Source organism: Aethalodelphis obliquidens, unplaced genomic scaffold, assembly GCF_003676395.1.
Source record: "Aethalodelphis obliquidens isolate GAN/ISIS:26980383/991018 unplaced genomic scaffold, ASM367639v1 scaffold61, whole genome shotgun sequence".
Taxonomy (NCBI): domain Eukaryota; kingdom Metazoa; phylum Chordata; class Mammalia; order Artiodactyla; family Delphinidae; genus Aethalodelphis; species Aethalodelphis obliquidens.
The window spans coordinates 4,694,664-4,765,764 of NW_020838005.1; the positions used below are offsets into that span (position 1 = coordinate 4,694,664).

Here is a 71,101-nt window from a genome sequence, read left to right on the forward strand (position 1 = left end):
TGGGTCTTCGTTGCTGCGCACAGGCTTTCTCTAGTTGTGGTGCGCGGGCTTCTCATTGCGGTGGCTTCTCTTGTTGAGGAGCATGGGCTCTAGGTGCGCGGGCTTCGGTAGTTGTGGTATGCAGGCTCAGCAGTTGTGGTGCATGGGCTTAGTTGCTCGGCGGTATGTGGGATCTCCCCTTACCGGGGCTCGAACCAGAGTCCCCTGCGTTGGCAGGTGGATTCTTAACCACTGCACCACCAGGGAAGCCCTTGTTGGCTGTTAAGTGAAGTGAGAAGCACAGACGCCAGACACACGGTCAGAGCTGCCTCTCCTGGGAGGCAGAGGCAAAAAGAGAGAGGCTCTGCTTTATGTAAAGTGTGACGGGCGAGATACATGAGCAGAAACGCCGCGACTGTGCTGAGTCCCCAGATGCAAGCCCACACACAGCTGCGTGATTGGACCGGGCGGGATGGCGGGGGCCAGGTTGCTGGGCACCACCCCCAGTTTCTGACTCACTAGAAATTTGCATTTTTAACAAGTTCCAGGTGATGTAGAGCCTGCGGGTTTGGGACCCCCGGATTGGGTCGCAATTAACACGAAACATGTTACGATGTGTAATCATCAATTCAGCAAAGAAACCTCGGGTCCACCCAAACGGAGCGCCTGCAGAGAGTCAAACATCTACAGAAGTAGACGGGCCTGTGGGAAATCAGTAAGGGAGGGAGGATAAGGCGCTCCGTTGGGGAACTGGGGGGCCCTGGTGAGGGATTACTGGAACCCAGTGAGAACTGTAGCTCCCTCTAGCGGTCAGTAGGGAAACGGCCACTCACTGTGCAGGGCAGTAAAGGTCGGCGAGATTCAAATACCCCAACTCCTCTCCTCCTTTCCCTTCCAGCTCCAGCCTGTTGTCTCCAGTTGGTCAAACCCAACTGGAAGCCAGAAAGTTAGGGAGTCCTCGGATGCAGCCACAAAGGTAGGCCTGGGAGGGCCCAGGGCCGCAAACGGACAATGTCCAGCCCAAAGGCAGTAAACTGATTTAAAGGAGGGATGGGGGAAGGGGGTCAACTGCAACAGAGCAATGATTCTATCGGGGCTTTCTTAGAGAAGTGGGGCAAGGACAAGGGAAGGGGGAGAAAGGAGCCCTCTGTTCTACCCCAAGGTGAGGAAAAGGCCACGGACAACCTCCTCCACAGGCTGCTGAGCTTGACCGAGTTCGGCGGTAATGTAGTCCCCTGGGTCTTCTCCAAGTGGCCTCACCCTCCCCACTGGGTGCTGTTAGGGGGCCCTAGAACCCCCTCCCAGAGATGCCTCACCGTCCCAGAAATGCCTCCAATTTCGTAAAGCAGTCCCTGAGCTACCAGAACGAGACATAGCTTTCTGCACCAGCTCCCCTCCTACCCACGCCAGCCCTGCACCAGCTACGTGGGCAATCATAGGACACGGAACCCATGAATTCAGGAAGCAGCCCATGTCACTCCCTAGGGTCAGAGCTCACCCCATAAGCAGAATGTGACTCATTTTCTCCTTAGTCACTTGCCCACTCCCCAACAAACTCAGGTACACAGCCAGGAACATCTCCCCATTGCCAATACAAGCAGGAGAGAAAATGGTTACTTCCTAAAGCAAGAAAGTAACTGACATAGAAAGTCAAAGAATAGTGGTTGCTTTTATGCAGAAGAGAGGAGTGGCACTTTGCTTGAGGTACAAAGGCAATTTCTGGAATGCTGGCAATGATCTGTTTCTTCAGTGACTGGTAGATACTTTGGTGTTTGCTTTGTGATAAATCATTAAACTGTAAAAATAAAAATTGGAGATTAAAAAGAAAAAAATAAAAGAAAATGGTTACTTCCTAGATTATAATCCTAGTGCCATTATTTCCCAGATGATGACTTTGGTCAGGTTTTTGTAACCTCTGGGCCTCACTCTCCTCATCTGTAAAATGGGAATGATGAAAAGAAGAAAATAAATTAAATTAATAAAATAAATTTTAAAAATAAAAAAATTTTAAAATAAAATAAAAATGGGACTGACAATAGTACCTCCTTCGTGGGTTATTCAGGTAATCCATGTAAGCAATTGGCTGGGTCCCTGATAATGTTGCCTGTTGTTATTATAAGCAAATGAGTGTGTATGCTTCGCCCCCAGGGCTATCACTTGTTTAACACCAAGGACAATGATAATCTTATCCTTTGTAGGGGGGAGAGGGCAAAGGGACAGGCACACATTAAATCAGACAATGTACCATTTTATTCCTTATAAAATATATTTCATATTGTTGCTGTAAAAACATTACATTTCACATTTTTAAAAAAATTTTTTGACAGTAAAAATAATACTTGGAAGACAGCTGGGGGTAAAGGCGCCAAGAAGACAAGTTCACAGATGGGATTTGTCTCCCTCTTCTTTTTTTTTTTTATTTGCCCCTGGTAAAGTCAGAACCTGGGAGGACCAGAAAGTAACAGGACAGATTTCTTCAAACAAATCGGAGTTTCCACATCCAAATTCATTATGTCCTCCAAGAAGTCGAGCCGCGCGGGCCGACGGCAACAATGAGGACGTCGCTCAGGATGCATTCTGAAATGACACAATTGCTTTCACAGCCGGCTTAGAAGTCAGATCATTAAATCCAAGCCATTTTACTAGCACGTTGGTCCTTATGCTTTGCACCTGTGACCTCATTTGCCCACAGCTACTATTCGCCGGTCTCTCTCTGCACTGAATGCGCAAGCACGGGTGCGGATTTGGTATCATTAAGGCTGTTCAGAGCAGGCACCACAGACTCCAAAGGTACTTCCAGAAATATTCTGAATAAGGGAAACGTCCCTGGAACAGTTTCCCAAGACACCTGCTTTTGCCAATCCGTCCTGTTAGTTTCCAGTGCGCACCTGCGGCCTCTTACCTCCTATCAGATTCTGCCGCCCGGGTGGGCCGGGAAGGAGGGAGAGATACAGAGATGAAGAAAACAGGCGTGATCGCGGGATCAGTTCACAAACCCCCACCCCCACCCCCGAGAAGAGACGAATGGGACAACCCCAGGACAGACCACACGTCAAGAACCAACACGATAGCCACAGATGGGGCAGCGGGAGGAGGGCGGCCAGAGGAGGCCACCACCACCAGAAAGGAGGCAGGAGCAAATGCTGACGGGGAAAGCCGCACCAGAACATTAAAGAAAAAAAAAAAGAAAAAAAGACCCTCAGTTTTTAAATCGTTGCATCAATTTCTTCTCTCTTCCTTTTCTGCCCTGTGCACCAGTGACATAAGAAGCCTGCCTTACTTAGAGAAAATCTTTATATCCAGTTATATCTACACGGTCCAAACTGAGGGGGAAATTAAAACAGCTTTTCTAAAGGCGAGACCCAGCAAGAGCTCTGATTAAGAAGGGAAGGGAAGAGGCTGCTGGGCTGAGCCTCCCCCCACCCCCATCTCAGAAGCCCCTTCCCCCCTCGGGGAGGACCTGCAGATGCACAGGGTGGGAAGTGAGGCGTCAGCACAGCAACACCCTGCATTAGCTTTTAATCAGGGAGCTTGAAGGGGCAGCAGGAAGAACCCAGGGCACCTCTTGCTGGCCTGGTTTCAAGCTTTACCAAGGGACAGAATTCCACATACTTTTTTTTTTTTTGACTAAATTATAAAAATATACCCCATCACCACCAAAAACACTCACGCATAAGAGTGTCTTTCCCTTCTGTCACCAAACCCAGGTCACTATCACCCTTCACAACATCACAGCCCTATTCTGTTTGCAACACTCAGAAACCTGCACGGTTGCAGGTGTGTCTCGGACTGAAAGGCATCTGCACGGTTCCTGCTTCAGCAGCCAGATGATCCCACCTGGACCAGGAGGACAGCCTCGCTCACAGCCAAGGGCTGGACGCCGCTGTGCAGGCCCCAGAGGGGTGGCCTGGTGGGATTCCCTGAGCCCCTGACATCTGGGACGCAGGCCCTGAGGAGTCCCCAGACCAGTCCCGCTCGGAACAAAGGTGAGGCTTCGAGACAAAAACACACCCTCCCCTCCGTCCAGCTCACCCAGCCTTGATCCGTCACTGGCTGGCACGGCGCGGAACCCCCCTCTCCTTCCTCCTCAACAAGAATAGCTTGGCTTATTTACCTCCCAAGCATCGCAGTCCGGGCTCCCCTCCATTCCTGAGGTCTCCAGAAGCGCCAGCAGCTGCTAAATCAACCCCGGTCCCCCTCACGTGACCTCCTCAGGATCCTAACTTCCTGCATCCTGCCGGCAGGCAGAAACGGCGCTCAGCAGGTATCTGGGAAGGTGACACCGTTATCAAAGTGACCCTCCCCATCACACTGACTGGACCAACCAGAAGTCTCCTGCACTGACTGAAGAGTCCTGTCCTACTTGTCACCTCAGGAAGGAGACCAGATGGTCCCCAAAGGGGCAGGTGAGCCAGTGGACCCTTTGGGGACCACTCAACGCCCTCTCACAATGGGGGAAGCTGCCACCTACCTTTCAGTCTGTTCTCTCCGCCAGCCCAGCCCTGCGGCCTTGGAGGGACATGGGAAAATCCCTGGTGAAACCAGAGACAAAGAGGAACCTACCTCGGGGCAGGGTCTCCCAGCCAAACAAAAGGGATCTTTAATCAGAAAGAGGCTTCTGAATACACCGTAACAGAAAACAAAGTGTTTCTGGGGTGTCTTCCAGAGCTGGCGGGGAGTGGATTCACTCGGGGAGCAGGGGAGAACTCTCACAAATACTATATATACCCTCTGGTCTCTCCTCAAGGAAATAGGAAAGGGTGATCAAGGTAGTGTTTAACTGCCACACCGCGCAACGTGAATTCCTTTGAGCCTTTTGGCTCAGCTATTTGGGGACAGTCTTTACAAACCTACGAGTCTGGGCTTGGAGAAGAAGCCATACAATATCGGTTGGGCTGCAATTCAACGTCAGGGAACCCGGATTCAAACAGTCATCACCAGGAAAATGGTTTTCCTTCGACTTCCACGGAAGCTGACGGGTGAGGACAAGGTCTCCCTTCTCCCACATTCGGGCAGAGAAGAGGGCCGGCTGCACCTTACAAAGCCCCCAGATTCCCCTCACTCTCCCCCCCACCAGCCTCGGCAGGCCCTGCTCTCTGAGTCATCAGCCAGAAATTTCTTTTCTTTCTTTTTTTTTAAGAAAAGTAAATCCATCTTGCTTACAGTCCCTTCTGGAAGAGTGGAGAAAGCAAAGAATTCACCACCTCAGCAGGAAACAGAATGAGCTGTTCCTTCTTTCTTTACGGACAAACTAATCCCCTAGGGAGACGGGCGGGGGGGAGGGGAGCGGAATCAGTTCTTTGGTCTCTGGTTCGCTGCAGAATACCCTTGGTCGGTTTTGGCTCTCTTCTATTTTAGGGGGGAAGAAAATATTTTCATGGGTTTTTTGTTTTGTTTTAAATAAAACGTTCCCGTGAGGGACGGAAAGACGTTTTAAGTATTAAACCTTAGCCAATAGAGCCCAAACTCCCAATGTCCACGCTTTAGCTTTTAGGTTTCTGCTGAGGGCTTAGGAGGCGTCTGCCTTTGTCCTCTGGCCGCCGGGCAGGGCTGCTGGACAGCTCAGTCCAGGAAGCGCTGGCAGGCCTTCTTCCAGCGGCAGGCTGTGCACCACTGGTCCCGGTGCTCGATGCCGTACACCTTGCGGCACTTCTTAGCCTCCCCGCGGGCTTTCCTGCAAGGCGGAGCAACGAGGGGACAGTCACGCACTGGCTGGAGCGCGGCTGGGTGGTTCCCTGGGACTCTGACCCTGCGGAGGAGGGTCGGGCGGGGACCGAAGCCAGAAGGGAGGCCTCGGGAGCAGAGGGTCTCACCTGGTGCTGCTCTGGGCCCGGGGTGAAGAAGTGACAATCAGGTGAGATTTCATGGCGGGTGGAGGCTGCTGGGGCTCGCTGAAGCTGAGCGACCGGCTCCGGACCTGGGCACGGGGTGGGGAGGGGCGTGAGCATGAGGGCAGACGTGCAAGGCGAGAGGACGAGAGGACCGTCCCCAGGGACAGCCGGCCACACCCGCCTTGTGCCAGGAGGCCTTCTCTGGAAGGACATTCCAGGCAGAGGTGAGCAGAAACCAGCTAGGGAGGGGAGGTGGAGAGGGACGAGCCGGCCTGGAACGCCACACGCCCGCTGGGGGTAGGGGCCACGGGCAAGGGGGAGCCACTTGGCCTGGCCACCTTGCGGCCTGCTCCCTGCAGATCTGGATGCAGCCACTATATGTGGGGCCGAAGGAGGCACGGCCCTGCCTCAATGGTACCTCCAAGGCACATCTTACAGCGTGTGATGCCTCCCTGCAGGAGATGTTTCAGACTGGAACCCACCAAGCATGGTTCAGAAGGACTTCCGATTTACTTTAGTTCAGAGGCAAGCCACCTAAGGCGCTGGTCCCCAGGGGCCTGGGCACCTCTGATCCACCCGCACAGCCCACCCACAAGCTCCTCTCTCCTTTCTCACCCGCCCTCGTCCTCTCCAGCTTTCCCAGGTTCTCTCCCTTCTCCTCTCAGCATTAAAACCTTACCAAGCACGTACAGACGCTCGCGGCTAAATAGGGCGCGGACCCCGCCTGGCCCCGTGATCATCTTGGCAATCAACTTGCTTGATCTGGGCGCTCCTCTGCAGGTGCGCCCCTCCCACCTTCTACAGGAGCCTGTGACCCGCAGGGGGTCGGAGGGGGGCGAGCTGGGGGGCGAGGGCACAAAGACCTTCGAGAAGCTGGGGCACAGGAGGCGTGCGCGGGGAGGTGGCCTCCGGCACCGGGTCCCTGGAAGTGGTGACGGGCTCAGAGCTGGGCACACTCACCGGAGAGAGGGAGGAGGCCGTAGAGGGGGCAGCGGCCCAGCTAATACTGGTGTAGATGTGCGGTGAGACGGGGATCTGGAAGGACGGCAGGGCCTGCCGGAGATCAGAGAGCGTCAGCCTGGGCCGCAGCTCAGGAAGCTTTCGGGGCCCAGCCCTCCCCCCGTGACCTCACGGTCTGCAGCAGCAGGTGCACCTCGGACCAGGAAATTCTGGGACACCCCGAAATGCTCTTCCAAAGAGAAATATGAGAGTACCGACTCTGTGGGGTCGCCCGAGTCTCAGGCTCCAATCTTCTTTTGGAGCCCTTCTCTCGGAGCTGGTGTACACGCCAGCCTCATGACTTAATCATCTCCACGGATTAACTTCTTGGCTGGATCACCCACCGAGAACACGCTCGAGGCAGTTTCGCCCAAGAAGTCCAAAAGCCTTCCGAGTGGGAGCTTCTGGGGCTGCGCTAAGGGTCTGGCGTCCCCAGGCCACCGCGTGGAAGCGGCACGTCCAGGTTGAGGGTTGTTTGTAAAAACGCCAGCCGCCCTCTCCAGGCCCCATCTCACAGAGCTGGCCGACTGCCCGAAGGGCCACCTGAAGTTGGCCCAACATGAAACAGCTAAGCGGCCACTCATTCTAATGAGCAGAAGAGCTGGCTCGATCTGTAAAGGCTTTCTGATGGAAAGCACTGCTTTTTAATTACAAACTTGCAAAATCAGCCTAGAGTCGGATAAAACCAAGCTGTAGGCATACAAGGATTTTAAGGAAAACCGACACGTGGCAAGCAGGGTGTTCAGTACCTACTACGTGCAGTAAAGTCCGTCGTAATGCCACTCCCTCCATGACAGCTTTACCAACCCCATAGGCATAGTAGCTTGGTCTTTCTGTAGCCACAACAATTTCTTATGCCTCCAGTAAGATACTTTGATTACTTATTATAATTAACCATAGTTACCCATTCATTTCTCTCTCCAGCTAAAGCATACACCTCACAAGGTCAGGAACTATGTCTTATTCTATCCGTAAAGCTTAGCCCGTGGCTTAGTAGGTATTCGAAAAACTGAGTGCCAGATTATTTCTTAACACAATTCTGGGAACTGGGGATTTGCCTTGGGAAACCCAACTGCACTCTTCTATCCCCTTTTATAGCCAGCGATGTACCAGTTCCCCAGCCCAAATCCATCAGCCTGGTTACCCAGGGATCCATCCAGATTTCTCATAACCGCTCAAGACGGCCCCTGAGGTAGAACTCTGGAACCCCCATATTTATCGAGTATGAAGTCATTTTTCTTTTCTTCTTTGTAGAAGTCAGAGATTAGTAATGCAGCCAAAGGACTCAGCCTTCAGCCGGGGTGGTCAGTGGCCTGTGATCAGGCTGACCAGTGACAGATGCTGAAAGTCCTCACGGCCACCAGACTGAGCTCCCAGCAGGTCCCCACCCTGTACCTGGTATGCGTGGTCGGCCTGAATGTGCCAGAAGGAGCCGGGAGCTGACTTGCTGAGAGCACCAGAGGGCAGGTAGGACTCCAGGCCAGGGTGATCTGGGCCTGAGGACTGGGCTTTGGGAGGAGGCGGAGGGAGAACGGCAAGGGGCGGGCTGGTCACGCTGGGGGTGGGAGCCGGGTCGACGGTGGAGCCGCCAGCGGCAGTAGCTTCCTCCTTCATCTGCACCTCTGTGTAGTAGAAATCCTCCTCCCGCTTGAACTGGTCGGAGTCCACGGTGTCCCTGCGTGGGAGGGAGACGCACCGATGACCAGGGACACGCTGCCTTGGTCCAAACACAGGGGGGAGAGTGAGGCGCGAGGGGAGCAGTTGCCCAGGGCCACCTGGCGAGTCTGGGAAGAAGGCCAGCAGGACACCCAGGAGCCCTGCTCCTGACGTGGGCTCACAGGGGATTACATGCTGGCCCGTCAACGGGAATTGTTTTCCCCATCACTGAAGGCTTCTCCTCCCGCAAGATCTGACTCTGGTCTCCACCCCGGGTCCTCTCCAGGCCCCACCCACTCGCAGTTGCTCTCCTTCAGGGAAAGGGCTCTGAGTCAGTTTCCTTGGCCATAAGCTGCCCCAGCTCCAGGGGGTCAGTGCAAAGGGAGCCCTGGCTTCCCCAGGGGAAGCAACAAGCTCTCACCAGTCGCCCTCTATCTGTCCAGAACTGAAACACCTTCCTTCCTACGGTGAGGTGAGAAGACACAACGGCAAGGTGGAGAGAGCTCCCTTCCCATCAACAGCATCAGCATCCACTACTGCAGGAGGGGCCTCCTTCCCGGCAAAGATCTCTTTCCAAGGGACTGTTTTGCGGGGCACAAGGCCAGGGACAGGTGGCGTCCTCAGCCGGCCAGTTTCTCGGAGGCATTCGGGACTGTGGGTCTCGGGGAATCGGCAGGCGGAGGACGCCTGAACGGCACCCTCGGCAGAGGGGCCCCGGGCTCGTACCTACCCCAGGTGGAGGGCTTTGACGTGGCGCTTGATGCCCACGATGGAGCGCAGGACTTTGCCACAGTTGGGCCACAGGCACTTGTACATCACCTTCACCGAGTTCTGGGGGAAAGGAAGACGGGGTAAGGGGGACGTGTCCTCCCCTTCAGCCCCCTCCCAGCCTCACCCAGTGGGGGCTTTAGCTGCCTTCGAACAGAACCCAGCAGAAGGCCGAGGAAAGGGTTTCCCAGGGACCAGAGACACTGACAAGCAGGGGCACAGAGCCTGGACTCGGCAGCTGGTCCCGGGGGCCGGCATCGGCGCCTGGAGTGGGGATGGTTGCTGGGGAGGAAGGAAGGCCTGCCGGAGGCCTCTGCAGGAGAGCAGGAACGAAGGCAGGGTTGGGGCAGAGGTGAGAAGGCCAAGGACGTGGCGTTGGAGAGGAGGAACAGGCTCCTGGGAATGCCAGGAGGAAAGAGAAGCAGCAAAGGAAAGCTAAAATGGGATGGAGCCTGAGAAGGCCCAGGACCCGGGGCCCGTCCCCTCCATGGCCGAGCTCCCCGCTCACGCCACGTACCTTTCTTTTGCGGGGAGCTGGTTCATCCAACAGGAAAGCGTCCGGGTCGGTCTCAAATCCGTTATCAGTTTGGGGAGAGCCAAAGGCGTCCCCCAAATACTTGGGGCTGGCCTGGGGGTGGGGGGGCGAGGGGGTGGATACGCCGCTGCTCCCACTCCAGTGCCCGCTGGTGGTGCTACTGCCGCTGTCCGACACGTCGCCGCTCTCCTTCCATGGGTCACAGGCCGCGCGGGAAGCTGGGCAGAGACAAGACAGAGGATGCTCAGGGGCCTGTCCCTGGGTCCACTCCAGATTCCGCACGGACAGCCCAGGGCGGAGGCCAGGAAACTCTAGTTTGGAGTCTGGGTTCCCGCATCTAACTCCTGGCTCTGGCTTGCCTGACTTTGCCACTCCAAGGGGGAAAAAGAAAAAGACAAAAAAATGTTGCCCCGCCCCCCAACAAGCCCCTCCCCTTTCTGAGCTTCAGTAAAAATGAGGAGTGGGTCCATTCATTGCAGCGCTGTCTGTGGGTGGCCCTACTCTGCTGTAGCGGACACCTCCTGGCAACAGCCATGCTGATGATCTGACCACCAGACACACGCCGCAACTGCATTTTGTGTGCGGGTGTCCCCCACTTTTCGGAAGTTTGCTTTACACCATTTCCCTTTGAGGAAAGACCCACAGTCGGCCCTCCGAATCTGCAGTTTCCGCATCCAAGAATTCAACCAACCGTGGATTGAAAATATTCAGGAAGAAAAAATTCCAGAAAGTTCCCCAAAGCAAAACTTGAATTTGCCACACACCAATTAAACATTTAAACAGCAACATTTAAAAGGCATTTACATTGTACTGACAGCTATTTACATTGTACGCAGCACTTACATTGTTTCAGGTATTAAAAGTAATCTAGAGGTGACTTAAAGTATACAGGAGGATATGCGTAGGTGACATGCAAGTCCTATGCCATTTTATACAAGGGACTTGAGCATCTATGGAGTTTGGTATCCGCAGGGGTCCTGGACCAATCCTCCACAAATACCAAGTGACAACCCTACATTAGTATCTGTTTTCATTAACTAAAAGAAATCTGAGGAAGGTTTTCACTTTATGAAAAAAGGTGAAAATAGCGTTCGATGTTGGTTTTGCAGCGAGCTGTGACAGAGGCAGTGCGCACCCCAAGCGGTAAGAGTGGCCCCACCGAGCTCCTTCCTGGGAGCCACACTCAGCGCCTCAGCACCTAGCGACCAGAGCTTTGAACTGTGTCTGTGAGCGTCCGTGCTTCATCTTGATTTATTCTGTGCAGCTGTGAGCAACATGTGTCCTAAGGTAACTGCTTCGCTTTGTACCATTTCAGCTTTCACAGAAACGTTCTACGTTCAGATAGCAGGGGAAACCTGTATTATTAATGGAAAGATAACCTAATTAAAAGGTACTTGTCACTTTAAAGGCAGGGGGAGAGCGGGGAGAGGGGAGGGGCCAAGCCTCTCCTGCCTCCCTCCCAAGCACAGACAAGCGGGCTGGGTACCACTTGGGAAGCTTTCCCTGCAGCAGAGTAGGATGGAGAGACCAGGTTAAGGGCCTGTTAACCAGGCTTTCTTGAAAAATGCCTGTTTGATCATTTAAACCCAGGCAAGTACATCAAAACCGGCGTGTGAAAAGAAACCATCCGGCTAGCTCTTGCAGCTGTCAGGAGGTGTAGCCTTTACCAGAGCCAGCTGTGGCCCAGGTGGCTCCTCTGTTATCCACAGGGAACACGCTTAGAGGAGGAAAGACGAGCTCTGAGAGCAGTTCAGACTCATCACAAGATGACAGGAGGCCCACACAGCCGACGTGGCCTAAACCCGCTGCCCTGCTCCCAGCAATGCGTCTGAACAGGAAGGTCACAGGTGAGTCATGTCAAATTTTCAGTTTTTAAGCTGCCTTTCTTCGGGCTGCTTTAGGCCGGACCCAGATTCTTCCATGCCGAGACCATAAATCCGTATTAATTTTTACTATAGGAGAATCTGAAATTTTGATATGTGGAAATAGCAAGGGGGGAAAACTGTGACACATGCAGGTATGGTGGCCTTGTCCCCAAAAGCCCCAACTCCCAACATGGGCAGCATTCCACGGAGCCTCCTTACCCTGGATTCTGAGATGGTCTACCACATCCCCTGTGGCCAGGATAAACATCCCACTGCTTTTCTCTCATCCCACTCCATATTCCAAACCCCTTCTAGGCTAATCTAGACACCCAGCATTTCGTGTTTCCAACGCAGGCTCTCCTTAATTAAGTCTCACACGCTAGGAAAAGCCCACCCAAACAGAAGGGGACAGATGAACTCTGCCCTTCCTAAGTGTCACTGTCAAGTCTCAAAGCAATGACTTCCTGGAAACCAAGAGTTTACGACATCTACACGTGGGGCTAAAAATAGGGTAGCCCTTCAGGAAAGATCTCAGGAGCCGCCAGTGGGTCAAGGGTTCGCACACGTCCACTCAAGAAACCTATCCGGGAGAGAAGGGCAAGGGAGCAGAAGTGCTACATCTAGCATCAGGACAGAAGAAGAGAGCAGGTCAGACGGCAGGCCCGCCCTACAGTACAGCAGCCTTCCACCGAGGAACCATTCAAATGGCTCAACAATGACACTGGCACATTGGCACACAAGGACAAATACAAAACAAAGCAAAAAAATACAAAATACACAAGGACAAATACAAAACAAAGCATAAATTAACCTATACCTTGTAAGAGGAACATAAATCACTCTACCTTAGGTCATAAGATTTTCTAAGGCAGGGTCAACAGAGCATGAAAGCAAAGTGCTCCCCTGCAAACGCATGGTGGACTTCTAAGAAATCCTTGTAATCCCCTCTGCTCTCTACACGCCCATGCAGAGCCATCCTAACAATACAGAGACCAGAGGGAATGGGTGGATTCTGCACAAAGAGTATCCATGATCAGAGCAAGGTTCTGGTTGTTGTAGAGACCTCACCTTGCAGAATACGTCAACATGATTAGCTGCCAGGGGGGCCTTATTTCTCCACTGACATCAACGTCAGATCAGAAATAGACTGGGACTTCCCTGGTGGTCCAGTGGTTCAGACTCCACACTCCCAATGCAGGGGGCCCGGGTTCGATCCCTGGTCAGGGAACTAGATCCCACATGCCACAACTAAAGATCCTGCGAGCAGCAGCTAAGACCCGGGGCAGCCAAATCAATCCATCAATCCACAATGTGTTTTTTTTTTTTAAAGATATTGTAATGGGGAAAAAAGTCTTTAATGGACAATGAAAAATGTTTATCAAAGGGGACTTAAGATATCATGGCATATTATCAGTTAAGATACGTATATGCTGGTGTTGGGATGTGTGTATGAACATATGTAGATGGATTACACACACACACACACACACACACACACACACACACACGCAACCTAATGGGAATTGCAGTCAACGATTTTCTTTCCCTTTATGACACTTTCCTGGATCTTCTTCCTGTTGACCAACCTCCTGCATCTCCTAAACTCGTAGAGTTTCCTAAGAACTTAAGATTGACTCCTTTCCTCCCTGCGTTGCCTGTGTGGCCCCCAGGTGCTCACAGAGCAGGTGTGTGATGCTCTGCCTCACAACTGGTACCGTCAGACTGCAAGAGCTTCCTCTAGCAGCCTAGCCATAGACAACAGGCCTTGGGTGAAACAAGTACGTCTGCCTTATCACCCCCTTAAACTGATTTTCTATGTAGGGAGATTACTTATGAGGGACGCTTATAAAGGCCACTTTCCTCCTGGTATGTGTTCAGAGCTGACTCCGTATTTTCCTATCAGCTTTTAAGAAGCTCGCAATTCAGTTATCTCACCAATGAAAAAGTTATTCCCTGGGAGTAAGTTAGGCCAGCCTGATGCCAAGTTTCAGAACAAAACCCCTTCAGGTTCAATACCAGTCTTATCAAGCTACTAATATCCTTCCTCCCATATTACTCGTGATGTATTTTGGGGGTTGTGCTAGAATTTTCTTTTCATTTATAAATTTGCTGTGAAGTCTATCGATTTACTATCGATAGGAATCGATAGTGAATTACTAGCGATTACTGTGAATTACTATCGATTTGTATTACGCAATTAGATTTATTTTAGACTTCAGCTCATTTGTTCCACACGAATTTACAAGGCTGAATCAGGCACTTGTAACGGGGGAGTGCATCGGCTGAGGCCACTAGGGGACCATTTGGTCAGTTTCTACCTTTAGAACTCAATGTTCCTCCACTGGCCATGTTCAGCCCCACAAGTGCCTCGCTCGCTTACTCCCATTGAAGAACTTACTCAAGTGGCCAGTGTGGCTCAGTCCCGTGCTCAATCATCTTCACAATGCACCAGGAAGCTTCTCCCCAGAGGAGGAAACTGAGGAAAAAGAATGGAAGCGGCTAACTCTGTGTCACTCAGCCACTCTGGGATGCCAGGGAGAAGAGACTCCAGAAACCCTGCTGCCAGGCCAGCGACTCAGGCAATTATCTGCCCAAAGCAGAAGAGGTCGGTCGTGGGCCTCTGCCACACCCAGAACCCACCCGGACCCCGTTCCTCACCAGAGAAGTTGGTCTCGACCCCAGGAGGACTCTGCACCACAGGGCTGCAGGACAGGGACGTCAGCACCATAGCTGCCATCATCTCATCCATCTCCACTGCATCCGACTTCCTGGATTCAGACAGGTGAGAGCCAAAGGTTACTTCCTGACACAGCTGGTCATGTGAGCATCTCACATTCCTAGACTGTCCCCTCCACGCCTCGACTCCAGTCAGTCAGTGTGTGCTCAAGTAATATTGTTAAATAAAGCATGCAGACCTCTCTTCATTCTTCAGAAAAAGACTCAATTCTGAGCTACACTGATAATATCAGTCAACCCCCGCAGAAGCAGGCTGGTCCCCATCCCACTGCTGACACCCAGAGGCAGTTCCACTCTCCCTTGAATTCCCTTCCTAACTCTAAGTCTGCAGCTTAAAATCAGGAATTTTATTTGGGGGAAAGGAAAATGAGTCCAAGCAATGAAATAAAGCATGGGCATAAAAGACGGCCAGCTAAATTCAAAATCACCAAAATTACCTTCCTTTCCTCGTTTTATATTTAAATTTAAGAGGGAACAATTACACGAACCAATTCCTTCCCCTCCCCCCAAGATTAATGATGAGGTATTGTGATAGCTTCTGAATGTGAACAGAACCTGGTACATAAACCAATGAGCAAAACACCCAGAAATACTAAAATAAATCTTCCAGTGAAAATCTCAATGCTTTATACAGCAGAGTTCTATAAAATTTTACACATAATTTTTTTAATCCATATAAAGTTACATTATTTGGAAATAAAGTTAAAGTTATCTATAAGTTAATGCTAAAGTATGAAAAGTCCGTCCGAAATAAATTTCTAGGTGGCTCCTCTATTTCAAAGGACTGTATTATGCAATTCATTCTTTACAATTCAGATCCACTAAAATATACGACGGGGCTTGAAGCAGCTAAACGAAAGCTAGTAATGTATTAAATGTGTCAGCATCCCCCTTTTTATATGATTATTTGTATTTTTATTTCCACAGAATGGAAAGACAAATTCTTTGCCAGTATTCCATTGAATTGACAATCACAAATGTTGTTGCTCTGGTCTGGTCTCCAGACACGGGGTGTACTGTCAATAACAATAATACTCACAGACAAACACAGATGGGGCAGGGGGCAGGGCTCAACTGCTTACACATCCTGTATATAAGAATCTCATTGGCAGGGGCTTCCCTGGTGGCGCAGTGGTTAAGAATCCACCTGCCAATGCAGGGTACACTGGTTCGAGCCCTGGTCCAGGAAGATCCCACACGTCGTGGAGCAACTAAGCCCATGTGCCACAACTACTGAGCCTGCGCTCTAGAGCCCGCAAGCCACAGCTACTGAGCCCAAGTGCCACAATACTGAAGCCCACATGCCTAGAGCCGGTGCTCCGCAACAAGAGAAGCCACCGCAATAAGAAGCCCGCACACCACAACAGGGTAGAGCCTGCTCGCTGCAACTAGAGAAAGCCCGCATGCAGCAACAAAGACCCGACACAGTGATCAATAATAAATAAAAATAAATAAATTTATTTTTTTAAAAAAGAAAAGAATCTCATTGGCAGATTTTCTTTTTTAATCTTAAAATATCAATGTGCATCAAGTATATAACATAGAAATTAGAATATACATATTCTCAGGGAAAAAAATCATGTCATAAAATTCTAAAGCAGGGACTTCCCTGGCGGGTCCAGTGGTTAAGACCGTGCTTCCGCTGCAGGGGGCGCGGGTTCAATCCCTGGTCAGGAGCTAAGATCCTGCATACTGTGCGGTGTGGCCAGAAAAGTAAAAATAATTAAAAAAAAAATTCCAAAGCAAAGTAAGCATACTTCATTCAGCATCGATAGTTTTAAATATCTAGCCAGGGCTCTGCAATCTCTAGACTGAGCCTTCCGCCTGTTTTAGCCTGGCTCACAAGCTAAGAGTGGCTTAACAATTTTTAAATGGTTTTAAAAATCAAAAGAAGAATATTCCTTCTTGACATGACACATGGAAATGACATGAAATTGAAATCTGAGTGTCCGTAAGTAAGGTTTTATTGGGGCACAACACGCCCGCCTGTTTACATACTATCTGTGGCTGATTTCACGTGACCACAGCCAAGCAGAGCAGCTGTGACAGAGATCATTTGGCCCACAAAACCTACGTTATTTACTCTGGCCCATTCTGAACATGTTTGCTGACTCCTGATCTAAGCCATTTTTTTCTCTCTCATCATGAAAAACTAAGACCTAATTTTAGTTTGAGCATGAAAGGGGGAAAAAATAGCCCTTAGCCAGACAAAGCTATATCACCCATAATAGAGTTACCGGGAAGAAAAGACGCCCTTCTGGGTCTTTTGAAAAGGATGCCCTCTCACTGTATCCCATTTGTCTGATATCTTGACTACTAGACACCTGGTTGTTCCACATTCCTTCCCCAACACAAGACATCCCAAAACCCCATACCTCACCACCCATGTGTCTTTCAGAGCCCAGGTTCTGTCACACAAACCTCTTTGGGACATCGATGTTCCTGGAGACAGGCCTGTAGGCTGGTGCCTGGGTTCCCTGCTCAGGAGGTGGCGCCTGGGGGATGGGGCTCTGCAGCTCGGCCGGCCACACCTCCTCCACTTTGCAGCAGATTTGTAACTTCTGGTCCAACAGCCAGACAGTCACCTTATCCTCTGCCCAGCTATGCCGCTCCACCAGTCCTGTACACTCTTGACCTCCATACCACACACAAACCTGGGGAGAGAAGAACAGCAGCCAGTGGTCAGCACTTGGGAGTTCTCACTCCATATGTCCCCAGTTCTGGGAGCCGGGAGCCGTATGCCACAAACTGCATTCTCCGACTCATCTTTAATTCAAGCAGATGCTCCCAGGTACCTGCTTCCCACCTGAACACCCAGACTAGCCACAGTGGATTGGTTCTTCCCAAAACAAATCCTTATAAATTTTCTAGATGGAGAGAGCAAAGGTGTCAGTTTCTGGGATTTTTTTTTTTTTTTAACTTGGAGTCTATACGCAATTAAGGTTAAGTTGTTATCATCTTAAAATAGACTGTTGTAACTATAGGATGTTTTCTGTGAGCCTCATGGTAACCACAAAGAAAAAACCTCTAGGAGATACACAAAAGATAAAGAAATCAACGCACAGGACTCCAAAAAAAAAAAAAAAAAACACACACACACACAAAAAGACAGCAAGAGAAGAAGAAAGAAACAAAGGAATTATAAACCAGTCAGAAAACAGTTAACAAGATAGCAATACCAAGTCCTTACCTATCACTAATTACTTTAAATGTAAACGGATTAAATTCTCAAATCAAACGAATTTGGAAATCTGTGTCCCTCCCTCCTGATTTCTTGCCCTGACTAGCCTCTGAAGTCCTATATATCTGCTGGTCCCCAACTATCACCTTGAATTGCTCACACCCTGCATTTTCCCCTTCAGAGAATCCTGAGTCTACCTGGGAGCACAATGGTAGTGGTGAAGAAGTAGGCTGATTGCTTTCAAGGGTGCCTAGCAGTTGCCAGGTGGCCTCACCTCATGGGAAGAGATGTCTGGACGACACAAGCCTTGAAACAGAGACAGAAAGCAGAGCCATAGTGGCTCTTGAGAAGGCAATGAAGGAGAAGCCCATGCATCTGGATCTAGTGCCAACATCAGGCACAGGTGATGCCTGAGCCCTGCCACAGGGGAGGAAACACTGGAAAAGGGACTCCAAATGGCATTCCAACTAAACAAACACCTTCATCTCTTGCAAACATCTAAAGGTAATTCAAAGATGCAATCTTATCTGTCTCCTGTAAGTCTGAGATTCTTTCCCTTGTTTTTACAAAGTTGCAAACTGAGACAGATTAAGAGAAACAGCTCTGGCCATGCTTTGAACTGAGGTTCTGAACCGGCCTGAGCCCAGAACTGTTGTGGAGGAGCCCTGGGTCTGCTCATTCCCTTGGGAAGCCTGCTGCCCAAGGGCTCATATGGCTGCAGGGAAAAGGTCTGTGCTAAAGCCCGTGCCCAGAGAGTTTCACTCAGGGCACCGCTGGGCTGCCAGACGCAAGCCTGGAGAGATCAGACATTTGTCCACTCGGGGATCAACCTACCTTCTGCCCGGGCTGAAAGGCCACCTGCTGGAGGCCTGAGGTGCCTGGAGCCTTGAGGAGTTCCTTGGGCTGCTCCTGGCAGGACGTGTCCTTAGAGGCAAGGAAGGGCTGGAGAGCCGCCGCCTCAAGCAGCTCTGCCTGAGGCTCCAAGGGTGGGGCAGCCCCGGGTGGCCCCAACACCCGGGCGCCCAGGAGGGACCTCTTGCCAAGGCGCCGGGACAGAACGCTGGCCATGCTGCTGCCTTTCCTGGGAGGCAAAGGGGACACAGAGTCCTTTATCCCGTATCTGGAGGCATCAGGAGGCCCTACACGCAGCCGGAACCCGTGAGTGTCCGTTAAAAAGGATGAAACATTTTAAAGTAACTTTTACAACTTCTTTCTTTTTACAAAAGTAACACCTGTTACTAGTAGGACATTTAGAATGTACTGATAAGCACAAAGAAAAACAAATCCCTCAAGAAGCCGCCTCCCACAGATACCCATGTTTCCTAAAGCATTCCAAGCTTTCTTCTACACACAGATTTATATATTTCTATTTCTACAAAAATGGGATCATGGTTTGGTAAACTGAATTTACACTTATCCTGTGTGGGTTATACTGTATCATTACATGTTATTCTACAATCATACTTTTATAAGTCACACAGTGTTTTCTTAGGCGGATGCACCACTGCAAATTTAACAAATTCCTTACTCTTCTTCCTGAGGGCTGTACCCAGGGTTGTGTTGCTGAAACTGCTCTGCCCGCAGGCAGCATCTCAGCACACACACCAACGTCCGCTTCCCAGGTCAGGATGCTATTACAACAGCACTAAGAGATGCTCCCACACCAACATCCGCTTCCCGGGTCAGGATGCTATTACAACAGCACTAAGTCAGAGCGGGAGGGGGTCTGTCAGACACTCAGATTCTCAAGCTCAGCTGGCTTCAAAGTTGCCAACAGCCACAGAAGTGAGCCGTGCTAACTATTCCTTGTTTTCCACTTGAGGGAACTAAAGTGGGGGAGCTTAAGTGACTTATTCCTGGCGGTACAGGTAGTTGGTGTCAGAGCCTGAACGAGATCTGGTCTCCTGACTCCAAACCCAGGTCTTCTCAGCGCCTCCCAACTGCCTGCACCCTGCCCCCGACAGGCTCCGGGATCAGGCCACTCGAGCATTCAGGGCTGATGGAAACACAGGGCCACAGCCCTGACATGGACCAAGGAGAACCATTCCAGGCCTCTGCACGGTCACCCCACGATGGACAGGAGCTGCTCTGGAAACGGCCTACATCATTTCTGCGTACTCAGAGGCATCAGCTCACCCCCACGCATAATACTCCAGAAAGCAGGGCACTGGGGAGCGCTGTCCTCTGCATTTTATAGGGAAGAAGAGCTAAGAAGGAGACAACACCAGAAAGCTTGGTGTGATGCTCCTTTAGTCAAAATCCTCCTGCCTGAGAGGTGGGGTTCTAACCAGCCAGCACTCTCTAAGCCCCAGGGCAGGGGCTGGGGGGGGGGGACACCCCTTGACCTTCATGTGCCTACACCATTCCAGAAAAGAGGAAGTCAATCTTATGGGACCTCAGAGATTCAAAACAGTCAACGAGCTTGCTCTTGGGAAATCCCACCCCTGATCCACAGCCTCCCTGCTAAGCAGGATGCAGGGAAAACACAGTAGATCTGCCTCAGGCTGCACTGTGGACCCCACTCAGAGCCTGTTTCCTCATCTGTAAGTCACAATGCTAATACTCCCCTTATCAACCTTCAAGGAGCAATGAGAACGTTCCAGTAGAAGCCCTCTGGACACAGGCTTCTAAATAATTCTGTATTAGACTAACCTTTCATGTTCTTAAAAAGATGATGAATAATCCCTTCCCCCCCTCCCCCATTAGGTAATAAGATATAACCCCCAGGTTATTTGGACAGCTCACCTCTTAACACCTCATTTATGTGTAGACATTGTATTCATACCTAACACTGGAGAGCATTTCCTACGTGCTAGACGCTAAGTGCGGTACTGGCATTCTCTCATTCCACAGGTACCATTAGTGTCCATCCTTATTCTGTTCTCAAAAAAACAAAGACCCAGAGAGATTAAAAGACTTGACCAAGGTCAGGGTAAAAGGCCAAATCAGGGCCCCTCAGGACCTACTGACTTCAAAGTCTGTGTCTTTTTAGGACGACACCATGCTCCCCCTCCTCTTTCCAAATACCCTCTGCCTGGGGCCCATGACCTATGGCCTCTACTTCCCTATTCTCACCTCCTTGGACTCCACTGACTTCCATCTCTGCTGTCCATGTCATGACCTGGGTCACAAGGTACTGCCCAGCACCAGAGGGTCAATCTCTGTGCTCACAACCCCAGGCATACCCTCCTCCCTGGTTCCCTCCCCCGGTCCTCAGGCTACTGGTTGCCCTTGTCAGCAGCTTCATTCCCACCAACTCCTCTCCAAGAACTGACTTCCACTGGTCACCCAACAACAGGTCAGAACTCTGCAGTCCCTTCACCCCCAGAAACCAGAATGCCTCGCATCCGCACAGGGCTCGAGGGGTGGCTACCAGGGGCCACAGCTGCTCCCAGGCCTGCTGGGTCCGCTCGCGGAAGGGGAAGAATCAGACCTGGCACCCTGCGAACTCACGCTGCCCCTTCTCCAGAGCGCTCGGAGCTCCTCAGCCACCCTGCGGCTCATTCCCTCTGGGTACCGTAGCACACTCCGAATCTCTGCTGCCCCAGGTGCCCTGTTCCCTCGTTAACTCACTTCTCCAGTCAGTATTTAGTCGAGGAACTGATCTGTACAGAGCATATCCCCGGTGCTGTGGCAGGTGTAAAATGCTAGGATTTTCATAGACTCAATACCAACACTGTTCCCCTACCTGGAATTCCCATCAGGCTAACTCCACCCCTGTCTATTAAGCTTGGCATTTCCAGAGACTGTTCCAGCGGCCTTTCTCCTCCCTCCCACCCCTCTGCCCCTGGCCGCACCCACGCCAGGAGAAACCTGCACCATAGCTATGGGTTCAAACTTTCTTTGAATAGTTCCATAAACCTTCTCTACTTTTCACCCTTGTCCAGAAGGACCTCGGGGCTTCGTTTGGGTCCCATGCCATCTTCTTGTCTCCCGATTCCTGGCCTCCTTCCCAACCATCCCAGCAAAGTATGCTCAGCAAACATCTCCACAATAACAAAACGTGAAGGTAAAAATAAGTTTAAAAGTTAAGAATAAAGTCGCAAATACAGAGGAAAAGGGTTTGGCACATTTTTGTCAGTGTTTTACTCAGAGCTTCAAGGGCTAGAATCAGAGAGTATGGTATCTCCACCATGAATTCCCTAGAAAGCAAAGAGATAAGAAAAAGGTCAAAATCGCAGCATCCTACAGAGTTCCTCTCTAGGTGTCTGGTGACTTTCTACTTAGTAACACTCTACTGGAAAGCTTTACTATGTATGTCATCAAAAGGAATAAAAACGTAAGGAGTAAATTCTTTACCACGACCAAAAAAAATGTCCAAGCTGATTTGGTGCTAATTTGGTTTTAAAAACTCAGTCACCTACCACCGTCCTCGAAGCCTCAAGCCAGAAAAAAGAATCTCAAACCCTCAGTTTAACGTCGCTGAGCTAGAAGTGAAGCCACAGTGCCACTTAGAGACATCAGATGGCAGCATCCATCCAGAGAAAGAAACAATCCTGCTCTTGACCCCAAAAAAAAAAAAAAACAAAAAGAAAGAAAAAAACACAGTGGCCACCCCCACTTCCCACAGCAGGAAGTTTGAGGTTTCTACCACTGAAATGAAGAAAGGGTAGTATTTCCAAAATTCCTGGGCTTCCAGACGGAGCCTGAAATATTTGGCTAACAGACTCTGACGATGTTTTTGTTAAGTCTGTTTTTTTTTTTTAATGTAAAGAACGCTTTTTATTTGCTTTGTGAAGCTGCACCTTCCAAAGCCTGCTGGATTTGCACAGTTGGTGAACCTGCCCACTCCGGCTTCTTCCCACATGCATTCTTTGGCCTTTCACCTTTAACTGGCCTGAATTCCACCCTGAAATACCTTTTATTATTTGTTTTATTTATAGTGCGCCTAAATCTTAATTTTTAAAAGCAGAAGAGAAAGAAGGAAGGGAAACTGCCTTTATTAAATGCCTAATAGCACCAGCTTTCGCAAATTGTATCTAATTTAATCCTCAGAGCGACTTAAGATAAACATATGGTCTTTTATGTCTGATGAGGAAACTGAGCCACTGAGAGGTTAGGTTGCCAAGGCTACACAACCAGGAAAGGCAGCCACTAGGGACTGAACTCACGTCTATCTGGTGTCAAAGGGCCTGATCCTACCATTATTCCAATAGGTGTGAGATCTCTCAAAATAAAACACTCAAGCTTGCTTTTCACCTACATGGTATTTTTTTCCCCTATGTCAGTGAACCTCTACAGGAAACAAAAAAAAAGAAGCAAAAGCAAAACAAACAAAAAAACAGCTCTCAATCCTGCAAGTCTCCTTGTGTGCTTTTTCTTTCCTTGAAAACCCATTCTCCACTTGCATCTTAGCCTCCCACCTACAAAATAAAGGCCAATGCTTTCCTCCAACCTTGTTCAACAGTCCAGGTCACTGTTAATCATTTAGCAGTTTGGGAAGACCTTTATACACAATATTGCCCTCTGAGAGGGTGCAGAGAGATAATGTAATCAATCCCAAAAGTTAAGGGAAATCTTAGCCAAATTTACACTGAGGATTGATAGCATGGGAGTGAAAAAACATGAATCTAGATTAAATGTAGGCTGGGCAGGATGGCCAGGTGTGTTGATCAGCATTACATTAGGAACATGGCTCAACAGATAACACCATCCCTCAAGTCCTTCGGGGATTCGGAAGTGAATTCAAGCACCTACAGAGGTCTGCCATGCAGGCAGGAAGAGGATCCAGGTTAATGGAGACTCTAGAGGGACTTTCCAGGACGGCCTGTTACTGTATACCTTAGCTTGAGGGTCCCAACCCCCTCCCAGCATGTTTCTACCAATGTAACCACCGCTTCCTTCAAATCTTTCTTCCCTGATCTCTACTTCCAACTCACCCCCCTATTGGTTTCTTTCTTGAGAGCTATTGATGGTCGATAATAACCAGCCAGCCCCTAACTTGCCATATGGTTCAGGTTCGGCAAAGAGAAATCAAGAAACATCTTTTTCAGGGTAACAATAACAGTGTTTCAACACACAGTCAAATCCAGCTTTACAATGTTACATTCTCGACTTACAAAGTCCTTGACCGAAACATAAACTCATGCTAAAAAAGACTTCCTGGCTGATGTACAGTTTTAAGATATCCCGAGTCCTCTTTGCTTCTCACCCCACCACTGTCACCCACAGGGAGGGGTTGGCTACCCGAGAAGATGTATTTTGGTCCATGTAAAAGAGGTTAGACCTTCTCCAGGCTCAGCAAACATCTTCTGATGCGCTAATAGCCCTTAATGAGGACATCTGCCATCAGTTAAATAACTGGGACCGACAGAATAGGAAAACAAACCCTCTCTGTGGTTCTAAGTTGCAAATTGCCATTTGACATGTCACTGTTGCCGGAGAATCCCAGGTCTCAGCACATCCGTGTGTGTGCGCGCGCGCATGCGCTCACGCTCAACGGGTGCTCTCTCCTACCTCCCATGGCAACAGCCCATGACGTCACCGAGTAGCACTTCCAGGACACAGGTCATAAAGTCAAACTGATTCATTACACAACTAATGGGGGTTTTGGTGGTGGGTGAAGTTTGGGGTAAGACTCCCCTTTGCCGAAGCATGGGTGCTTTGCTGCCTCTCTAATGAACAATTTAGGGACCAAGGTGCCGGGCATTACTCCTCTTCCAAGAGTTTCAGGTTCTCCACTAACCTTAAGCTTTATACTCTATGATCTCCCCTGGTAACCACCGCACAGAACATCGATTTGAGTTTTGGGTTCTTTGGCTAATATTTTGCATATCATTCTTAATCTTTTATCAGAAAGTTGCTAATGTTTTCTTTTTAATTTTATTTATTTATTTATTTATTTCTGCATTGGGTCTTCGTTGCTGTGTGCGGGTTTCCTCTAGTTGCGGCATGTGGACTTCTCATTGCAGTGGCTTCTCTTGTTGCGGAGCACGGGCTCTAGGCACATGGGCTTCAGCAGTTGTGGCGCACAGGCTTAGTGGTTCCGCGGCATGTGGGATCTTCCCTGACCAGGGCTCGAATCCGTGTCCCCTGCACTGGCAGGCGGATTCTTAACCACTGCGCTACCAGGGAAGTCCCTAATATTTTCTTTTAAATCTGTAAAGTTTTAACTTCACTTCTTTTTCAATGTGACATTCTAAGCTCATGCAAAGGTCAAAATGTTACAGCACACCACATCTTTTATTTTATAACAGAACTCAGTGGAGAATAGGACAATTCATTTGTCCAAAACAATTCTCTTTTAGCAATTCTCGGCCAGGGACGATCTCTGTTGAGAGATGCCATGTCTGTCCACAGCATATTGATGACTATATGCAAATGCGTCTGTGGTCCTTGCTATCTAAACCTTGGCAGAAAGAGGTAAGCTGTCATACTCCACCATCACCACCCAAATGCTGCCTGGTAGTTTCTTAAGCCTTATTTTCTTCTGGGGTGTCTTCTCCAGAAAAAGTAAAAAAAAAAAATTCACTTCACTGAGCATATATTGACCATTTCTTCCCAGAGGATTTTCTTTCCAGCCTGGCTTTGGACAGAAAAACCTCCAAGGGTAGCCAAGGGCCTGCACGAAAACATCTAGGTCTCTCAAGTTATACATCAGGTCCTGTTACACCATTTTTAAAATGTGTGGTATGCATTTTAGGTTTTCATGATATGAGCTTAAGATCACAGCACTGAGCATATTAGTAATTGATTCAATACCAAGATTTCTAAATCAGCTGTTCAGAGAATGACCATTTGGATTCTCAGGTCATTCTAATTGTTGTCTTCTTCTGAAGTTTTTTTTTTTTAATATTTATTTACTTATTTATTTATTTGGCTGTGCCGGGTCTCAGTTGCAACATGCAGGATCTTCGTTGCCACGTGCAGGATCTTTAGTTGTGGAACGTCTGAAGGTTTTTAAAAACTGGATTACAGGGCTTCCCTGGTGGCGCAGTGGTTGAGAGTCCGCCTGCCAATGCAGGGGACACGGGTTCGTGCCCCGGTCCGGGAGGATCCCACATGCCGCGGAGCGGTTAGGCCCGTGAGCCATGGCCGCTGAGCCTGCGCATCCGGAGCCTGTGCTCCGCAACGGGAGAGGCCACAACAGTGAGAGGCCCGCGTACCGCAAAAAAAAAAAAACACAAAAACTGGATTACACTGCCTCGATGTATAATAGTTTAGACTACCATCATCTGAGTAATAGATGTAACAGAAAAATGGAAGGAGAAAATAAGGGCCCCAAATAGCCGTGCTATTTTCATATCCCAGCAGATGGGCCACAGAAATAGGTCACCTGATCTGGTTACACTGAATTTTCTCCAGCAAATAACAAATGACCCTGATCAACAAATACTTTTGTCGGTCTGACTGCACAACAGCCATTCAATCAAGTAAAAGAGACCATTCTGTTTGCACTGCCGGCAGGGAAGGAAAGCATTTTCACAGTTCAGCCCAGAACTACACTTCCCCTTCCTTCACACCTAGCTCCCCATTTGCTTTCAAAACCACCAGTGCCCTTTATTCATTGCTCTGCTGTGCATACACTACTCCGTATGAAACAAGACAATTCTTAGCACAGTACTGGGCACACAGGGCTCAGTGATCTGTAACTACTTCTATCAGTTCCAACGCACTGCATCTCCCTTAGACGGCAAGCCCTTGCTTATCCCATCAAATTTATGATTTTGAAGAGATGCTATTCCCATAGGTGAGGAGAGCCCCAGATTTAAAAAATAATGTGTTGTAAGAAATAAGACCTGCTGCTCGCCTGAAAATGAAGAACAGTCATAGCGTCTTAGTAGCGCTTCAGTGTTTCAGACTTGGTTCTAAGATAGCAGTGTTTTCTTGAAAACAGGTAGAGAATGCTTTATAAGGAAGCAGGGATAAGTAAAAGCATGCCTACAAACGTGCCATGTGAGAGGGAGAGATGATCCAGCATTGTTTTCGTACGTGCACGGGGCACGCACACATGTGTATACATGTGGGTGCCTGCACTGTGGTTAAACCTGATTTGGCTGTACCAAAACTATGTGAGACGCAGGAGGCACGGAGATGCATGACTGCTGACTCAGCATCTTACCCAGAGCCAGCAGGAAGGAGGGAGCCAGCCAGGAGCTGAGTATCTCCGCAAGAACAAGCCTCCGAGAACTGACAGTTCCCTGCAGCAGTTTGCAGGGTAAGCTTCCAACCTGAACGTTAACCGCCAACGAACGCCTGAATGGCATTTGGGTTTACAGTCACTTTGATACACACATTCGAGGCTTCCTTTTTTTTTCCTGACCTCCTGGCAACTCAAGGAAACAGGGAGGGACAACTTAATCCCAATTTTACAGCTCAGAAAACTGAGGGTCCTCCAGAAGGCCACTGATTTGCCCGAGCTAGCCAGCTGGGGTGTCTGCAGCTTTCCCGGCCCCTCCCTGGACTCGTTCTCTCTTCCCCTCAAGGGGAGACCCAGCAGCAGGACAGGGGCTCGGGCTGGAAGGGCTCCAGAGTTCCCAGCCCCAGTGCCTTCACACGGCCTTGTCTGATCCTCACAACGAACGCTGTGAGGAAGAAAGCGTGAGTTTCATCGGGAAGAAGGGATCTATTAGAGGCACTTACAATAATGAAAAGAGAAAGCTGGCAATAAAAGAACCACCCCCCAAAATATAAAACACAGAGGGGAGAACTTAAAACGCCTAACAGTCCAGGACCCATTAGTGTAAGGCCCTGAGTGGACACGCCAGAAAAGTTCTGTGATCATGATGCCTGAGGTGCCAACCCCGAGATACAAGCAAAGGGCCCCTTATGTTCTCCCCACTTTGAAGGCAGAGAAATGCAGGTTCTATTTTTTCACTGAAGTGGTTAAAGCAGAAAAACTATATGGAACTCAACAGTCCCTTGAATGAACAATCACATTCCCCGACTATGCTAACTAAACAGACGGTGGGGGGGCGGCAGTTGTAGGGAAGGTGAGAGCCACCTGGTGACCTTCCCGGCTGGAATCAATAGGTAAGAAAAAGGCAGCAGCCCTCTACAGGGGTGGATAATCAGAGCACACAGGGCTGCAGGTGCCCAAGAAAGGAACCACCTGGTCCGGGGGCCGGGCCAGGAGTGGGAGATGCAAAATTATAGATGAGAAACCATGCACACGCAGACAGGATGGGCCAACTAGACACCAAACCAGAAGAGAGAAACAGGTGTGGGAAGGGATCAAGGTGCCCAAAATACTCCTCCAGAATCCAAGTCTCATCTGGGAGTCACCGGTGCCAAACCAGCCAGTGGGAAATCAAAGTGTAATCTTGGCAGTTATAAGTCACAAGATAAGAAACACGTGCTGTTGGGATGACAGAACGTTCTAGTGGCTGATAACATTTAAAAACCTGAAATAAGAGCTGCGTGCCAGAATTCGTTCCAAGACCAGGATGGCTGACCAGCCAAGGGAAGAGACGTGTCTAGCCAGAAGGGCGATAACAGGCTTCCACAGATCAACTTTTAATCCAACTTCTCCCTCCCTTCTGACTTCCCGGCTGACTGTACAGGCTTTCTGTTTCAGGATGGCAGTGGCTCCTCAGGCTGTCACTCTATCACCTTCTCCCGGGAGACTGCTCTGATCTCCTGGGATTGCAGCATCTCCCCCAGCACCAGCGGGAATGCTTCCCATCCCCCAGGAATGCTGTGGTTGAGGGGAAAAAAAAAGAAGTCTGGATACACCTGAGCAACTAAAACTGGCTCCTCAAAATGGAAACAGAATGTGCAAGAGAAGCTAACCCCGGGCACACTGCCGAGGACGCCTCTCCAGGAAAAGGGCTCGCGGCAGCCCATCACCTGGACCTGTGTGACTTTCGGCCACAAGCCACCACCTCGGAGCCTCGGTTTCCTGCCTTGCCGTGAAAAACGAGAACACTGCCCAGCATGGGAAAGGATCTCAACAGATGTGTTGCCTCCCCTGTTCCCCGATTTCAGACCAGCACCAGACAGGTAAATGACACGGTGGGCCACTCGGAGAGCGTAGGAGCCACTGTCCCGCCGGCATCTGGAAACTGAGGGTGCAAAAGGATATCCCACCCGAACCAGTAACACAACTGACTCTAAAGGGAATCAAGAGGTTGACCACGGGCGAGCCGCTGATGAACTGAAATCTCAACAGAACTGACTTCGGCAAGACGGGGGAACCGAGAAAGCCAGCATATTCCATTCAGAGGCCAGCTGGCCACGGTGAACCAACCGCAGGGCTCCCTGCTTCGAGAGCTCAACACCCAGCCGGCCGGCTCTGCCCTGTGGCCCAAAGCAGAGCCCACGTGACCCGGCCCCTCACCTTGCTCCCAGCACACAGGTCCCAACCCTGCCCTCCTCTTCCGGCTGAAATCTCCATCTTGGTGCCCTGCCCAGGGTGGCTCAAGGCCCACTGGCAGGCCTCCCCGAGGCGGAGCGTGACCATCCTCTGCGAGCACTCCCCAAATCCGACGCTCAGTCCCGGGTTCCAGCTGTCCCAGATCTGGATCCACATGCACCCGTGCAGACCTACACAGCACACAGGGCAGCGCCGACTCACCAGAAACCCAGGGCAAGGGGAGCCGCAGAACCGAAACACCAGCGTTCTAAATAATCCGCCGGTACTCGACACACGTGCAGGCTCTTGCCGATGAACTGAACAGAAGAATGACGGAGCCTCAGCTTCAGACCCTGACCTTAGAGAACTTCAGGCCTCGCTGAGCTTCTCCTGCATCAAACACCCAGCACTTGTTTATTAAGGCACTTAACACGCTCCAGAGTGACATTCATAGATCTGTGCTGTATAATTAGTGTGAGGCCACACTTCGTATTCTAAGGACGGACGGAGAAGAATCACAGATGCGTTGGAGACCTCCAGCTAGGGAACGAACTGGGTTTAGAATTTACCATCCAGAGTCCACCACCGCTGCTCATTCATCCAGGGATTCTTCTCCAACACGCAGGCCAAAGTCCTCAGGGGGCCAGACAGAATTGACTGTGGGGCTAAGCGGAGCCCTTCCCAACACCCACCCTTCCAGCCAAACCGTGTTGAAGCATGGGGCCACACACTCGCACACCCTAAAGCCTGCCCCATTCTTAGAAAACAATTGCCTCGTGTCCGAGCCCACCTCATGTATGCCCGGCCTGCGTTAAATCTAAGCTTGGAACTGACCTTGTAATGGGTCTTCATTAAGATTTAAAATTAATGTACCCTGTTCCCTAGCAAGTCCCCTTTCTCAGGATCTCCCCTAGAGAAACACTGACATGTGTGGCAAAGAGGCATGTACGGCCATGTTTATTGTAACAGCGTTTGTAACAGCAGAGGATTTGGAAATAACTTAAATGGCCATCAATTAGGCTAAATCAACCGACAGTTTAGCCTTCTGATTCTAAGGAAGGCTATGCAGGAGTTAAACAAAATCAATAAGACCTATACATATTGACAGGAAGCCATCCCTGAGAGGTCGTGGGGTGGAAGGGGCCAGCACACTACTTACTACTCCCAGTGCACTTAGCTTCTTTTAAGTTCTTTAGGTATAAATGCAAGTATGTTAAGCATTTGGAGAATACCAACGAACTCGTAACAGTGGTTAACCTCTGGGGAAGGGCTGGGATTAGGAGTGGTTGTCAAGGAAGATTTTGTTTGCTCTGGAAGGTCTGCATTTTTTTTTTCCCCTACAGAGAATGTGTTCAAGTAGTACTTGTGTAATGCAAATTGCATTTCACCATGTAATTTTTTTTAAAAAGCAAGAAACTGACCCTGCTCCGTACATTTCAGTCACGTGTTTGGGGGCAATTTCTACTCCAATCTCACACACGCTTCCTGGGAGGCTGAGCGCTCAGCAGTGCAAAGCAGTGGGCTCTGCAACACAGATCTTGTTTCAATATTAGAAGCCCAACTCTGTGACTCTGTGGACCATTCAGTTTATACACTAGTTCAAGGAAGAGGCAAGAAAAAAGAGAAAGGCCTGTCAGGGGACTTCTGGGTAATTCAAAGGGATGTCCTAGGAGCGATTTCAGTTCTTCTAGTTGAGCATTCCAGCTCTCCAACACCACACACACATGCATGCACGCACATGCACACGCACGTGTACATGCGGACTTGCCAATGATGGCAGCCCTCGCCCAACCACACGTAATCCACAGCAGGCCTAGCCGGCTGTGCCTCCGACTCTTCCATCCGGGAATCAGGATTTCTAACATAAATTCAGATCCTGTGGGCTAATGAGAAGGAAGACTCTGACCACCACATTAGAAAAGCTCCAAAATATCATTTACTCCCCCAGGGCCACCTAACCACACAGAATGCTGACTTTTCAACACAGACACTCCTCCACCTCCACCTCTTCAAGACACTACATGAAAAGTCCTTAGAAACACAAAATTCTAATATTAAGGACCTAGGGTAGGGCAAAACTAACCTAGGGTGATAGACATCAGAGCTGTGGTCCTTCCAATCGGGGGGAAGATTCACTGGAAAAGGTCCCATGGAACACTTCGGAGGTGACGGAAATGTTCTGTCTCAAAATGCATTCGTCAGAACTGATCAAACAGCACATTTCAGATCTGAGCATTCCACTGTATGCAAATTACACCTCAATTTAAAAAAAAAAAAAAAAAAAAAAAACTACCCCAGTACAGTTTCTCTGCTAGCTGCAGCAGAACTTCGAGCTGTCGTATCAGACATCTGAAATCTCTGTTGTGCTATGTAAAGAGCACAAGTACCATGGCGACAGTCACCATAAAAATAGATAACAAGATTAAAATGGATAGAGGACACAGGAATTTAAGAACGGCGCACCAGGAGCAATTCGTTTTCGGCAGAAGAAAAATAGAGGACAGGGAGTTTTTCATTCCCCCTGCACTTTGAAAAACAACCATTGAGTGTGGTTGTTTTTACTAAAAGAGTTTTATGGCTTCCCAGTACTCAAAGGACAAAAAAGGCTGAGAGCTGTTACTTCTTATCATATTTTGCCTTAAAAAAAAAAGTATGATACCCGAAGTTTTTCCCATACCCACTGTTCTGTGGCCCAGGGAGCCGATTCACAGCAATGCGACAAAGCACAGATGACGTACCATATACACTGTGTGAGGTCCAAATGATACTGAGATAAAGGCGGCCTGGGCCCTTTATCGAGTGCACAAAGACTTCCAACTTTAGTTCCAATTACCAAGTTCTGCCTACATTTTTTACATACATCGAACACTGACGCCCCCTAGGTGTGCACCCTGAAATTACTCCACATGAAGAGAGCACTTTCTTGCCCAATACTGACTTCTTTCAAATGCCAAAATGTAGGCATGAATCACTTGGCGACAGAAATCTTGTGTTCTTCTCCAAAAGATGAGATAAACCTCTGTTCTCCTTGTGGAGTTTCTCCAAGAAATGTTTGCTAAGTGACTTAGCCCTTGCAGTGTCCCCAGCAGCAAAAGAAGTAATCCAAAAATATCAGGAAGAAAATCTAAAATTTTTAAATGATCAGGGTGGATTCTAAATAAACCATACATTTAAGTAAAATTTAGGCAAAATTAAACGTCCACGTGTAAGCTACAAATAATAAAAGTGCAAAAACAAAAAAAATTTTCATTCAAACCACAAATTTACTGTCGGATAGCAACTAAACATATGCGTTCCTGGAAAATCCCACACAAAAGTTTCTTTAAATCTGTCTCTTGTTCCCTCTCTCACTAAGCCTACAGAGCAATCACAAGGTTCAGACTCGTCCCTGATGTTGGGATGGTTTTTAACGTGCTGCACCTGGTGATATAAATCTGCAGTGGAGAAAATGGAGGAGGAGATGGTCAAGGACACTCCCAGATCCTCCACAGCCAAGCAGAGGACCCAGGAGTCAGTTAAAGGTCCCCATCTTGATTCATTCATTATACTGAATACAACCGGCCAATAAACATATTAGTCTTCCATATGTCGATCTGTTTTATTTATTGTTATTTGCCATTTTCCACCCTACACCCACCTTCTTGCTTTTCCTAAAGACAAAATTCCATTTTCAGCAGCCCTGGGGCCACAGACTGAGTCCTGAGACACCTTGGAATAGTTCTCTTCCTCCTTTCTAAAATAACCCCAGAAGATCTCTTGAAAATGTTAGGACCCACTTATTAACATTTTTTTAAAGAGCTTAAAATGATGATTTGACCCCAGTACTACACACTAGAGGCACATTCCATATTCCACATTACCTTTCAGCTTCGACAAGTCACACAATAACCCAAGAATTAGAAAGGACTCTGGAGGCCAGCCTAATTCCTGTTCTCTTCTACAGCACCCCCAATCCACAGCATTCAGCCCAACCTGAATACCTTCAATGATGGGGAGCTCACTACTCCATGGGCAGACATTTCCACTGTTGGTCAGGCCTGCCAGCAAGAAAATTCCTTTTCTGATAGAACTGAAATCTGCTCTCCCAGTCTTTAGGGTTAAAAGGAACCTTAAAGCTCATCACCTTTGTGTAATCATTCAGTGGATAAGGAATCATGTAATGCAATCATTCTACAGAAGAAGAATCTGAAGCTAGAGAGGATAAAGCAGTTGTCCCATCCATCGGTCACACTCCAACACCAGAGCAGAAATGAACAAGTCGACTCTTTCCTATACCTCATAACCACGAAAATATCTGAAAAGTGCTATTGTGTACCCACCCCATGAATGTACTCCGGTCATTCCTGATCCCACAGCATCCTAGTCTCCTTCCTGTGGGTGAAGCCTTGTTTGTTCATGTTTCTTTTAAATCATGGCTCCCCAGTGTTCCGAATGTCACATGACGAGCAGAGGTCAGTAAAACTAGACCCTGTGATTGGACTGATGAATTTCTGATCCAGTTATGAATGGGATTCAATTTCTAAAAAGCCTCATCCCACTCAGGGCTCATATTTAACTCATGAACAGAACAATCTCAAAACTTTTTTCCCGGGCTTCCCTGGTGGCGCAGTGGTTGAGAGTCCGCCTGCCGATGCAGGGGACACGGGTTCGTGCCCTGGTCCGGGAAGATCCCACGTGCCACGGAGCGGCTGGGCCCGTGAGCCATGGCCGCTGAGCCTGCGCGTCCGGAGCCTGTGCTCCGCAACGGGAGAGGCCACAGCAGTGAGAGGCCCGTGTACCGAAAAAATAAAAACAAAAAAACTTTTTTCCCACATGATCTGCCCCCTCCTCAGCACTTGGAGGACCACCAGGGTTACACTGTGCTTGTCTGTTTACCTGTCAGTCTCCCCCTTTCAATCAGATCATCAACTTCAGGTCAGGGACTGAGTCTTCTTTTTTTGACTCCAGTACCTCGTCAGTGCTTGACACACGCAGGTAAATACTCAAGATTAGTCACTAAATGAATCATCTACCTTTACCCATCCTGTCCTTGAATGATAAAATGTTTTTAAAATAGCAGTGTTCAAGAGAATGAAGAGACAAACCACAGGCTGGGAGAAAATATTTGCAAAAGACACATCTGATAAAGGACTGTTATCCATAACATACAAAGAACTCTTAAAACTCAACGATAACAAACAACTCAATTTTAAAAAGGGAGCCAAAGACCTTAACAGATACCTCACCAAAGAAGACATACAGATAACAAAAACAGCACATAAGATGTCATCACAAAGCATTAGGGAAATGCAGATTAAAATGAGATACCACTACACACTTAAGAGAATGGCCAAAATCCAGATAACTGACAACACCAAATGCTGGTGAGGATATAGAGCAACAGGAACTCTCATTCTTTGCTGGTGGGAATGCAAAATGGTGCAGGCACTTTGCAAGACAGTTTGGTGCTTTCTTACAAAACTAAACACACTCTTACCGTATGACCCAGCAACTGCCCTCCTTGGGATTTATGCAAAGGAGTTGCAAATTTATGTCCACACAAACACCTGCATATGGGTGTCTATAGCAGCTTCATTCATAATGACTGCCAAAACTTGGAAGCAACCAGGATGTCCTTCAGTAGGTGAATGGATAACTACACTATGGGACATCCAGATAATGGAATATTATTCAGTGCTAAAAAGAAATGAGCTATCAAGCCACGAAAAGACATGGAGGAAGATTAGATGCACATTACCGAGTGACAGAAGCCAATCTGCAAAGACTATATACTGTATGATTCCAACTGTATAACATTCTAGAAAAAGCAAAACTGTGGAGGCAGTAAAAGGATTACTGGTTACCAAAGGTTGTGGGAAGGGAGGGATGAATAGGCAGAGCACAGAGGATTTTAGGGCCGTGAAAGTACTCTATATGATACTATAATGGTGGGTACATTTGTCCAAACTCAGAATGTACAGCACCAAGAGTGAACCCTAATGTCACCTATGGACTTTGGGTGATTATGTCCTGTCAGTATAGGTTCATTAATTACAACAAATGTACCATCAGGTGAGGGATGTTGATGGTGGGGGGATGTGCATGTGAGGGGGGAGGGGGTGTGTGGGAACTCTCTGCACCTTCCTCTCAGTTTTGCTGTGAACATAAAACTGGTCTAAAAAATAAAGTATATTTTAAAAGATATACTTACATATATGGTAGTGTTTTTTCCACTGTGATATACATACACACTATAAGAAATACAAATAGTAAATTTAAAATGTAAAAAAAGAAAGTCACTCAACTCATCCATTTAGAAGTAACCAATATTAATATTTTGGTATTAGAATTTTTAGTGTATTTCCTTCCAGTCATTTTCTATGCACTTTGTTTCTTTAAGATTTGAAATCATATTGTAGATGCACCTTAACTTTTAGCAGAAACATCTGTCCATGTTATTTTAAAATTATTCCTAAACATTATTTTTAATGGCCATAATATTCCACTATTACGGAATATTAGTGGAATCACTTTCGGATTACTTCCAGCCCAGTCACACCACTGGATATTTAGGTTGTTTCCAATTTTCCATTATAGTTTAAGGAAAAAAAAAAAAACCTCTAAATAATCCCTGTGCACAAAGCATCATCTACATTTTGGATGTGGTCTCCAGAAGCGGAATTATCCTACCAGAATGTATGAACATTACAATTCAAATTTTAAAAACTAAATCAGACTTTACATTTATCCCTTACTGAATTTCTTTTTTAAATTTGGGCCCTCATTCTGGATGTCTTTGAACCTTGGTTTATCTACTAAATAAGCAATTCCTCCCACCTCTACGCCATCAACAAACATACCTTCTGTATCTTGATCCACGACACTGGAATAAATGTTGAACAGCTCAAGGCCAAGAATAGAACCCTATGGCACTCACTTTCAGACCCCTTTCCAGGCTGACTCGGTGCCACTAATTAACAGTTTTTGCACATGACTATCAAATTAAATTAATAACACCATTCAGCCCACATTCTACCACTTATTTAATATGGACCTTCATATCTTCAGAAATTGTTAAGTACTTTACTAAAGACAAAGGGTACTATAGCTGCTGCACCATTTCTCTGACCCAGTAACCATCATATAAAACAGGAAATGGGTTCAATTTGATACGATCTGGCTGACTTCCGATTATCCCTGCATCCTAAGGGCACACTTCTTCAAGCAATTAAGCAAAAAGCATTTCAGTTTCTACGTTTTTTCCCCCAAACCTGTATTTTAAAATAATCAGACTGCGTACCTGTATAAAGCAGGGTGGCTCTTATTCAGTCCCTGTCACCTGTGGCTCCCCCAGGGAAGGGCTCTGAATCACAGGTAGTTATGGACCCCCAGGGTAAACCAAACTGTCTCCAGACCACAGAGATCTGAACTTATTCCTTTCAGCTGGTCCCAAATCAGCCTCGTTCTCCAGGAGTCATTTGCATTCACACCTTGAACCAATTATCCCGTGGTCACTATGAATCCTGGCTTCTCAATCTCTGGATCCTGGAAGCCTACCCCCGGGCCCATCCTAGGAAGAAGGAAATAAGAAGTGACACAGCCCCTCTCCTTGCCGTTCCTTTATTACTGACTCACAGAACCAAAGCTCCTGAGAATCTAATGTCTTGCGGCACTTGGCAGCCATGACTCACATCTCACCAAGTTATTACCCCGACATCGTTCTCAGAGGATACGTGCCAGGAGCCACCAGCTAACCAGGTCAGCCTGAAGTGGAAAATGACAAGGCCTGAGAGATCTTGGGGTCGCTAGAAATTGGCTTCACCATAGAGAATACAGCCCAAAGCCGTCTCTAATTAGTACCATTCCAGTCATCAGAAAAATATTTCACAGTGCCAGCCGGCAGCAACTCAGAAAGTGCTCCTCACCTGCCCACCTGCCCAAAACAAATCATTTGCACACAAGGCTCTAAGATTCCATGTCACACTCCTACCCGAATCCCTGCGGTGGCCACCCAGAGCCAGGGACGCGATCCCAAAGTCCCTATTTGGCCTTCGAGTCTCTTGAAAACTCAGGTCACAAACCCAAAGGCCTGCAGGGCTGAGCAGGGAATTGACTTCGACTGGACTGAGGCAACAGAGAGAACGGGAACTGGGACGCCTGAGGGCCCCGGGCCATCTCCCGCCCACAGCGGGCAGCCGCCACTCAGCTGCACAGACCTGCCTGCTCTGACTCTTTACCAGAGTCCCAACTCCAGAGGTTTTCTGGATTGCTCCTAATTTTTGAAGACCTTTGCGTGGTCCCAATGACAACTCATCTGAAGGTTTGAACACATTCTTCGGGCCTCCCGTTTACAACCCTTCCACTGCCCTTTGATCCTAACCGACCTTTCCAGCCTGACGGCTCCCTCCTCTCCCAAGGACCTCTGTTCTTCACTCTTCCGCACACTACGTACACCCCTAACTCCAAGCTGTGGCCCGTGATACACACCCCACCTGTGTGGCACCATGAGACACCCCAAAGGGTTCTTCCCAGACTTCCTTCCCTATTCCAGAAAGTTTTTCCAAGCCAAACAAGCATCGCTCCTTCTCCTGAGCCCTACGGCTACTTATTTTTCACCTTGGCCTTTCGTCATCTCGCCTTGCTCCTTAATCACAGGTGGATCCTATCTCTCCTATCCCTCAATCCCTTCCTCATGCTTCCTTCCACCTCCAGCACGACTAAGGGTAGCTCTGCCCAGGTGCAGCTTCCTAAGTACTTCCTAGATATGAAAATGCTCTATAGCTGTTTTTCCAACTGTGAGTTACGATCCATTACACACTGGTTACATCGACTTAGTGGGAAACAATAAGCATTTTTAAATGAAAAATAATGGAATAGAAAATAAAAGTACCAGAGGAGACTGCACCAAGCAAAAGAGGTAGTACTCATGAACTTAAATTAGATTTTTACATACATGATTGAGTATACTAGGTCATGATGTAAATTTTATTTCCTAATGTAGGTCATGGTCGAAACAGTGTAGAAAACAGTGCTCTCTAACGAGTAGATTAGCTCCACCAGTGCTTCACGCAACGTTTTTTTTTTTTTTTTTGACAGTCATATATTCTCTAAAAAGAAAAAAATATCTGACTGCTACCTCTCCCCACACGAGTCAGCTTCCCCTGCCAGTTCACTGATCCTGCATCTCAGAGAAACAGGGAGGCTAAGTAACTGCAATTACGTTCTCGCTCATTCTGCAACTTTTTGCAATCACCCTTCAAATTCACCAGCCCTCGGATGCTGCAAGTTGAGGCTTAGGGAATTTGTTCAGCAAATCACCCTAAGTCACCCTTGCAACAGGAAAGCAGAATTCAGAGCTCAGGAGAAACCCCAGCTCCCACTCTGTGGGCTGGTTGCTGGCTTCCTGGGAACTGGCAAGGGCTCTCTCTGGTTAGGAGGGACCTGGCCCTGGGAAAGGCACTATCCCTAGGCCCAAAATCTCCTTCCTCTTTTAGATCATCTTGCTGCCCCCTCATCTTGTTGCTTCCCCCATGCACATCTACAAGGGGACAACAGCTCTAGACTGAAGGTCTCAGTGGAGAGCAAAATTCAACGTCATTTCAAAGCCCCGCAATGTATGTGCTTCGTGAATTCTATTCTACTTCCCTCCAACCTCCAATCCCACCCTCCTGGTTAGCGGAAGAAGTGGCCCATCCTCCTTGGAGCCTCATTTCCTCCGAGTTGCTTTACCAAATTCATGTTCAGGACCAGGTGGTATCTTCTGAATGGCAAGACAGAACAGAACCTTCCAACTCAGACCCCCAGTCCCCCTCACGAGCATCCTCTACTGCCCCCCACCCCATGACCAAGAAGACACTCCTCGGAGTGCCTTCCCTCCCCGGCTTTGGCAGCCTTTTCCACCCTACACACCCTGGTTTCCCACCAACCTCAGAGCCACAGCTGCTAGCAGGACACCTATGTTTCCACGTCTTGGCAAACACAAGAAACTTCCCTGCAGCCTGAGTGTCAATTACTTCTCTCCAAAACACACATTTCCGATTTCTCAAGTTACCAACTACAGCAGCTCCAAGGCCCTGGCGTGTAATCAATTTCCACAAAGAATTAATTTCCATTCATCTCCTTCCTTCACCCTGCCCCTGTCAACAGATTATTTCAACAGTAATGCTTCTAAAATCCACCCTGTCTTCCATTTCCAGTTATCCCTGTCCAAGCCCTGGACACTCCACAACTGTAACAGCCTACTAACTGATTTGTCTTCTAACATTACTTTTAAAAATCTTCCCAAATACCCTTTCGTTACATCAGTCTCTGGCTCAGAAACCTTTACTATCTACCCAGTACACACAAGGTAAAATGCAATCCCCCAGTCTGGCTTTCTAGGACGTTCACAACCTCAACCATTGTTCCTCTCTATCTTTATCTCCTACTGTTCAGGAAACATCCCCTGGTCTGGCCAAGGCCATCTCCTTGTCTCTCAGGAAAAGTCATGTTCATTTGCACCTCATGGCCCATCTCAAAGGTCTCACACTCCAGAAATACAGTTTTGGTGATTCCTACCGTATTCCTTCTCTGAACGCCAACAGCACCTATTCTACACCTCGCAGTTTGCCAGGTCATTGTGCCCTATCTTGAGGTCTTATTTCCCATGCTCAAGTCTTTCTGTCCCCCCGCCCCCCGAGGTTATAAACCCTGGAGGGAATCATCTCCTGTATCTTTTGCATCCTCTTCACTGAGATAACTGTTTGAACCTCTTCTCCTCCATAGTCCCTTTCTGACCTCTCACACCGGTTACTTCTTCCTCCCGTGCCTTTGGCCTTTGCCGGTTATCCTTCACGTGCATAACTTATTTCCTAACTTAGGACTCTAAGTCCATTCCCCAACCCTGACCTTGCCTTTGACAGTCCCCCTGTCCCGCAGCATTTGCAATCACTTACGCAGTCTGTGCACATTTTAACTTGAGCTCTCAAATCACTTCTACCTGGTCAGTAGGCTTTCTGAGGCCTTAGATTTCTTGAGTGTCTTTTATCTCCCAGAGAACCTGGCACGGTGCTGAGAACGCAGCAGCCCCCCAGAGGTCCGTGTGGAGTTGAACTTAATTGCTATGTTTCCCGGTGTTTCAAGTTCCCTGAGGCCCAGAACCTCTGTTTACACAACATCTTAGGAGGGTGTCGAAAAGGCCTTCAATACCTGTTGATCACTCACTTCCAGGCAAAATGCACCAAATACACTTTTCTAGAAAAGGGGGTGTAAAGAACGGACCGATGGCCTGTAGGTAACCCCTGCACCTGGCCGCCTGGCATGAGAACGCCGGCCTGCGAGAAGCGCTCCAAAGCCACCGAGCATTGGCCCAGGCTGCCTGCAATCAAGGAGGCAGCGGGACCCCTCGCCGCCTGGCAGGTGGGCTTCTTTAGGTTACTGCGTCCGTCCCAAAGTGAAGGCGCTGAGCCCTGAATTCCCAGGCAGAAAAGAAAATGCTGCCTTTGAGATTGCACATGACAAACTCCCAGTCCAGGCCCCCACCCGGGCACCGCACATGCCCACAGTGCCAGTACTGAGGAGGGTCAGGGGCCGCCGCCGAGGAGAGGCAGGGTGAAGACGCGCAGAAGCAAGCGGGGGTGGACAGAAGGGCAGAAGGGGACCGGGAGGGTGGGGGCCAGTCCCCGAGGTGGAGGGTGTGTCGCGCCGCGCGTCCCGGAGCGCGGCACTCGCCCGTCCGGCCGCTCGGCGGAGCGGGCAGGAACGCGCGGGGCGCCGGGAGAACTGGGCCGGCGGCCCGGCCGGAAAGGGTCAGGGAGGGGGCAGGTCACCCTCCGGCGGAGAGGCGACTCCCGGCCAGCGCTCAAAGTTGGGGAGGGGATTCCTCGGCGAGCGCCGGCGGCGGGCGAGATAAACAAGGCGGCGCACGGGAGGGCGGGCGGCCACCCTCTCCCGGCCGGCGCGGCCACTGCCGCAGCGCCCCCGCGCCCCTACCGGCCGCTGCCCCGGCGGCGCCCGCCTCCCGGGCCCTCCTGTCGCCGGCCCGGCCCCCACGGGCGTGCGGAGCGTGGGAAGTTCCCGGGCCGCCCCCGTCCCCGGGCTGCAGCGCCGCGAGGTCCCCGCGCAGCTCACCTCGCCCCGCCACGAGCGGTGGCGCGGGCCGGGCAGCTCCCGCTCGGACAGCTCGGCTCGGCTCGGGGCTGCGGCTGCCGCGGCCCCCGCCCGCCCGGCGCGGCCCACCGCCCGGCTCCGCTCCGGCCGCCCGCCCGCCCGCCGAGGCTCCGTTCGCGCCCACCTGGCCGGCCTGCCCTCCCTCTCCGGGACACTGCGCTCACGTACGCGGCCGCGGCCACAACCCGGCCCGGATTCCCCGCCCGGGAAGGGAGCGGAGGCGCGCGCCAGCCAGCGAGCGCCGGGGCGAGGCGGGGGACACACCCCCTCGCCGCCCTCCCTCCGTTGCCCCCCCACCGCCCTCCGTCCCCCGCCCCCCTCCCCCGGCGCCGCGCGCGCACGCCGCCTGCGCGCGCCTCGCCGGCCACGCGCGCCCGCGACCCCCGCCCCAACACCCCCCCAGCGCGCGCCCGCCGTACACACCCCCGGCCGCCCGTAGACAGTGGGCGCTCAATAAGTGCCCGAGCGACTCCTCGCGCACATGCGCACTTGAACCTGACCGAGTGGTGACGCCCCCGCCCCCACCCCCAAATCGGACCCGGCGGCTGCAGCCCCGAACCAAACTTGAGTCTTAGCCTGTTTTCACTGAACCGGCCACCGAGCCAAAGTTTCTTGCTGTTGTTTTTCCAGGCCGGGCTCCGGGACAGGCTTCTCCGAGAGAGGCCGAGCTCGCCCCAAGGCGGGAAATGCCGCCAGCGGGCTCCGGGCGCCTCCGACGGGCGCTTGGCGGGGGCGATCGAGACCCAGGCCGCGCCGCCCCGACCCGCCGAGCGTGAGCGAAAGGCGAGAGGGAGGGAACGCAGGAACCAACCTTTCCATCTTCCTTTGCTTTAATGTCTTCTCCATTTTATGACATTTTACTCGATCTCACTCGTTTGTAGTTGTAAAGTGAGGCGTTATTTGCTGTTTCTGGAATTAACGTGAGAGAAAGTTAACTATTAGTCTTCAGCCCTTATGTAAACAATACCAGTTGCTTTTGGCACCGTTAGGCTCTGGCTTGTGTATAATTTGTAACAAGGAGAATTGAAGCTGAGCCATTGTGTTGCTCTGTGTTTTTCAGAGATAAGACCAGAGCCACACGGTAGTGAGAAGCCCCAGTACCGATATGTGTGAGCATATAGAGTCATATTCAAATAAGTTTAATGGATAAAAGAAATAAATCCCCTCCCCCCAGAAGTTTTAAAATATTTTTGGACATACTTGTTGAGTTTGCAGTCAGTTCACCTTCAATTTGAGGTATGCTGTTTTTCCTGCAGAGAGGCAGTGGGGAGTGTGTAGGAAAGGACTAAAGGCTTTGCAGTCAGACAAGCCTGGTTTGCAATCCTGATTTTACTGCTGAACTAGTTTTGTGATCTTCAGCAGGTTCTTTTATCTCTCTGAACCTCAGCATCTTTATCTGTAAGATGAAATAAAAAACATAGGTATAGTGCCTAGCTCACACCAAATAAACACTAGATATTATTTCCCTTCCCCCACCGTCCACCATTTGTTACAAAAGAAAAAAATCTTAAAAAAAAAAATTCCTAAAGGACATTAGTTCTCAGCTGGGGATGATTTTGCCCCCAGGAGACATTTGGCAATGTCTGGAGACATTTTTGATTGTCACAACTGGGGGTAGTGGTGCTCCTAGCATCTAATAGGTGTAGGCCAATGATGCTGCTAAACGTCCGGCAATGCAGAGGACAGCCCCATACAACAAAGAATTACCTGGTCTGAATTGTCAATAGTGACATCGTTGAGAAATCCTGCTATAGGCTAATTCTGCCATCGAATAATTCACCAAAGACTGGTTCTACCTTTTAATTCTCATCCTCAAGGAAACATTCTTGTTTTGCATTCGAGAGCACAAGAATGAAAGCATTTGGGGGACCACAGCAATTATATTAATATGCAAAGCCTGCCCTTAACATGAAAATGCAGATTCGAATTTTACATTTTATTATTAAAGGAATATTTTACCTAATTAACAACCGATGTATGTGCCCTAATTATTAAGGTATCTTATGATATATTATGTATTACTACAAGTCACAAATAGCTTTTGCTTCTGTTTCCCTTTTTCCTCAAACAGTGGGTGTTTACTCACTTCCGCAGATTCAGCTCTCTGCTAAGTCCCTCACCTATCCTGAAGTTTATAACATAGTCCCTGCCCCCAAGGAATATCCAGCCTAGGTGGAAGTAGATGAATGCACATGCAACAATTAAGGAACAATACAAGATAGCATATAATTAAGTTTTAATTGCAGCACCCAGACTAAGGTGGCACAGAGGCGAGGGAAATGAGTTCCAGCAACAACACCCAGTGCCGCCTGGCTGAGGTGTTCTGTAAATGTTTGTTGAATGAAATGAAATAGCAAAAGCTTTTGACATGAGATAGGACTCCAGCTAGTATATAATTCCATTCCAGGATTTAAACTGCTAGACTCTGTAAATGGATGTTGGTGCCTGGCTGTGAGTTTATTTTTCTTAAAACATCCAGTTCAAACTTGTAACCCAACCTGTATATTTCCTAAAACGATCAAACTTTAATAAAATGGAAACAATCATTCGTTTGACAACTATGTGAGTGCCTGCTGTGTGCAGCGTGAACCAAAAGAGTCTCTAAATTTGAACAGAACCCAGAGCTTGTTCTGTCTGAGACAGGCCATCAAAAGGCACGTGCTCTCTTACAGCATATATTGAATGAATATCCCCTTTGACTGCAGGTATGTACTTGTCAGTATGCATTCCACAGTTTTGCACATTAACACAGACTGAGAACTTTCCCTCACAAGCATCCATTCCCAAACACACACCCCGCGCTCAGAACCTCCACAGGGACTCCAGGCCCTGTCCTAAACACATACTGCGCAGCACACAGGACATAAAGCAGGAGGTGCTTAGAAAACTCTAACTGGTTGGTTTCCAATCTTGGCTCCAGCCCCACCCCCCCAGAGTAGAGCTCACCCTCCCTGGAGGCTGTCCCATCCTAGAACTGCCCCTTACCTTGGCCTCCTATTAAAATGTAGGCATCTGGTACCTCCTTTCCATCAAAGTCATTAGCTTCTCAGAGAGCATCTCCCATTAAGCTGGGGTTCAGCAAAGCAGACCCAGGCCTCGTCTCATGTTATATGGACACATTTAGAGGAGGTTTTCAGGGCACTGTGAGTCTGAAATTGCCACAATCTCCCATCCCCTGATGTAACACTTTCCAGGCTTGCCTCCCTCCAATCCATGCTTTACACCAGCCTCTTTCCTCTGCTTCAAACTCCTCCAAGGCTTCCTGTAGCTTTTATAATAAAGTCCCAGCATTGCTCATTAAGATCCTTCATGGTGGGGCTCTTAATTAGTTCTCCAGCCACTACTTGCAGCTCTCTGCCTCCAGCCCCTTCACTCTGCACTCCATACATGCTAAACTGAACTTCTGTCCTTTACCTGAACAGACGTTTTCGTTGCTTGACCCATGCTCTTCTCTCCGCCCCGAACACCCTCCGCCCCCTCTCTCATGTCTTTATCTGGCTATCCTTCAGAGTCAGCTTAGATAGCACTTTCTCTCACCTCCAAGGCTGGATTAGGTGCCTCTCCTTTAAGTCCAGTAGGACCTATACTCACTCCCCAGCCCAGTGCATTGGACCGGAATCTCCCTTCCCTTGTCCTAATTTCCCACAACACTGAACATCCTAGGAGGACAAGGAGTGTGTCTTGTCTCCATGGAATACCCAACATTTGGCAGAGTGCTGGGCGTGGGGTAGGCACTTGATAAACACTGGTGAGTAATGAATTGCTGGTTGAAACCTGGGAAGTGACTAGAGCTTTTCCATCCACAGTCCAGGCAATCCCTAGTTGGAAGCGTGCCTCATGCTGAGAAGATGTCAGGGCTGGTGAAGACTTTCTAACCACTTATTTAGAACGGGACGCAGCCTATGGAATGAACTGAGTTTTCAGGTTCCACCAGAGCCTCACTTTACACCTAACCTGGCTTCTTGAACACCAATGATCTACCTAACACCTCCACTTGGATATCAGATTGGATCTCAAATGTCCACGTCCAAAACCAGAGTTTGATTTCCCTCCCAAATCGGCTTCTCCCTATCTCGGTAAATGGCAATTCCATTTTTCTAGTTGCTCAGGAAACAAAGAAACAAGAAAAACCTTGGAGTCCTTTCTTTAATCCTTAACTCCTTTCTTTTTCTTTTACTACACATCGAATCCACCAGAAAATCCTGTTGATTCCATCTAGGAAATATATCCAGAATCAGTGACATCCCTCCATTTCCAGCCCTCCATCACTAGGCGGACCACCATCTCTCTGAGCTGGATTTCCACAATAGACTTCCACCGGCTCTCCCTGCTTTTTCTGTTGCCTCCTTACACTCTGCTCAACAGCGTAGTGGCCAGAGTGATCCTTTTAAAACCTAAGTCAGATCACATTACCATTCTGTTCAAAACCTTCAACTGCTTCCCACCTCCCTCACTGCAAGGCCCCCCAGTCAACTCTCTGGTCCCACCACCCACCACTCTTCCCTGGGTCCCCCAGTGCCAGCCACACTGGCCCCCTTGCTCTTCCTCAGACCCACTTCCAATTCAGTCTTTTTAAGTCTGTCCCTTTGGGCTGGAATGATCTTCCTCCAGATATCCACATGGCCAGCTCCGTCACTTGACTCAGGTCCCTGCTCAAAAGCACTCTTATGAGAAAGACATTCCCTCACTAACCTATCTAGATAGCACCACCCAACCAACCCTTGGCACAGCTTTATTTCCCTTCTTAGCATTTATCACCACCTGACAGCCTGTTTCCACCCACTCGACTATAAGTTCAAGGATAGTAGAGACTGTAGTTTTGTTTACTGTCTATCCCCAGCTTCTAGAACAGTGTCTAGCATATGGTAAACATTCAAGAAATAATCACGAGGGACTTCCCTGGTGGCTCAGTGGATAGAACTGCACGCTCGCAATGCAGGGGGCCCGGGTTTGATCCCTGGTCAGGGAACTAGATCCCACATGCATGCTGCAACTAAGATTTGCATGCCACAACCAAGGAGCCCATGAGCTGCAACTAAGGAGCCTGAGAGTCGCAACTAAGACCTGGTGCAACCAAATGAATAAATATTTTAAAAGAAGAAAGAAAGAATCACGAATCAAGGATCTGGTTAGACTACCAAAAAGTTATCCCTGAACAGGTTCCTATCCACTGCTTTAATCCCAACTGGTCCCTCCAGAATTTAGCTCTCCTACATTAGGGCATCAGGATACCAGCAGCCCAATCGCCTGCCACTCTGCTTCTCATCCACTTAGACCAGGGACATCTATTACCTCAGTGATACACAGTTTGAAACACAGCTTCCATATCACAACCTCAAACCAGGCTATGAGTTTCAAATGAAAAGGATAATACTGCAAATTTTGCATTTGTAGCAGACTTTATCCTTTTCTTTTGATTTAGAAAAAGTACAATGTGTCCTAGTGACCAAAACAGACCCAACACCTAGTTTAAGCTTTTCATTCTAAAAGGCACAAGAGTCAGGAGCTCAAAAGAGAAAATCAGGGACTTCCCTGGTGGCGCAGTGGTTAACAATCCTTCTGCCAATGCAGGGGACACGGGTTCGATCCCTGGTCTGGGAAGATCCCCCATGCTGCGGAGCAACTAAGCCCATGCACCACAACTACTGAGCCCACGTGCTACAACTACTGAAGCCCGTGCGCCTAGAGCCCAAGCTCCTCAACAAGAGAAGCCACCGGGATGAGAAGCCTGTGCACCGCAAAGAAGAGTGGCCCCCACTCGCCGCAATTAGAGAAAGCCCGCGCGCAGCAACGAAGACCCAACGCAGCCAAATAGAAAAAAATTTTTTAAATAATAATAAAGAGAAAGTCGGTTGCAGTTATGCCTGAGGCAACTGGCATCTTCTCTCTGATCTATCCAATCTGTAAGGCTTTCCAGGAGAAGGTGGGCTTTGCATTTCATTGAAGAGATAGGATTGACAGGTTGCAAGTAGGCTGTTCAAAGCTTAAGGGTGTCCCTGGAGTAGCTGCTTACATCTGCACAGCCATACTTTTTAACAAACAAGCTCCCACATGTGTAAGGATACTCACAGACACACCCCAGTGCATAAACACCCAGATCCTTGCTTACTTCTTCCTAGCTCTGAAACTGGGAATACAAGAAACAGTGCATATTCACAAGGGGAAAAAATGAGCTGACTTTGGGAAGACAGACCATAAAGCCCTATAACTCTGGGTATGAAAGAATGTGTAAGCCCAGGCAGGCTCTCTGTGCACATCTGGTTTTTCCTTTTATGCTTCTGTGATTTCTATGACACAGGAAATCCATTCTGGAACAACCCTGTCTGCTTTCTAGTGAGGACATAAAAAATGAGGATTAAAAGTATGTTCATCTCACTGTTCAGGGCAGGAAGATAAAATCCAGAACAGTACCAATTTGAGGGTGGACCAGCTCCAACTTCATCCTCCATGGTGCCCCAGGGGAGATGCTAGTAACTGAGACACAGGAATGAGAGGCCTAGGAAGAACTTTCTGCCCAGGCTTAAGACTATCTAGGCATGGCTCTCACGCTGAAGCATACCAGGTACGGGAAGATATCACGTGGTGAAAATACCAGTTCCGTCAACTCAACAAATACTATTGGAACCGCTCCCAATCTCACTGGGAGTCCTTCTGCATTCGGCTTCCCCAGTGTAACCTTTGTAAAAACAGTCTTCTCATAGAAAGTCCTTAAAATGGGCTGAAGCAGCCAGCTTTCCCACTCCAGGAGATAACACAGAGCTGTTTCAGAGATAAGCAACATTAAATAAGGTGGAAAAAGACAGGAAAACTTAGACTGTGAAACTGAAGAGGACTGGGTCACACCCCAGTGGGGTTGGGGGCTGAAGTCGTCTCACCCCCGAGGTAACAAATGTGACGAGAAAAGCAGATTGGGAGAAAAGAGAGGTAAGTAAAGGCAAAACAACCAGTAAGAAGCAAAGCAGTGCCAGAAAAGTGTGCCTTGTGAATGCACCTCCACGCCACCCCTTATTTTAGTTTCTTAGGTTCCAATCAACAGTAATTACTTTTCTGGGACTTTCCTGGATGTCCAGTGGTTAAGACTCCGTGCTTCCAGTGCAGGGGGCGAGAGTTGGATCCCTGGTTGGGGAACTAAGATCCCACATGTGGCATGGCCAAAAAGCCCCACAAAAGCAATAATTACTTTCCTGCCCTGTGTTTTTTGTCATGTGATTTTGCTCTTAAGCCTTCTATTTTTGTTTTCCCTCCCATGGCTGTAGTACTCTCCCCACTCCACAGCTTCCCAGAGACGGGGCTGGTGGCCTTTTCTCTGGAGAACTTGCCAGAGTTTCATTTTGCCAAGCTGTTAACCCCCTCAAATACTAGCCCTACATAAAGTCTGAAACTTAGCTTCTCCTTCAAATTTAATTTTTTCAAATTGAAATCATTTAGTGACAAAAAATTTCTCCTCTTTCCATAGACCTGCCTAAACTAATTTTGATGAAAAGAGTGAGCCTTCCTGATCTTTGGTTTTCTGAAGAAAGTCAGTCAAATACTTGCCCAGGAAATCCATAATCTTACCTTGATAATATATCCATATAGTCACCATGGGGATTCTTTTTTTTTTTTTTTTCACAGTGATTCTCTACAATTCATCTAGCTTTAGGCCACATCCTGCCTTAAGAATCCTTATAATACATTAGAGTAGGGGCTTCCCTGGTGGCGCAGTGGTTAAGAATCTGCCTGCCAATGCAGGGGATTCGGGGTCGAGCCCTGGTCCAGGAAGATCCCACATGCAGCGGAGCCACTTACCAAGTGCACCACAACTACTGAGCCTGTGCTCCACAGCCCACGAGCCGCAACTATTGAGCCCAAAGTGCTGCAACTACTGAAGCCTCGCACCTCGAGCCCGTGCTCCTCAACAAGAGAAGCCACTGCAATGAGAAGCCTGAGCACCTCAACAAAGAGTAGCCCCCGCTCACCACAACTAGAGAAAGCCCGCGCGCAGCAATGAAGACCCAGCGCAGCCAAAAATAAATAAGTAAATAAATATTAAAAAGAAATACATTACAGTAGAAATCCTGTGAGTTAACAAAATCCTGTTCAATTATCCTTTTGCGTTACCCACCTGGGAGCACTCCGATTTGCCAATACTTGTTTTCGACATGGCCACTCACAATCTTCTCACTTATAAATTGTCGAATCACCAAATCCCAACTTTCTCCATCTGACAGTATAATTGATTGCATCTCAGATCACCCCTGATAAGCTTTCAATGATTCCTGAGGGCAAGAGAAGTGGCTAGCACCTCACCTAGGTTTTCAGCCATTGAGCATCCAAACGTGGGAGTGAAGATCTGCCATATATAGGAACCAGATTTCTATCCAGTCCCAGACCACCCTAGGTTGTTATTTGTCGATATTTCTCTTCTTTCTTCATGGTTGTCCTCCCAATCCAAACTAATCGCCGAAAGAGAAAATTCACTAGCCAATAGCCTGCCAAGCTTCTTTGACATGAATACTAAAAGCCAAAATGGCTGGGAAATCATTACTATCACATACTTTGGCATCCGCTGGTCCCACGGCCAACACGCTAACCCACCACTTGATAAATGAAAGTTATCATCGTCAGTGGTTTCTTCTATGCATTGGGAAAGGTGCAGGAGGTGAGATGCTATCGCACCTTTAGTGAGTTAGAGGGGTGATGAAATGCTGATGGCAGACTTGTGAAATCTGGGTGACACAGCCAGGAGAAAAACCAATTCAGTTCAATAAAAGCCTTAAAAATAATATGTCTTTGTTGACATTTTCTTTAGGAGAAAAGCCAAGAAGGAATTTCATCTCACTACACATAACAAAGCTTCCAAAAATCCTCTTTTCAAGCTTCTGTCCCCCCAAATCCTACCCCCATTAGCAGCTGTCTCTCTCCCCTCTTCCTCCTTCTGTCTTCCACTGTCCTCACCTTGTTCTTTGTCTCCTTACTACCCCTTTCCCTTTTTCTCCTCCTTCTTCAAATGGATAAATAGCCTGCCCCTGACTTCTGTCTCTGAACTTTGTCAAAGACCTAGCAGCTGACTGAGCCAGCCAAGAATCCTCCCCGTGGAAGCCAGGGAGTGGCAAGGGATTGGTATCATATATATTGAAATTTTAATGTTTTTCTTTTCTGCTTCTCATGACAACAGTATCAGTATCAGACCAGTTCCAGTCTCTCAGGTGCCTCTATAGTTTTATCCCCAGACCCTTAGAGTAGCTGAAAAAGTATGTGAAGGACCTGCTCATCCTTCCCTGCTCTCCTTGGACAACTGACCACCTTTTGCCCAATGGCCTACCTAGCTGTCCATCATCAGAATCATTCAGGAAGAAGAAGAATGATCTGTCAGGGACTCCATCTGCCTCTAAGATCCCGTGATGCCTAAGGCCGCTGCCCCTTGTAGTTCAGTGTCGTTTTTCATTGCATCTCTGAAACTGACTGGTCCCCTTCCCATACTTCAGCTGGAATCCACTAATAGAGTAGTCGTTACTGGATCCTCTTTCTTTACCCTTTCACTAAAAGCCTTCTAATAATCTCATCTCAAAAATCTCAGTCTTGGGCTTCCCTGGTGGCGCAGTGGTTGAGAGTCCGCCTGCTGATGCAGGGGACACAGGTTCGTGCCCCGGCCCGGGAAGATCCCCCATGCCGCGGAGCGGCTGGGCCCGTGAGCCATGGCCGCTGAGCCTGTGCGTACGGAGCCTGTGCTCCGCAACAGGAGAGGCCACAACAGTGAGAGGCCCGCGTACTGCAAAAAAAGAAAAAGAAAAAAAAATCTCAGTCTTATCCTCTTCGTGATTCAGACTGCTACAATAGCCCAAGGTTAAATGTTATCTATCCAACTTCTAATTTGAGTTTGTTGTCTGGTGTCCTGTTTACCATACAATAATACTGAGGAAGAATTCTATTTTCTTCTGTCTACCCATATCCATGGGACACTTGGTATGACTCATGGGAACTAGAATACTTAAGAAGTGATAGTTGTGGCCAGCACCCAACTTCCATTATTTTCTGAGGGATAAAGAAATAATCCTGTGCCAAACTTATTAGTCAGCCCTCTCTTTGGAGACAAGTGACAGGAACTGAATTCATGCTAACTTAAGCAAAAAAATGAATTTGTTGGCTCACTTAACTGGGAAATCCAGGAGTTTATACTGGCCACAGACACAGCCAGACCTCAGGTTTAAACAAAGTTGTCAGGGTTTGTGCTCTAAATCTCTCCTTTCTGCTTTGCCCCCTTTTATGAGTCCCCTTCTCTCCTATTTCAAAAGAACCACCCCCCCCCCGCAAAAAAAAGAGCTTCCTTCATACACTTGGGAAGCCTGTTGCTGGCAACTACCAACTATGACATCCCGATTTAGCAACACCAGCAGAAAACAAAATTCTCTCTCTCACTATTCACATATTAGTTCCAGGGAGAGACTCTAATTGATTCTGCTTAGTTAAAATGCCCCACTTTGGACTACTGTTGCCAGAGGGATGGGTTACTATGATTTTGAGCCTAAGTAAAACCACAGGGAATAGAGGACTGATGTCCCAGAGGAATGAACGCTGGAGAGACATCACATATGTCCGCTACGCAAACGGGAGGGAGGAAAGGAAGGAGAGCATCTAGGAGTCAAAGGACTCATGTTCCTGTGCTCTTTTACCAGCTGGGTGATTTCGGACATGCCACTTCGTCTTTCTGAGCCTCAGTTCCTCAGGTATAAAATGGTTACATGGTAGTTACTAGTACAATATCAAATTATATATGACAATATCTCTGTATGGTACCAGGTGATTTTTCAGATAATGGAAAACTGACTTAATTGAGGAGGGCATTTTTTACGAATACATTATGGAGCATTTTACCAAAAGCTTTTTCATCTACCGTGCAAATTGGAAAATGAAGTTCAAGAGGCTGGAATGCCTAGCATATAAACTAACTTATTTGTGTAACTGTAGCCACACGCAGACACGCAAAAATATATGACGATCCTGCAACTGAATCATTTCCTGGATTAAGAAAAGTGGCAGAGACCCACTCCGAGACAACACGCACGCAGACATCCACCTCGTAAGGCAGGAGTCCCTACGAACACGTCTGCACAGCCCTTTCCTCCGGGGAGGGGAGCCCATTCTAGGTTTAAGGAATTTCAGGGCCGAGTGTGTGTGTGTGTAGGCGGGGGGGGGGGGGGGGGGGCGGTACAGGCTAGATTTAAAAACCCCACACACCACAACAACAAAAAAACAAAACTGTCCTGGGCGTCTTTAGCTGGACCCTTCCAGGAACGCAGCAGCCTTGGCACCTTCGCTGCCGTTCCGCCTTCCGCCCCTCCTCCGCCCCACTGCCGCTCCGGCAGCTCGCAGATCCAGCTCCGTGTTTTCCCAGCCGCCCTCCCGCCCTTCGGGTTAAAGCTCCCCCGCCAGGAGTAAACAAGCAGCCCGACAGGCAGCCGGTAGGACCGGCCCCCTCTCCCCGTTTCCTGCGCCAGCCCCAGCAACAGGCCCTGCCCTTCGCGACAGGCCCCGCCCCGTACCGCCAGCCCACCACCTCTCCGCGTACGTCTGCCTCGGCCGGGTCCGGGCCGCCGGCCCAGTCCCCGGCCCGCCCCCGGAGCCGCCTCCCTCAGGACCCCGCTCCCCGCCCGCCCGCCCGCGACCCCCAGCCCGCGCCGAGGGAGGGTGCGTGGCGCACACGTGACTCGTGTTGTGGGCGGAGCCTGCGTGGGCCCGGGCGGCGAAGGCCGCGGGGGCCGGGAGGGCGGGTCCGGCCTCGCCTCTCTCACTCCCGCGAGCCCGCCTGGGCCGCGGCCTGCCGCCAGCGCCTCCTCCGGCCGGGCTGGGGCCCCGCTCTGGCCCCTCGCCCGGCGAGCGCTTAGGCCTCCCAGTGACTTTGCCACTGTGACTACTCCTCCTCGCGCAGTCTCCCCCTGCAGCCCGGCCGCTGGGCTCGCTGCCGACTCCTCGCCCCCAAGTCCCCACTCGGCAGAGCCTCTGAAGTTTCCTGCCCCGTCTGCAGCGCCTTGCGTACTCACAAGCCCCCTACTGCACAGACACATCGCCTTCCTGCTTGCACCCGCAGAGAAGTCCTCCTGCACACACAGTCCTGTATTGTACCGCCTTCCGACACCTCTCCATTCATTACCTATCCCGGCCCAGCTCCCTTTCCTTTCTCGTACTTTGAAGGTGGGGAAAACTGAGGTTCAAAAAAGTGAAGAGATTTCCTAGATCCGGAACCAAGACCAGACCTCCTGTGGCCAGGGCCTTCTCTGCCCTGATCCTTTCCTGCAATTCAGGGTCAAACTGACTACCCTGAACCGGTAGTTCCAGCCTTGGTTATCAGTTAATACCCTCTAGATCTCCCCACACACACATCCCCCAGGGAAAATGTATCCGCCCTCTACCTTCTGTCCGTCTCAGGGTAGCTCAGGAAATAGATCAGAGCTGGCAGAAAAAACCTTTACCGAGAGGCAGTTTCATCTCGAGGTTGGGAGCGTGGACTTGGAACCAGTCGGCCTGAATTCCAGTCCTAGCTCTTCCCCCTACTAGGTATCTTGGGCAAGCCGTGTGATTCTCTCTGTCTCTAGTTTCTTACTTGTAAATCGAGGATAATGACACTACCTACCTCATAGAGTTGTGAGGATTAAATGAGTTACTGTAAGTAGAGTTAGGACAGCACCTGTCATATAATAAAGCCATCAAAGAAATCACTCTGGGCTAGCCACTGTGCTGGGTTTCTTTACGTCCTAGCTCTCTTTCCTGATGCCTCCCTCTATGTATTGCAGGCAGATTAATCTATCAGGCCAGGCTCAGCTTTAGAGGAGTGACTTCAGGCTCCAGCAGATAGCGACTGGAAGGGCAGAGGCAGGGGAGCCATGTTGGCTGGGGCCTCCCCAGGTTGAGAGCCGCACAGCTGACTTCTGAGGAGGGGAACAGGATGTGTGGCAGAGTGAGGACAGAGGCAGGGAGCTTCTGAGCTCTGCCCTTGTAGGATGTACACGGTGGGGTACTGGAATAGGGGGAAAGCTGGGATTCAGAGGTGGGATTCAAACAGTGCAGTGGGGAGACAAAGGCCACTCCCAGAGAGAATGTCGGATAGATACTCCACCAGTTGCTGACCTTTTAGCTCCTGACCCCTCATTCAATAAATTCCGCAAGTGAATATGTGCATCTAATCCTCCCTTGTAAATTTCTTGAGGGCAAGCTCTGTGTTTTGGTCTCCTTTTTTCAATCCTTTAGCACCTAGCTCAGTGCTTTGGAAATAAGTGATCAACAAATGTTTGAATGTTTTTTAAATGAAAGTATAACATGCCTATCACTGAGTTGGGCCTCGGCCGGCCGAAGGGTCCTGATTTTAAGAAAAGGAATCTTAGAGTTTCCCTATCCAACCCCCTCACTTCTGAGTTAATTTGCCCCGGGGTTATACAGAAAGTTAGAAACAGAAGCCAAGTCTCTGCTTTCCGTCTGATGCTATTTCCATGACATTGCACTGGACTTACAACGCAATTGGAAGGAAAAACAAACTCCCTAAAAGCTATAAAACAAAATAAGGCAGTGTGCGGTTAATTCCTGAATGCAGGGTTCAAATGGGAGGAGTGGTAGGAGTTGGGAGGACTGCAATCCCCAGGGCCTGGGATCAGTCAGAAAATGCTCACTCCAAGAGAGGGGACCGGTCCTAAAGAATGGGTAGGATTCAGGACTGTGGAGAGACAATTCCTGGCTTTCCCTGAGGCCGTGGTGGATATTTAAAGGTCAGTGAAGAAACCAGTCTGGTTAGAAGACAGGTTTGGGTTGGGTTAAGGCGGTGGGGGGGAGGGGGGGATGCTAGAAGGTTAAGTTGAATCCTTTTTTTTGGCCGCACTGCTTGCGGGATCTTTGTTCCCCCCCCCAGCCCCCTGCAGGGATTGAACCTGAGCCCTCAGCAGCTGAAGGGCGGAGTCCTGACCACTGGACCGCCAGGGAATTCCCAGAAGGTTAACTTGAGATGTGGGGAAATTTCAAATACCAGGATAAGGAGTTTCAGCCTTGCTCTGTGGAGGATCGGGAACCCCTGAAAATAGACACTGAGCTAGGCCTGCACCAAGGCAAGACACCAGACAAATATCTGCCAACTTGGTCTGATTTGCATCTTTCGTAGACAGTTGCTTGCCATATATGTGCATTTACTTAATTTACCCACACGAGAAGGGAAACGCCACCAACCAGCTTGTCTATATTTGTTTTGTCTCCAAATATACATGATATCTGTGTGGGAGCAGAGGAAAGAGAGGGAGATTGAGTGCCTGTGCCTGCTGCAGACCAGGGACTTTCATCTGGGATATCTCACGTAACCCTCACAACCTTGTGGGGTGTGGGTTGTATTGCTCCAGTAACACCAGAGATGATTGCCCAGATCACGGAGTTGGAAGTGGTGGGGCCGGAATTCAAACTCAGCTTTGATGGCAAAGCCCTTTCCAGTCCCCTGTCACAACTTTCCAGTGAGAGGATACAGAAATTGCGTTCCCACTCTCAGGTTCCTTCTTACAGAGGGTCAAGTGTGGAGATGACCCAGCTAGGTTCACATTTCTAGGAGTGCTTCCACATCCCTGGTTTTCTATTTTTATCTTTCCATTCTTATCTTCCTATTCTTATCGTTTCTAGTCTTATTCTTATCTTAAGCATCAGGATCCCTCCTTGCATAGGCGCCTGGCAAGCCCTCTGCCCAGTTCTGAACCCCTAATCGTGCATTACTGTCTGTACAGAGAACTTCAACAATTGTATAAGCTTCAGGTCCCGTGAAACCTGGATCTGCCTCATCTGATGACCTCCATCAAGTTACTTTCTGAGATGTAATTAATTTCCTTGTCTATATAAAAAATCATCCTAGACTCTGGCCTATCTATTTTATTTCATTTTTTTCAGGCCACACCGTTCGGCATGCAGAATGTTAGTTCCCCAGCTACAATCACGTACTCATGAAATTTGTGCACCTGTGGGGCTCTGCAAACTTCTCAAACCTTGGAATCAGAACGTGCACAACCACCCTCTTTTCCTTTTCCCCATCAATTTACTTTTTAACACAGCAGCCGCGAAAAACCCAACTCCATAAACGCAGGATGTCATCGAAACTAATGTCATGCAACCTTATGTTGAAATTGTGGATTTCCTTTAACTAGTAATGCATACAGTGTGGAACCGGTGTTACCCATCAGTGTGTTTCCCTCAACAACGTAAAATATCCCAAGGTGCCCCTGTGAATTTTCTGCAGCACCCTGGGGTGAGATGGCACACAGTTTGGGAACCTGGGACTGAGGACTGTTGTTAGAGACTATTTAAGGAAGCCGCCAGAGGGCAGCAGAGTTCTCTCCCAGAGAATGGGGGAGGGGGGACTCACTTATACCCTTATTCAAGTTTTGCCACAGGGTTATTACTCAGCTATCCACAGGGAATTTTCCAGAAGTTGCCCTTCCTGCTGCCTCTCCACTCTGCCTTGTGGCTATTTACATGACATTAACAATGCAAGGAATGATGGTGGTTTGTTGGGAGTCCTGAGCTCCAGTTCTAGGTCTGCCCCTTGAGAGGTCCAACACCTTGACCATAACCTCCTCTTCCCAAAGTCCCTTCCAGATTTAAGTATGTATGAATCTATGAATCTACCCTCAGGCTTTCTCCCGAGAAGCCAAAGTTTCTAATGCACTTGATTTTAACTTGGCCTCAAGACTAGGAAGGAAAGAAGTAGCTGTCTTTCCACGCCTGCTGCATGCGAGGAAGCTAGGGAATGCGCCATCTTTAAATCAGATAAAAATCCGTTTTCATGTCAGGCAAATTTATGAAAAGAGGGAAGAAAGAACAACAAGAAGCTCTATACAGGGGGGCTTCTGGGGTGAAGGAAATGTTGTTTCTTGATCTGAATACAAGTAACTGGGTGTGTTCAGTTTGGGAAAGTTCATCAAGCTATATAGACTTTTGATATTTGCATCTCTCTGTATAAATAAATAAATAATTTACAAAAAGGGAGGAAAGCAAAGCGCAGAATTGAAGTGATATATAACTTACATAAACATAAAAATATGACACAAACAATGCTTTTTAAAAAAATATTTATTCATTATTTATTTTCTATTTTTCGGCTGTGTCGGGTCTCAGTTGCAGCACACGGGATCTTCGTTGTGGCATGCGGGATCTCTCGTTGCGGTGCACGGACTTCTCTCTCGTTGTGTTGTGCGGGTTTTCTCTGTCTAGTTGAGGTGCACAGGCTCAGGAGTTGTAGTGCGAGGCTTAGTTGGCCCACAGCATGGGGGATCTTAGTTCCCCGACCAGGGATCGAACCAGCGTCCCCTGCATCGGAAGGTGGATTCTTTACCACTGGACCACCAAGGAAGTCCCCAAACAATGCTTTTAAAATTAAAAACAAAAACAAAAAAAACCCTGACAATAAATTGTAAACGTGTTAGTATGCTGTATGTTTGTGGTAAGGTTTTAAAATAAATTTTAAAGCATTTGAAAAACAAAATAAAATAAAAGTCTTGCCAGCTCCAAGGAAGCTTTAAGCCTTGGGCCAGGAGTAGGGATGCTCCTTTCCTTCTGCATGAAAGAGTGGGATTTTTGAAAGGTCCTCTTTTGTCCCTGCTCTTTTTCCTGTCATACTACTGAGGGTCAGATGCTGAGCCAGTCCAGTGCAGACCCATTATGGGAATTCCCTGGTGGTCCAGTGGTTAGGACTCTGCGCTTTCACTGCTGAGAGCCTGGGTTCAATCCCTGGTCGGGGAACTAAGATCCCATAAGCCTCGTGGCACAGCAAAAAAAAGAAAAAAAAGTTTATCAGGATATTCTGCAGAGTTAATATAGGCAAAATCCACATTGCTCAAGAATTCAGGATTGGCTAAGCAATCATCTCGAGTAGCCAAGAGACAGAGGCCTCTCCTCAATCTGAGGGCATTGATGGGTTACCTGTTTTCATTGTGAAGCTAGTTCAGGAGAGCCTGAATCCAAGGAAACAGTCAGTGATCAGAGGCTGCAGGAAAGAGCATGGGATGCCTCTGTCCTAGCCTTGGTGACTCAACTAGGAGAGTGGCCAGAGAGTACCTCCTCTTGAAAATGATGAGTAGACACTGGATAAGGTCTCTTCTAGCTTGAAGATTCAATCATTTTGTGAGTTAGTGATGCTAAGAGAATGATTAATTGTCTTAAGGAAACCCCAAAGAAGAAGTAAGCAACACATCCACTCTGGAAAGAATAGTTAAAGCAGTCTTTTAAAAACATCACAAGGGGGCTTCCCTGGTGGCGCAGTTGTTAAGAATCCGCCTGCCAATGCTAGGGGACATGGGTTCGAGCCCTGGTCCGCGAAGATCCCATATGCGGCAGAGCAACTAAGCCTGCGTGCCACAACTGCTGAGCCTGCACTCTAGAGCCCGCGGGCCACAATTACTGAAGCCCGGGCGCCTAGAGCCCATGCTCCGCAACAAGAGAAGTTACCGCAATGAGAAGCCTGTGTGCCGCAGCGAAGAGTAGACCTCGCTAGCTGCAACTAGAGAAAGCCCGTGTGCGGCAATGAAGACCCAATGCAGCCAAAAATAAATAATTTATTTAAAAAAAGAACATCACAAGGCCAGTGGCCCAGATGGGAGATGCAAGGCAAATACCTGAATATAACTAACTTCAAAGGTAAGGCTAACTAACTTCAAAGGTAAGGCCAGAACAGGACGCTCTGGGTGCAGGAGTGAGCTGAATGTATGGGGCTGGGAATGCAGGCCAGCTTAGTGGATAGAATATGGTAAAACCACGTGATGACAAATTTGCAGCCAAATAGAAGTAAATATGAAAAGTGGTTGCTGCAGCTTTGTGGTTTGATCCCATCAGTGCTGTACTATGATTGGGTTGACATGGTACACAAGGGTTTAGAATTTAAGAAAAAGTGAAGATCTTGTTCATATTCACTCTCTCTCTACCCCTTTGCAAAGGGGTAAAAGAGAAAGCAACATATGCTACCAGTTTCAGAGTATCAAGGAATCGGAAAAACCACTCTGACTTCAGTTTCCTCATCTGTAAAATGAGGGCCATAATACTACCTTCCTCAAAGGGTGATTATGACCTAACACTCAGAGCATGCAAACTCATGCTCAATAGAGTGGCTATTATTATTTATTCTATTATTATATATTATGCAATGCCAAAGCTCCAGAAAGTCACCCAGAGTCCCTTCAGCAGTCCTGAATGGAGAGGCACTCAGTTTTCAAGATTTTTTTTTCCCCTCGTGGCAGTTTGCATTCACCTTTATTATAGCACTTGTCCATTTAGATTTTAATTCTTCGTGGGATGAGGTGAGAGTGAGGTCATTTCTGTGCACAAGGTTGCTTCTTTTCTCTCTATTTTATTCTCTAAGGTCTCCCGCTATATGGGGACTTTTTTTTTTTAATTGAAATACATTTGACATATAACATTGTGGAAGTTTAAAGTGCACAGCATGTTGATTTGATACATTTGCAATATGGTTACCACTGTAGCGTTAGCTAGCACTTTGATCATATCACATCACAAAACTATCATTTCATTTTTGTGGTGGGACGAATTAAGATCTAGTCTCTTACCAAGTTTGATGTTTATAATACAATATTGTTGTCTATGATCCCTGTATTGAGCATTAGATCCCCAGGATTTATTAGATCCCCAGTCTGCTAGTTCCAAGTATGTACCCTTAAATGACATCTCCCCTACTCCCCCATCCCCCAGCCCCTGGTAAGCACCATTCTACTCTCTGTTTTTACGAGTTCAGCTTTTTATAGATTCCACATGTGAGTGATATCATACAGTATTTGTCTTTCTCTGTCTGACTTATCCCCCCTAGCATAATGCCCTCAAGGTCAAATTATATATATCTGTTATCTATGTGATATATATATCCCACATCTTCTTTAGCCATTCATCCCTCTACTGCTACTTAGGTTGTTTCTCAGGGATTCCGAGAATTCTTAACAGGAATAATTACTTAACACCTGAGCTTTGACTTCTTATTGGCCTGATCCCATGGGAGCCACTGCATCTATTAGCAGGCTGAGACACTGAGGAAACACACTGAAGTAACCTCACTTGGAGGCAGGAGGGCAGGGTTCTAGAAGAGAGCCTTCTGGCTGATTCCCCTTCCATCTTTAAGATACTGATTGGGTGGTATCGTTTCAAAGCTTTAGGGGAATAGAAAATGATGGGGGAAATTGAAAAACAAGAACTGGCCAAAGTCCCCAATAGTCAATGTCTGAGTCCAAAAGTCTTTGAATTTTTCTTTACATTTTTAACGAAAGGAGGCAGGTAGAGCAGAGATTTTGGGCGGAGGAGAGATAGGGTTACCTGATCAAGGCCCTGGTGTCTTTCTCTGATCAACATATACCAGTGTACTAAGACTGGCCATTCATTCAGTGCGACTGGAAAAATAAATTAGTACAGTCTTTGTGGAGAACAATTTAGTATTAAAGAATCAGGAACTTTAAAAATATTTTTATCCTTTGGACCTTTAAAAAATGAAAATGGTTACATTTCATTTTAAAAAATGAAAATGGTTACATTTTACATTTTATGTTAGCACAGAAAATGTGTTCAAGGAAAGGGGAAATGTTTGTAAGGCTATTTAGCACAAAAAGCAAGATAAATAATTTGCACAGAATTATCAATTATGTAAAGAAAAATATACATAGCCTCGTATGAAGAAATATCCCAATATGTCAAGTGTTTCTTGTGGTTAGTGGAACGATGGGTGCTCCTGTTTTTTTGTTTGTTTTTTTTTTTTTTTGGTCAAATTAAGTTACACTTCTGTAACTATGGTGGCAGGCTGAGGTTGAAACCGACCTCAAATGCTCTCAGTTTCCTTCCCAATTCTTTGAATCAGGTTAATTTCCTCCAGGTTAATTTCCCCCTCTTAAAAGTGTTGAAGCCCCAGCAGGGTCCTTCAGGCGAGCCCAGCGAGGCTGGAGAAAGAAGATTCGAGAGGCCGAGGCGAAGCAGGGAGGGCGGCGTCGGGGGAGGGCGGGCTTCTGCACGTTCCTTCCCAGATGCGAGCACCGCCGGGGCGTCCTGCCTCGTGCGTCCCGGCTCGTCAGCGCTCGGAGGAGCTGCGCCCGGGACGCCCCCAGAGCGCGCGGGGCGACGGCTGCCAAGGCCCTGGGCCGCCCGGCGTCCCCGCTCCGTCTCTGCCCGGGCACAACGCCCAAGCCCCGGCTGCGGCCGGCGTAAGCGCCCGGGCCCGGGGGCAGCGCGAGGCCCCTCCCCGCCAGCTCAGCCTCCGGGCGCGCGGGGCCAGGAGGGCGGCGGCGCGGACGTGCCCCGGCCCACGGAGGCCTCCCTGCGCCGCTCGGGGCGCAAGGCCGGCGGGCGGGGAGAGCGGAGGCGACGCGAGGAGGAACGTGGAGGCCGGGCAGCCCCTCAACCCGGACGCGCTGCCTTCCCCGCGGCCTGCGCGGCCTCTTGGTCCCCGAGTCGTGCTCGGCCCGCGGATGGGAATCGCGTCCCCGGGCCGTGCGCGCGCTTCTGCGCTGGGGTGGCTGGCCTCTCCCCGCCCGCGCCCCGCCGTCTGGTCCTGCGGGCTCTCCACCAGCCCGATCGTTAAGGCCCGCTCAGTCCTCGGCACCAGACAAGGTTTTAAGGCAGCGTTTGGCTTGTCCTCAGTCTGTCCCCTCACCTTTTTGGCCTTGGCTGTCTTTCTACCTCGATTTTCCTCCCATCCCGCTGCCTGACCAAGGCTAAGTCTGCCGCCCCAAAGGCCTTGAACCCATATTTCGCCTTTTCTGTAAATCCACCCTCACTCGGCAGCTTCGGTAATCTCCTCCCACCATCCACTACCCTTTTGCAACACACCGTGCCCAAGGCTAAGTGAAATTTGACCTGCGCTTTGCCCCTGGGACAAGGTACTGACCTCTCTCTGTCACCTACACATATTCCCAAAGAATAGATTACACTTGCGGGGTCACTCAGGAGCAGCAAGGTCCAGTGCAAAACGAAAATGCAGGACCTCTTGCTCAGAAATTAAGAATTTCAAGAGCATTAAACCAGGCCTGCGACTCTTCTAAGCGCGGGACCCTGTGTGCCTACACAGGTGGTAGCCCCAGGACGGCGGTCTTGCCAACACCCTTTCTATCAAGCCTATGCGCTAACCATCCCCCCTCCGCCACCAAAGTTTGTCGGATGCATACAAGAACAGACGGATAATGTCTTCCTTGTGGCTGGTTATCAGAACTAGGGGTCCTTCCTTGGTCAGCCGTCTCCTTCATCTTCTTTGCAGTACTCACATGGCTGACTACTCTTCCGTACAAAACCCCCCTTTCCTTTGGTTTCTCTGACGCGGTACCATTGGATTTCCCTCCCTCTTTGATGCATTTCTTTAGGTCTTTTGCGGGCTTCCCTTTTCCTTCTGTACCGCATCTGTGCGCGTTCCCAAAAGTGAGGTCCCCAGTTCTTTTTCTTTCTCATTCCCTTGGAGAGATTATCCTCCCCGTTTCAATCACCACCTTTGTGCATGTAATGCCCCAGCCTTTATCTTCAGCCCAGATTTCACTCCCAAGCCCTAACCTTGCTCTTCTAACGCTTAGGTGTCCGGGCAACTCAAAGGTAACAAGTCAAAACTTGAATGCAGGGAATTTCCTGGCGGTCCACTGATTAGGACTCTGAACTCTCCCTGCCCAGGGCCTGGGTTCAGATCCCTGGTTGGGGAACTAAGATCCCTCAAGCAGCACAGCCAAAACATAAATAAATAATTTAAAAAAAAATTTAAACTTGAACCTCTTTGCCCCTTCCTTCCCTCCCTCCTTCCTTCCTTATTTGTGGGAACTGAGCAAAAACTAAACCAAACCTGGGACCATCCTAAGTGCAGGGCCCAGTACAACTTCATTGGTGGCACTGCCAGGAAGCCAGCCTTGTCAGCACTGTTTCAAAGTATCTCTTCACTACATAGTTTAGTAATTAGATAGGGAGGGTGGAGTCACTTTACCATGGCGAAAACTGGCAGATACCATCTTAATCAAACTAGGAAAGTTAACGTAAGTAATGAGATAAATCACTTTGTTGATGCAGTGAGAATACGGTCACTTCTGTGACAGTCCAATCAGAGGTGCATCACCTGGGTCTAATCTGGAGGAAGCAATACACAAACCCAAACTGGGGGACAAACCTACAAAATGGCCTGTAATATTCAAAAAAGTCACAGCCATGAAAGTAAAGGAAAATCACAGCACTTTTCTAGATGGAAGGAGATCTGAAAGACGCGACAGCTGAGCGTGCTGCGTGGTCCTATTTTGAATCCTTTTGCTGAAAAGGACATTATTGAGACAGGTGAAAGTTGAGTGAGTTTCTGGGTAAAGGTAGTTAGGTGGTAGTTATTTTATACTACTCTTTTGGTATAACTTTTCTCTTAAGTTTGAAATTATTTAAAAGAAAAAGAAAAATGAAAATTCACCATTACAACCCCCCCTCCAAAATCGCTTTTCCTCTAGGGTTCTGTTAATAGCAATAACATTCTCTTAGGTGCCCAAGCTGAAAAACTTTGGGATCACCGTTGATTCTTCTCTTCCCTGCCATCCCTTCCCCCACCAACCTACCACTCACTAAGTCCTGTCAATTAAAAAAAATATATTGCTCACATAACCACCTTTTAAATTAAATGTCCACTTTTTTTTTGTTTTTGTTTTGTTTTGTTTTTGCGGTACACGGGCCTCTCACTGCTGTGGCCTCTCCCGTTGCGGAGCACAGGCTCCGGACGCGCAGGCTCAGCGGCCATGGCTCACGGGCCCAGCTGCTCCGCGGCATGTGGGATCTTCCCAGACCGGGGCACGAACCCGTGTCCCCTGCATCGGCAGGCGGACTCTCAACCACTGCGCCACCAGGGAAGCCCCTGTTTTTGGTTTTTAATGACACTTCCTCATATAATCATTTTAAGGAGTGCCTGCAAAAAGAATGTGTATAACATAAAGTAGGGTAAATATAAGGTCCTATTACTCCCAACCCAGCGTGTATACAGTTACCAAAGTAATCTGCTTAAAAGCATACATTTATCCTTTCGGGTCCTTACTTCCCACGGCTGACAGTGGGACTTAATCCATATTCCCTGGGAAGTCTGATGTTCTATGAGCTGAACCAAGGTGGTCTGCCCTCGTATCAAATATCCTTGACCTTTCCCCAATTCATAGAGAAAAGAACATTTAACAGGTAGAATTTCCTCAACTTGTAAGGGTTCCCCCCACCCCAATATTTGTTTCTCTGTAGTAGTAAGGATCCAAACTTTTATCTGCTAGCATTAGCGGATGACAAACTAAATGAACCAGCAGCAAGTAAATAATAACAAAGATTTGGCAATCGCGGATCGTATTTATTTTAAAAGCTTGGTTTTCTCCTGGGCACAAGTGCTGGTAGTAGTGATCATTATGATATTAAAGGTATAGTCATCTTCTTTCTTAAAATTGTTTCTCTTTGGGATGATGGCACGAATTATATCAAAATTTTATCATGAACACGTTAGAGAAAACACTGCACTCCTGAATAAATACCGTGGCCTCTTCTTCAGGGTTTTTCCAGTCTTATCACTACTACTCCCCTTCATGAATCCTTGACTTCAGAAAAAGTTGTCTAATCTCTGTTCACATTCGCTTTTTTTTTTTTTTCTCCTTTGCATAAACAATTTTATCTCCCTGGCACTCTGTCCTGGCCCACACCTCTCCATACGAACCCCGTCCAGCCTTAAAGGAACAAATCAACTCTCTACTTGGTGAAAACTCCTAAAATCATAATAATCTCTTCTAACTCACTATGTTACTGTGAAAAGTGCATGGGGAAGGACAGAATGGTTTGCAACAGTGTTCTTCAAACATCAAAGTGCATGAGAAACACCTGGGAATCTTTTGAAAACAGTTTTTTGTTTTGGTGAGAACATTTAAATTCTACTGTCTTAGCAAATTTCAATTATACAGCCCACTGTTATCAACCATAATCACCACGTTTTACGTTAGATCCTCAGGTCTTTTTTATTTTACAGCTGAGTTTGTATCCTTTCACCAACCTCTCCTATTTCCCCCATCCCCCCTCCAGCCCCTGGCAACCATTTTTCTACTCTGTTTCTATGAGTTTTGACTTTTCTTTTCAGATTCCACATATAAGTGATATCATGCAGTATTTGTTTTTTTTTCTTTGCCTTATTTCACTTAGCTAATGCCCCCAAGGTCCATCCATTTGTGGTCACAAATGTCAGAATTTCCTTCTTTCTCATGGCTGAATAATATTCCACGTATATATACACATTTTCTTTATTCATCTGTTTACAGACACTTGGTTTCCCTATCTTGGCTATGGTGAATAATGCTGCAGAACATGGGAATGCAGACATCTCTTTAATATTCTGTTTAATTTCCTTCAGATATATACCCAGAGGTGGAATTCTGGATCATATGGTCGTTATATTTTAAAATTTTTGAGGCAGCTCCAAATTGTTTTCCACAGCGGCTGCACCAATTTCTATTTCCACCAGTAGTGTGTAAGGGTTCCCTTTTCACTAGATTCTCCCCAACGCTTGTTACTGCTTGTCTTAATGTCTTTATGATGGTCATTCTAACTGGTATGAGGTGATATCTCACCGTAGTTTTGATTTGCATTTCCCAGATGATCAGTGAGGTTGAGCACATTTTCATGTGCCTCTTGGGCCATTTGTATGTCTTCTTTGGGAAAATGTCTCTTCAGTTCTTCTGCCCATTTTATTTTATTCTGCCCATTTTCAAATTAGATTTTTTTTGCTCCTGAGTGGTATGCGTTCTTTATATATTTTGGATGTTAACCCCTTATCAGATATATGATTTCAATTATTTTCTCCATTCTGTAGGTTGCTTTTTCATTTTCTTGATGGTTCCCTTTGCTGGGCAGAAGTTTGTTAGTTTGATGTAGTCCCACTTGTTTATTTTTACTTTTGTTGCCCTTGCTTTTGGTGTCAAATCCAAAAAATCGTTCCCAAGACCAATATCTCACCTTCTATGTTTTACTTATTTTGTCGTATCATTTCTCCATGCAAGAACCCACAAAGGCTCCTTACTGCATCTTGTTCAGGTTTTGCCTTCGCTTAGCCCCACACTCCCCATCCGCGCTTCCTCTTCTGCCCTCACGGGGTAAGGGTCAAGCCTTTACACCCCTCCTGGTAGCAAACTTTCCTGCCTCTGTCCTCATACTCCTTCTGTTGTCTCCTCCTCTCTGTCTATCCAAGCCTCACCCTTCCTTTGGGACTTGGGGCAAGATTCACTGTCACAACACTCTTTAATGATCCCGGCCCACACCGACTGTATTCTTTGAACTACAACTGTGCTTAACACCTTTAAAATGAAGACTAGAGTTTTGAGGCCCTCCAGTTGTTTCTTTTCTATAAGAAACCTTCCTGCTACATTGTAGTTTCCTGGATTGCAGGGATCCTGTCTTACAGCCTTTAGAATCCTTTATGGAATCTGGAAGAGAAACAGCTTTTTTTTTTTTTTTTTTTTGAGTACAAAAGGCTGCTATCTTTGTTAAATACACCGATGACAAGTGGATGGGGTCTCATGAAAAATCAGTTATGGGTGTTTCAATATTAGGAAGGGAGTATTTATTTGGGCTTTTCTGTAAGATTGTCTTATAATAGAGCCACGATGCTCAACTCAGGGTGCATGCTCTCCTGAGTTCCAAATCACATTCATTACACACCCTGATTTTTATGCACTCTCCCAGAATCATCAGTACAGAGAGCCACTGATATAATAGGAGAGTCATTTCCCTTAAGTGTTTGGGGGTTGAGAACCACCATGACAGAAAATTGAAGGTATTGGTGGTATTGATCAAAATAAGATTATTTCGATCGTACTGGGTTAGAATTGCGCCTTTCTGAGAGTATATCAGTTCTTAGCTCCTTGACAACTGATGAGTAAAAGACTCCGCTAGACAAAGTGGGGAAGAATATGCCAGATCTAGGAATGACATGTGCTTCCATGCCAGCAGGCAGGGCAGACCACCCTGAGCGCACATGAGCGCACCTGCTCACGTACAAGCATCTCTAGACCACCTGAGATTCCACTTGTGTGCGATGGCGCACTCAGGAGAAGGCACGGCCTCTCATTCCCTGCTCTGCCACTCCTTGGCACCTATATATTTTACCTTACTTTTTTTTTTTTTTTAAATTCTTTGGCTGTGCTTCGTGGCATGTGGGATCTTAGTTCCCCGATCAGGGATAGAACCCGTGACCCCTGCAATGGATGTGTGGAGTCTTAACCACTGGACCACCAGGGAAGTCCCTATTTTACCTTAGTACACACACACACACACACACACACACACACACACACACACACACTCATATTTTTTCTTATTCCTCACAGATAGGATTTTGGGGAAGTAAATCTCTTCCCCAATAAAGAAACTGAGACTTACAGAAGTTAAATGATCCCCACAATCATGAAGCCGAGTGGGGCAGCCCAGTCAGAAGTGTCTAAGATCCTTCCTGCCTCATTTTGTGTTTAAGAAATAAACGAGGGACTTCTCTAGTGGCACAGTGGTTAAGAATCTGCCTGCCAGTGCAAGGGGACACAGGTTTCGAGCCCTGGTCTGGGAAGATCCCACATGCCACGGAGCAACTAAGCCTGTGAGCCACAACTACTGAGCCTGCGTGCCACAACTACTGAAGCCTGCGTGCCTAGAGTCCGTGCTCTGCAACAGAAGCCACCGCAATGAAAAGCCTGCACACCACAACAAAGAGTAGCCCCTGCTTGCTACAACCAGAGAGAGCCCACACAGCAACGAAGAGCCAATGCAGCAAATAAATAAATAAATAAAAAAGAAATAAACGAAACATCCTTGGCTGCTGAGTATGAGGCACTGGCAGAACATCCAAAGCTCAAACACCCTGTAAATCTGGGGAAAGAGTGGGATTAAAGGAGGGAGGGTGGTCTGCATTGGGAATAGAGATTTGGGAGTCATCATCATAATCTGGTAAAGTAGACACAGATCTGATGACCTCTAAGGCAAGACCACTCGATAGAGTAAACAGATGGCTGCTACAGACTCAAGGGACTGACCACAGTTAAGGGACGGAGAAGAACCAGGATTGGAGAAGCCAGTAGTGGGTAGAAGTCAAATGAGACAGTAGCTAGAGGAGAGAACAGACTTCGGCAGCAGTCACCAAGATGGGGACAGACTTCTAAAAAGAAAAGAACTCAGACTTCCCTGGTGGTCCATTGGTTAAGGCTCTGCGCTTCCACTGCAGGGGGGCGCGGGTTTGATCCCTGGTCGGGGAACTAAGATCCCACATGCTTAGGGGCCAAAAAATTAAAAAGAAAAGAAAAGAAAAGAATCCTTGTCTAGACCAAATGCTACAGAGAGGTCAAGTCGAATGAAGACACAGAAAAGGCCATTTGATTTGGCAATGAGGAGGGTCTTGGTAACCTATGTGCTATGATCTAAATGTTTGTGTCCCCCCCAAAATTCATGTTGAAATCCTGGGGTTATTAGCTGGGGCCCTTGGGAAGCGATTAATACATGAGGGTGGAGCCCTCATTGGTAGGATTAGTGCCCTTATAAAGGAGACCCCCTTCTGCTAGTTGAGGAGGACACAGGAAGAAGTTGCTGGCTGTGAACAAGGGAGAGGAGCCTGACCAGACACCAAATCTGCCAGCACCCTGATCTTGGATTGCCAGCCACCAGAACTGTGAGAAATAAATGTCTGTTGTTTTTAAGCTGCTCAATCTATGGTATTTTGTTTTAGCAGCCCAAATGGACTAAGACACCGTGAGAGTACAATTGCCATGAGGTTAAGGCTGAGACCAGGTTAAGGAGAGTAGTTATTGAAGAACAAAAGACACACATGTAACTTGCAGGAGGGTGTTTAGTGAAATGAAGGAGAGGTACAAGGCTGGGTCAAATGATAACATTTTAAAGACCAGTGGTAAATTGTGGGGTGAAAAATGTAGGCACCCGAAAGATGCTAAACTGAGAAAGCATGGTCCCAGGAGACCCAAGGGGATGGAACCAGAAGTCCAGGTGGGTGGGACACTAGTCTTAGCAGGGGCCATATTCAGAAACCTTGGCTCTCTCCCTGACAGACATGGCGATGCACGGCCAATGAGGTTCTTCACTACCCTAAGGCACCTTGGTAAGAGATAAGGCTGTATATGAAACAGGGATTAAAGATACATCTCTCTCAGTCTGGGTTTTTTTTTTCCTCCATCTTTAAAGGTATGCTTTAGTAGAATTAAGTAGGTTTTTGTTTATCCATTCATCTGTCAATGGACACTTGGGTTGCTTCCACCTTTTGGCTATTGCAAATAATACTGCTATGAACATGGGTGTACAAATATCTCTTTGAATCCCCACTTTCAGTTCTTTGGGGGATATACCCAGAAGTGGAAATGCTGGATCTTATGGTAATTCTGTGTTTAACTTTTTGAGGAACCACCATACCATTTTCCATAGCAGTTGCCATTTTACATTCCCACCAGCAATGCAGAAAGCTTCCAATTTCTCCACATCTTTGCCAACCCTTGTTATTTTGCATTTTTGATAATAGCCATCCCAATGGGTATAAAGTGGTTGGTTAATTTTTAAAATAGATGTTTCTTCCTTAGACTGTAAGTTCTTCCAAAACTGACTATGTGAATATTTGTTTGATTCAAATGGAATCAAAGACTTGAGCTGAATAAATATTTCCCTAAGTGTGTCACTATAAATATTCAAAATTCCCCAAAGCCTCTCCCCAGTAGTAGTAAAAAACATGTTTTCACCAACGTCAGTCGTGTCTAAGTTTTCAAGAGAGACCTGAAGGGACAGAAAAGGTGCAGCTCCCTGAACTCAGATAAGAGGGGAAGGAGCGCCCTCTTGTGTCCTTTCTGTGACAGTGTCAGTGAATAAAGAAGCCAGCTGAGAAATGATCATTTCGGATCTTCTGATGACACTTCCAATGACAACAAACTCCACACGCATGCCTACTGCATAAAAGAAAATGTGAAAACATGGAGAGGGTGAAACTAGGATCTTTTGAAGAATTCCCAATCTAGAAGGGGGACGGGAACAAAATCCATGCAGAAATAACAATAGAAGACTAAAAGCAAAATGGATTAGATTACTATAAGCAAAATGAATAGATTATCTATTAAGACTCCACAGGAGATAAGATTTGCATCAAAATGTAAACGTGGCTGGTTATGAAGGAGCTTGAGTTGGCTCTCAGGTTTCTCTTAAGGCTCCAGTTCCAGGGTCCTGGAGGGACCTAGGAGGGCAGCCTCCATGTAGGGGCCACTTACATGGCTGTCAGGTTTCCAGAGCCCCTTCTGAGGTTTAGACAAGCTCACTGTGCACTCCCATCTTTGAGAGGGAGGCCCTGGGGACTCCTCCCGTGTTCCTTTCTTCCCTGTAGTGTCCTGTCCATGGCTTTCCTATCCCTTGAGTTTCATCCCCCCCCCCACCACAATCCCTCCCTCCCTAAACAGGCTGTTGATGGGCACACTGTCTCCAAAGCTTTGTCTGGCCTTGACGTTCACAAAGATAATTATACAGGAAGTATGGCTTTCGGAGTTTTGCAGGTATCATCAGCATGGGGACCAGTTATAGAGGATTAAGAAGCTCTCTTGCAAACTTTGCTCCTGCAAGCAGCCTTCAGCTATCCTCTTAGGGCCCTGAAGGAGGTAGAGCCCTTACTTTGGTTAGCATCCTTCTCTCTCTTTTATTTATTTATTTTTTTGGCCATGCCAAGGCACGCGGGATCTTACTTCCCGGACCAGGAATCCAACCCATGCCCCCTGCAGTGGAAGCGTGGAACCCTAACCACTGGACCGCCAGGGAAGTCCCTGCATCCTTCTCAAACGCTGAATGAAGACAGAATGAAGGCATGGCAGTAGATGTGACCACATATCCAATCAGTAGAGACTAGTGCGCTAATTAGGGAGGCAGCATGGTGGAAAGAGCAGTTCATTTCTTCAGAGTCAGACACAGCTCACTGTAGAGCCCAGCTCTGCCGTTCTGTGGCAGTGGCCCCGGGGGCATGCTATTTTATCCCCATGCGGCAATTCTGAAATGGGAATAACAGTCTCCACCTACCTCCCTCGTAAGATTCTCATGAAGCTTAAAAAAGATAGTGTACATAAACCTCGAGGGAGAATCTAGTGTCATAAACACCCCTCTTGCCCCAGACTTCCCCCT

At 48.2% G+C, this 71,101-nt stretch overlaps 1 protein-coding gene across 4 annotated transcripts; it reads right to left on the bottom strand.

The window, feature by feature from the left end:
• Positions 1 to 5,363: 5,363 nt before the first annotated feature.
• Positions 5,364 to 42,365, bottom strand: ZNF395 (zinc finger protein 395). 4 transcript variants are annotated; one of them, XM_027087961.1, is made up of 11 exons: positions 42,170 to 42,365; positions 41,781 to 41,878; positions 18,385 to 18,631; positions 16,791 to 17,023; positions 14,292 to 14,401; positions 9,751 to 9,986; positions 9,196 to 9,296; positions 8,205 to 8,484; positions 6,771 to 6,863; positions 5,793 to 5,896; positions 5,364 to 5,653 (listed from the first exon to the last, which is right to left on the bottom strand). In XM_027087961.1, exons 2-11 carry the CDS (start codon positions 41,813 to 41,815, stop codon positions 5,542 to 5,544), a joined length of 1,551 nt encoding a protein of 516 aa, XP_026943762.1. In that variant the 5' UTR covers positions 41,816 to 41,878; positions 42,170 to 42,365; the 3' UTR covers positions 5,364 to 5,541. The 4 variants fall into 4 exon arrangements, with proteins under 4 accessions (XP_026943762.1, XP_026943763.1, XP_026943764.1 ...); XM_027087962.1 differs by lacking the exons at positions 41,781 to 41,878; positions 42,170 to 42,365 and adding exons at positions 35,034 to 35,073; positions 36,123 to 38,637; XM_027087963.1 differs by lacking the exons at positions 41,781 to 41,878; positions 42,170 to 42,365 and adding an exon at positions 40,931 to 41,132.
• Between the last annotated feature and the right edge of the window lie 28,736 nt (positions 42,366 to 71,101).

Excerpts from the sequence above, each read along its gene's own strand:
- ZNF395 (XM_027087961.1), bottom strand. The coding sequence starts at position 41,815 with ATGGAGAAGACATTAAAGCAAAGGAAGATGGAAAG. Across the intron at positions 17,024-18,384 it reads CCTTTCAGCCCGGGCAGAAG|GTTTGTGTGTGGTATGGAGG; the intron begins GTAGGTTGATCC and ends TTCTCTCCCCAG. Across the intron at positions 5,897-6,770 it reads CGGCCTCCTCCCTCTCTCCG|GTCCGGAGCCGGTCGCTCAG; the intron begins GTGAGTGTGCCC and ends CCCCGTGCCCAG.